Source organism: Capsicum annuum, chromosome 3 (genome assembly GCF_002878395.1).
Source record: "Capsicum annuum cultivar UCD-10X-F1 chromosome 3, UCD10Xv1.1, whole genome shotgun sequence".
In the NCBI taxonomy this organism is placed as follows: domain Eukaryota; kingdom Viridiplantae; phylum Streptophyta; class Magnoliopsida; order Solanales; family Solanaceae; genus Capsicum; species Capsicum annuum.
Genome location: NC_061113.1, coordinates 58,703,315 through 58,775,403, shown reverse-complemented (window position 1 = coordinate 58,775,403; position 72,089 = coordinate 58,703,315). Strand labels below are relative to the sequence as shown.

At 34.3% G+C, this 72,089-nt stretch overlaps 2 protein-coding genes across 8 annotated transcripts; both read right to left on the bottom strand.

Annotated features, from left to right (window-relative positions):
- Window positions 1-16,997: 16,997 nt before the first annotated feature.
- Window positions 16,998-24,822, bottom strand: LOC107863807 (transcription factor UNE12). 6 transcript variants are annotated; one of them, XM_047408001.1, is made up of 7 exons: window positions 24,234-24,822; window positions 23,187-23,294; window positions 22,685-22,750; window positions 20,702-20,761; window positions 19,886-19,966; window positions 19,538-19,790; window positions 16,998-17,421 (listed from the first exon to the last, which is right to left on the bottom strand). In XM_047408001.1, the coding sequence occupies exons 1-6, from the start codon at window positions 24,618-24,620 to the stop codon at window positions 19,557-19,559; spliced, it is 936 nt and encodes a 311-aa protein (XP_047263957.1). In that variant the 5' UTR covers window positions 24,621-24,822; the 3' UTR covers window positions 16,998-17,421; window positions 19,538-19,556. The 6 variants fall into 6 exon arrangements, with proteins under 6 accessions (XP_047263957.1, XP_016565446.1, XP_047263956.1 ...); XM_016709960.2 differs by having other exon boundaries at window positions 16,998-17,573; window positions 20,696-20,761; window positions 24,234-24,820; XM_047408000.1 differs by having other exon boundaries at window positions 20,696-20,761; window positions 24,234-24,820.
- Window positions 24,823-34,515: 9,693 nt separating this feature from the next.
- Window positions 34,516-64,483, bottom strand: LOC107863806 (guanylate-binding protein 4). 2 transcript variants are annotated; one of them, XM_016709957.2, is made up of 17 exons: window positions 64,180-64,483; window positions 62,886-62,988; window positions 62,101-62,170; window positions 61,945-61,983; window positions 61,742-61,859; window positions 61,600-61,657; window positions 55,517-55,581; window positions 55,377-55,383; window positions 55,206-55,266; window positions 54,850-54,909; window positions 54,741-54,760; window positions 54,599-54,664; window positions 37,742-37,909; window positions 37,387-37,644; window positions 37,102-37,314; window positions 35,465-35,510; window positions 34,516-35,071 (listed from the first exon to the last, which is right to left on the bottom strand). In XM_016709957.2, exons 1-17 carry the CDS (start codon window positions 64,266-64,268, stop codon window positions 35,049-35,051), a joined length of 1,464 nt encoding a protein of 487 aa, XP_016565443.1. In that variant the 5' UTR covers window positions 64,269-64,483; the 3' UTR covers window positions 34,516-35,048. The 2 variants fall into 2 exon arrangements, with proteins under 2 accessions (XP_016565443.1, XP_016565442.1); XM_016709956.2 differs by having other exon boundaries at window positions 35,465-35,736; window positions 64,180-64,482.
- Window positions 64,484-72,089: the final 7,606 nt, after the last annotated feature.

The following is a 72,089-nucleotide window of genomic DNA, read 5'->3' as shown; positions in this document are numbered from 1 at the left end:
CCACCCAACACTCATCTTCTTCCATAGTAATAATCATACATAAATCCTTATAGCAGAAAGGTTGATTAAGTGGTTTTTAAACTTTTAAGACCACTTCTTCATCATCCAATCTTATTTTCAGAGTTTCCTCTCTGACATCAATCATTACTCCTCCCGTAGCCGAGAAGACGTCCCAATAATTGGTACCCTGTCATCTGTATCATAATCAAGAATAATAAAATCATCAAAAATAAGAAAATTAACAACCTTAATAAGTACGTATTCAATGATTCCTTTGAGATACACTCTTGTTCTATCCGCCATTTGGAGCACCGCAAAACATGTCCTCAGTTTCCCCAAACTAAAAGTATTAAACATCGATAAGGGCATTAATTTTATGCTTTCCCCTAAGTCACTCAAGCCATGGACCATATCATTATCACCTATTTGTATGGAGAGTATAAAATTTCCTAGGTCCTTTAACTTCTTGGGCATCTTTCTCATCACCACCGAACTGGACTCCTCCATTAATGCCACCATCTCAATATCTTACAGCTTTGTCTTATTAGTCACCGCATCCTTTAAGTACTTAGCGTACCTAGGCATATCCTATAAAATATCTAAAAAAGAAAGATTAATGTGAAGTTCTCTAATGTGTCAAAGAACTTCTTAAAACAAACATCTTCCTTAACCTTTTTAAGCATTTGAGGAAATGGTGGTGGTGGTATTTTCAAGATATGCTCAGTTGTTATAGTTTTTAGGTACTCAGATTTTCCCAAATTTTTAGCTTCATCTTCTTCTTCTCCATCTGCTATGGACCTAGCTCTGTCTGCAACTCCTGATTTTTATTAGGAGGCCTGTCAATGAGATATCTACCACTGCTGAAGATGATTACCATAATTTGTTTTGGATTTTCTGTGTCACTAGTCAACCAACCTTGAGGTCTAGTACCCTGTGCCTGAGCCAATTGGCCCAACTAGGTCTCCAATTTTTTGGGGCAAGTTGATGATTTTTTATTTCTACATCCATTTGTTCTTGATTGGCCAGGATCTTTTTCAAGGTTTCTTCAATATTACTGGCCTGCATGTTTTGCTGTTGCTGAAACTTCTGAGTCTGAACCTGATTGTTTCCCCATAAATAGTTGGGTTGACTCTGCCTCTTGTGTTTGTAAGCATTCACATAGTTTTCCTTCAATGCATTGCCTATAAAATTTATTGGATCTAGACTTTCTCCATATAAGTCTGTAGAGTGACCACTAATACCATAAATTTCACACCAAGACGAGGCCTCTTGTGTCTTATTTTAGCTTTCTCTATAGTTTGTATTTACTTTTCTTTCTTATTTTAGCTCTCTCCATAGTTTGTGTACATAATTTATGACTTGCGGAGATGGGTAGTACCGATTTTTGAGGGTTTGGAAGTGATTTAAGTTATTAGTTAGGTTATTGGGTTTTAAGAAAGTTTTCGACCACAGTCAATGTTGCGCCCAAGCGCACATGCAAGTGTACGTGGTCACCCAAGTAGTGAAGTAGCCCATGAAATCCAAGTATCGAACCCCCAGGGACTTGTTCTTTAGAATGATCTAATTCTAGTCTTACTATGAAGATTAAACAAGTGCAAAAGTAACCAAAAATGTTTGAGAATTGTAAACTAAAAGTAACCGTAAACAATTCGATAATATAAAGTGCTGGACAATAATGGGGAGAATCCCAGGTTTAAGGCACTACAGCAATCCTACTTAGCTACATAATCTCATTAGTTTAGTTAATTATCTTGGTTGATGGTTCACGAGGTTGATAACATAATTATGATCTTTAGATGCTCTAATCGTCTATCTAACTTAGCCTCATAACTATATCATTGAGTAGAGATACGAGTACCAAGTTAAATGTATCTAACTTAGCCCCATAACTATAGGCAAATCTTAACTTCAATCCCTTGAATGATTAAGATCCTACTCCATAAATACACCGTTTTAATTTATCGTTCTTGCTTTTGGGCTCACAATGCAGCCCATCAATTATTTAACCATCGACATATTTTAGTTAATGGTCGTATAGTAGATATACCAAGTTGTCGCTGCAAATCCCACGATAGTATTACGACAAAGGATAAACAAAAATAAAGAGCTCTGATTCAAATTTCTCTAGATTCATCCCCTTATGAAGAATTACCAAATAATTTGAACCTTCACCCATTCTAATATAAACGATTACTCAATCAAATAATAGATAGTAAATGGGTCAGTTTGAAAATAAATGAATTGCTAGTCGTATATATGTTTATTATAAGGGTCAAAAATTTGTAGAATAGTAAATTCAAGGATATATGAACAACTAATAATGATAAATAACATAAAAAAACTCAAATATAAGCACAAGTACCCATGTTCTTGGCCTCAATCCTAGATAAGGGTGTTTAGTCACTCATTGTCATACAATAAATCGTAATTAAGAAATTCATGTATAAGAACCAAAAGAAAACTAAAGGAAGGATTAAGAACCCTAATTGAAGCCTCCTCAAGTGTATTTCAATCTGAAAAGTCATCCAAGGTGTATAAACTAAGATATAAGTGTTTAATTTATAGTTAGAAACCCCAACCCGTTCTAGACACATGGGCATGCCATGCTAAGACATTGGCACAATAGGGGTGTGGCGTGCCATTATCATGCATGATCACTAGAATTTACTAATTATGGGTTTTTACAAGGGAGTGGAACACCCTTAAAGAGGATATCCAAGGGTGTGGCATGCCCTAGTGCTCAGATTTTCCAAATTTTGTTCATGCTTACTCCACTCGTTTGCTTTCCATTCCTCACTTTGTGGTTGTGTTCCCTCTTCAAATTCAGCCTATATAACATCCATCGTTGGTTTTACATATAAAAAAGCTTTATATATCATTAAACACCACAAATTACAGTATACAACACAATAGAATTCAACATGATAAACTAGAACAACTTATAGCTCAAGCTAAGAACACTAGTTTTCTCGTCTCAACTCTAAATGATCATTTTCATTCCCAAATTGTATTAAACACACCATAAACCATATAAATAAGTACTTTGACACTTATATTCTCAATTAAATGAGTATAAACACATTATACACATGATAAGTCCTCAAAACTAGGCTAAATACATAGAGATTAAAACAATTAGGTGTATAAATCCACCTAAGATCAGTCAACTTTTGATTAAGATGACCTCGATTTAGAATTTTAATATTTTTAATCATTTTGGAACATACTCTTTAGTCCATTTACATATTCGATTTATTTTTATGGGATTCTAAACAAAGTTCAAGAATTTATTAAAAGTTTTGAGTATTTTTGATAATTAATATAATTAGTGATGATGGGTCAAAACTAACACTCTTTCCTTCTCACGTAACCTACATTCAATATAAATTTAAAACCCACATTCAATATCAATTTAATTTACTAGGTTAATCCTTTGGTGCATAAATAAAATATACATAGACGAGAGTTCGAAACTACTGCAGCATCCTCAACTTTGAGCAACTCAAATTTTGATCGTTCGAAGACTTCACAAAAAGGCAGGTTTCATGCAAATTATCTTGCATTTGGACTTTTTGGTTGAGGTAGGTTATGATTTAATTAGAGTTTAGACTCTATTTAGTTGTATGTATGCTCCTAAATTGGATATTTATTGATTGGTCTTCAAGCACACTTGAATTTAATGATATTTCGATTATTGATACCTGTAGAATAATTATTGAAAATCAAACTTGATTGAATTGCCTTATGATTTTATGTACTTTTGTAAATTTAGTACATCGTATTGTACTCCAAGAGACCAGTACAGATATAAACATTGATAGTACTTGTTTATGGATGATCGGGTACCACACCGGTATAGTACATGGAATTAGCTAGTCCCTTCCAGGTCATGACTAGTTGGGCAAAAATAAGTCCCTTGTGTGTATAGATTGGAGCTGATTTTGAGAGGTCGTGCAATTTAATAAGCTCATAATGAGCTAATTGTATGGTAATTGCAAGGTTAAGAAATAAATAGTTGTTATTTATGGTATTATTGTTGATTTTGTGTTTTATTATGGGATGGTTAATACTCATGAGAGTTATGTGGCTTATTTGTAAAGCATTGTAAGCCCATCATTGATGCATTTGATAATTCGTTAAACACTTATTATGTGTTGATTCTTGTCTACTTGTTATTAAATTTATGTTGTGTACATGTTATTAAATTGAGTTGGTCTATGATACTGTAATACCCGTGCCTTTTTCCTAACTAGAAATTATCTCAAAGATGCTAGGACTTACTTTGAAATATAAACCTATCTTTGTACACATAATATTTTTGAGATTTTCACTTTCTATCACGTGAGAAATTGAGTTAGCTTTCTAACGGTACCAATTTTATCCAAATCCGACATCGGACGAGGAAGTTATGGACGTTTTACTTGGAACTGTCGGAAATACCCAGGTATGACGGCCAAGTTGACGGACCGCCACTTTGACCATCACAGCCAAGACAGTTGAGCCACGTATTGGATAAGGACTAACGGACGAGTTGACAGACCAACAAAGTTGTGACAGACCATCATCTAGGCCGTCAACTCTTATCCAGTGAACCCTATTTCTGGTCCACATCTGACGGGCTAAGTGACAGACCGTCAAGTGTCTGACGGACCGTCACATGCCACGTTTATTTTATTTCCAGGTCGATTTAGCAGGGGTATTTTGGTCACTTATCACTCTCCTACATATACCCAGATAAGTTCGAATTCATCCATTATGCTCATTATTATTTCACAAAAAAAAACTAGGGTTTCTCTCTAAATTTAATCTCCAAGAACAAGACCCAATCTTCTTCAAGAATCAAAGGATTTCAAATCCTTCAAGTTCAAAAACATCAAGAACCTTGAGTCAGGTATGCGTAGTGTTCATCTATGGACCCCTTTTGTTCATAGAGTTCAAAAATCATGCTTTTAAATGAGAAACTTTGATTTCCTTATTTTTATGTGATGTTGTTCATGTTAATGATCATTTTTTAAGCTTCAAGATATTAATTTAAGTTGACTTCCATGATATATGCATGCTTGTAGTTAAAACCCATGAATTTGGGTGGTTCAAGATGATTAAAATTGTTGAGAAAACCTATGCCCCAAAGTGTGCATGCAAGGTGTTTGTTAAAATGCCTAGAATGCTAAAAATCATGTTCCCATGACCCCATAGTATTTAAATGACAAGCTATGTCAACTCTTAAGATGATTCCACATGAACTTCCATGCAATTGATATGTGTTGCTAGTATTATTATGCAATGAACATGATATTAAAGGTTGTGCAAGTACTTCCATGTGACATGAAATCCTTTCCATGCAATACATGGTTGACAACCATGCTTAATATGAAATCCCTTATGTACGATATCATGAATTGTGGACTCAAATCTTGTGATCAAGTCATTTCATGTGTGTTAGTTTCCTTCCATCGAGTCTTGGGGGTATTCATATCCAAAAAATATAGTTATGTGCCTAGATCCATGTCACATTACCCCAATAATCTCAGTCAAGCCATGATCTATAGAACTCAGTCAGTCATGTGACTCAGGAAACCTCCGAAATCTCATGATCTCAGCAAAATCTCAGATAGTAGTGTCATTCCGTCAGTCAACAGAAGTCAGTTACTCAGTCCATGTATAGTCAGTTAAATCATGTTCAGTCTTTTCAGATGGGAGTAAAAGTTAGCACCGAGTGAACCCAAGGATGGGAACTCACCTGCCAGTTTAGGGTGTGATTCTTAGTAGTCATCCTTGTGTTCCAGAACTACGTAGCCAGCGTAGGTTGAGACATCTCAACCTGTCAGACTAGGGTTGATAAGGTGGCTTAACCTATCAGTATAGGGTTCCTACCATTCTCATTTGAGTACCTGCCATTTGAGGGTCACTGACAACTGTCCTTACTAGTGGCGCGGTATTGACACCCCTTCAGTCGGGGCAGAGATTAAACCCCAACTTAGCTATATGCATTATTGGGGCATGTCAGTTAAAAAACTACCTCCCACAGTTTCAGGCTCAGTCTCAATAAAAGAACTCAGATAGTTCTTAAGATATCAGTATACCAGGACTGCCAGATACAGTTAAATTCAGTTATAGTACAGAACTCAGATAGTTTCATCAGACCCGGGACTGTCAAACACAGTCACTCATGTTGACAGAACCATAGTTTCAGTCATGTCAGGAATCAGTAAATCATGTATCAGTGTACAGATCCACTATTATGTATTTACATTTTTAGTTATTATGTATGTTTGTTTGCACTCTCACATTCATATTAGTCGGTCAGTTAGCATTGCTCATCCATGTAAACCCTTTTTATTTAGCCTACCTCACTCGTATACTCAGTACTCCAGTTGTATTGATGCATTTGTGCTATGGTTCTTTCTTTTTATGTTACACTATAGGTTCAGAGACACGAGTTCCAGACCAGTAGTAGCAGTCGCATTCCAGTATACAGAGTTGAAGTGAGTCTTCTTCATTCGAGGACGATATAATTTGATTTATTCATTTATTATTTCAATTAGCTATCAGTTTACGGAGTTAGTTGGAGACATGTTCCTTTAACTCCTTATTCAGACAATGTTTAGAGGCTTTAAGATTTAGTTCAGATTTGATTCAGTTTTTAGTTGTTTTAGGTATCTTTCACCCATATGGATATTATTTTACTAGTTCTTTATTTAGTTGAACCTTATGGCCTACATGTTCATGTTTTCCGCATTATTATGATATATATTGCAGTGTACAGGTACAGATATTAGTCATGGGTTAACTTGTGGTCCTTCAGGGTCATAAGCACCCTGTAGCATTTCGGTTTAGAAAATTGGGATGTTACAGATACCTACCAACACATAGTGGTTTGTACTAATACTATCCTATACTCTGCTTTTATTGAGTGCAGAAAGTGTTTCAGAGGCTCAGACACGACCTTATCTCTAGCATTTGATAGCTTATATCAATCCGAGGGTGAGAATTCTATTTCTAGGCTTCCACGGATCATCATATTGGTTCTATCCATATTTTGGGCAATGAGACATTCTTTATTTTTCTTTATTTTGGATATCTCTTTTAGAAATGTTTTTTGTTTATAAGTTCTTGTACGATGACTCTCGGGTCTTGGAGAATTTTAATAAATAGTTTGCTTAATTTTCTACTTTAATAATAATTAGATTTGGACTTATTATCATTAAGTTGGTTTTTATGATAATCTTATCTTAGTATTGACTAAATAATTGGGTAATAGTTTGGATTAGATGGTTCTCCCACAGGAAGATTAGTGTGGGTACCACTTTTAGCCATTTGGGTCGTGACAAAGTTTGTATCAGAGTCCTAGGTTTGTCGATTTCATTGTACAAGGACATGTCTAGTAGAGTCTTGTAGAATGGTATTAAGACGTCTGTACTTTTGTTATTTCTTACGTGTTATTACTTGATTTCAATTGGTATCTCATGATTTGAATCAGTATCTGGCTTCTTTAATTCTTATTCTCCCAGATGGTGAGAACATAAGCAAATAGAGTAAAATTTGAGGTGCCCAAACTGACTAATAGGGTTGCGGTTTTGGGATAGAGGACAGACGGGGGGAGTAAGAGGAAGAGAAAAAAGAGTTGCACTAATTAAGGGCAAAACTCAGGCCACGAGACTAGCTAAGGAGAGGTCATTATCTCCTTCCCCATATGAAGATATGCTTGAGATAGCAGAGGATAAGGCAATACTAGTACAGAACAAGGGGATGCCAGTTCATAATAGGGTCGCACCAGTTTAGAGAGGTACAACTCTAATTCAGATATCTTCTTACTTGATTCAGTAGGTTTTAAAATTTTTGGGTGGGTTGGTAGGATCAGGACTATGCCTGCAGTACTCGTAGTTCAGTATCCAGTGATGCAGTATGTTGTTGCTGTAGCTCCTCAAATGGAAGAAGTGTTCGAGTTAGATGTTTTCCCAAGACAGGTGGGGGTCTAGTGATGATTGGATATGAGCATGATTTGTTTTTCAAATTTATCAAGATGAAGCCTCTTATTTTTCATAGCACCAAGTTTGAGGATGCCTATAAGCTCATTATTGATTGTCATGAGAAACTTCACAATATGGGTGTGGTTGAAAGGTATGGTATGGAATTGGTCACTTTTCTATTTCAAGGAGATGCCAAGATATGGTGGAGAGCTTATGTAGAGTGTAGGGTTGCAGGTTTGCCTCTGTTGACTTGGACTCAGTTTTACTTAGTTTTTCTAGAGAAGTATATACCTCGTACATTGAGAGATAGGAAAAGGGATGATTTCACTAATCTTAAGTAGGGGATTATGTCAGTTGCGCCCTATGAGGCCAAATTTTATTCGTTGTCTCGGTATTCACCTTATTTGCTGAAAACTAAGAAGTAGATGATCTATCTCTTTATGAAAGGTTTGAATATAGGTATCCATATTTATACTCTTTAAATGACATCCTTAGGTAAGTCTTTTTGAGAGATGGTTATTTTTTTCATAAGGTAGAGGGTGTATGGCAAGAGGGTAATGCCAAGAAGAAAGAAAAAAAAGCCCGTAAAGGGTGCAGTTTTAGCAATTTTTATTTTAGGGGGGTCTAAGTTCACAGGGATAACATGCCTGCCCCATTCAGTCAGTCATGTAGGTATCTGTTGGGGGTCAGTCAGGCGCTTTCTAGCCATCTTCATACTTGGTTGGTTACCTCACTTCTTCTTCATTAGCTCATCGACCCACCTTGGATCGTATATGTTATGAGTGCGGTGGAGTTGGTTACATCAGGAGGTATTTTCCTAATTTAAGGTAGTATAGTCAGTTTGGCCAGCAGTAGGCTCATCAAGCTCTGGTTCTAGAAAGTAGAAGAGATGGTGGTAATGGTAGAGGTCGTCCATAGGGCGGCCGTAGTGGTCACCAGGCAGGTAGGGGTGGTAATCACCCCTATCGAGGTGGTTCTCTGCTTGGCAGCGGTGAAATTAAGACTAGTGATAAGGCTCATATTTATGTTTTTCTAGGAAGCCCAAGGTAGAGGCATCATACGTTGTTATTATAAGTACTATTCTTGTCTGTGACCGAATAGCCACTGTATTATTTGATCTTGGCTCTACTTTCTTATATGTATCTGCTAATTTTGTTGTGGGACTGTACGTAGTGTGTGATCTACTTGAATTTCCTATTCACGTGTCTACTTTTATTTATGATTCTATTATTGTTGATAGAGTTTATCATTTTTGTTTTGTTATGTTTATGGGGTAGCAAACTTGGGCAGATTTGGTGATTTTAGACATGGCAGATTTTGACTTAATATGTGTATGAGTTGGTTGTCTATATATCATGCTATATTAGATTGCCATGCTGAGACCATAATTATTGCTATACCTAGAATGGATAGACTTAAGTGAGAGGGTAATTATAGTCTAGCTCCAGCGAAACTTATTTCCTTTATACGTGCAAAAAGGTTAATTGCGAGGGGTTTTTTGGCCTTTCTAGCACATCTTTGGGACACTACTGTAGAGGTCCCATCTATTGAGTCAGTTCTTGTGGTGTGTAAGTTCTAAGAGGTTTTTCTTACATATTTTCCTGGCATACCACCGGATCGTAATATTGATTTCTGTATTGATCTAGAGCAAGATACTCATCTTATTTTTATTCCACCCTATAGGATGGGTCTGGCTAAGGAGATAAAAGCTCAGTTGTAGGATTTTTTATGTAAAGTATTTATCTATTTGAGTGCCTCTTTATGGTGTGATCATCTTATGTGAAGAAGAATGGTAGTCTTCGTATGTGTCTAGACTACAGACAGTTGAACAAAGTTATGATCTGTAATAAGTATCCTTTGCCCCATATCTATGATTTAGTTGATCAACTGCAGGGTGCATCCATATTTTCCAAAATTGATTTGAGGTTCGGGTATCATCAACTTAAGATTCAGGCCGACGATATTCCTAAGACTGCATTTCAAATTGAGTATGTCCACTATGAGTTTCTTGCGATGTCTTTCGGATTGACTAATGCCCCATCTGCTTTTATGAGTTTGATGGATGGGATATTTAAACCCTACTTGAATTATTTTGTGATTGTCTTTATTGATGATATTCTAATTTATTCTAAGAGTAATGAGGAACATGAAAATCACTTAAGGATTGTTTTGGGTTTGTTAAAAGAGAAAAAACTTTATGCAAAGTTTTCTAAGTATGAATTCTAGTTGGCTTTCGTATCCTTTATGGGGTATGTCATTTCGAAGGAAGGGGTGATGATAGATCCACAGAAAATTTAAGTGGTTAAGACTTGGGTTAGGCCTACTTAAGTGATGGAGGTTAGTAGCTTTATGGGGTTAGCAATTTATTATCTTAGGTTCGTGAAAGGATTTGCTTCTGTTGTTACTTATATGATGTGACGGGCTCAGAAGGATGTACCTTTTAATTAGTTTGATGAGTGTGAGGAGAGCTTTCAAAAGCTCAAGACCTTGTTGACTACTGCTCCTATTCTTGCCTTGCCTGCAGAAGGTAAGAATTTTATTATTTATTGTGATGCCTCACATTCTGGTTTAGATGTTGTTTTAATGCAGGAAAGGAATGTGATTGCTTATATTTCAAGGCAATTGAAGCCTAATGATAGGAATTATCCAAATCATGACTTGGAGATGGCTGTTGTCATTTTTTGCTCTTAAGATATAGAGGCATTACTTGTATGGGATTTGTTGTGAAGTGTTCACTTATCACTACAGTTTACAATATATGTTTACATAGAGGGATTTGAATTTGAGACAACGTATATGGATGAATTTGCTTAAAGATTATGATATCACCCTTCTATACCATTCGAAAAATGTTAATGTAGTAGCTGATGCATTGAACAAAAAGTCAGTAAGTATGGGTAGCTTGGCTTACTTAAATTTTACCAGGCATCCATAGGCTGGAAAGGAAGAAGGATTTGCACATGGTGTTCATCGACCTAGAAAAGGCGTACGACAAAGTCCCCAGGGAGGTGCTTTGGAGATGCTTGGAGGTGAGTGGAGTACCGCAGGCATATAGCAGAGTAATTAAGGATATGTATGAGGGAGCGAAAACCCAGGTGAGGACGGCGGGAGGAGACTCAGAGCATTTCACTGTCCTGACAGGATTGCATCAGGGATCTACTCTTAGTCCCTTTTTGTTTGCGCTAGTAATGGATGTGTTAACGCGGCGTATCCAAGGGGAGGTGCCGTGGTGTATGCTTTTTGCAGACGATGTAGTCCTGATAGATGAGACGCGAGGGGGTGTGAACGACAAATTAGAGCTGTGGAGGCAAACTCTGGAGTCTAAAGGGTTCAGGGTGAGCAGAACCAAGACAGAGTATGTGGAATGTAAGTTTAATGACGTAAGGCGAGAGAATGAGGCAGTGGTGAGGCTAGAAGCGCAGGAGGTAAAGAAAAGGGATAAGTTCAAGTACCTCGGGTCCGTGATCCAGAGTAACGGTGAGATTGACGAGGATGTCTCGCACCGTATCGGGGCGGGATGGATGAAGTGGAAACTTGCATCGGGGGTGCTGTGTGATAAGAAGGTGCCGCCCAAGCTTAAAGGTAAATTCTATAGGGTGGTAGTCCGTCCGGCCTTGCTGTATGGAGCGGAGTGTTGGCCAGTTAAGAACTCCCACACCCAAAGAATGAAGGTGGCAGAAATGCGGATGTTGCGCTGGATGTGTGGACTGACCCGAAGGGATAGAGCTCGGAATGAGACTATCCGGGAGAAGGTTGGGGTGACTTCAGTGGAGTGTAAGATGCGGGAAGCACGATTGAGATGGTTCGGACACGTGAAGAGGAGGGGCATGGATGCCCCGGTCCGTAGGTGTGAGAGGCTAGCGTTGGATGGTTTTAGACGGGGTAGGGGTAGACCGAAGAAGTACTGGGGTGAGGTGATTAGGCGGGACATGGAACAGTTACAGCTTACCGAGGACATGACCCTAGATAGGAAGGTCTGGAAGACGCGAATTACGGCAGAGGATTAGGGCCTGTTCGGGTCGCTAATGTAGGGAGGTAATTGGTGGGGGTGTATTCCTGGTATGATTCCGTATTCAATGTTCTGTTCCGTGTTCCGTGTTCTATGTTTGTTACGAATCTGTGTGCTTTCCTCTGCTTTATATTCCTGCATTCCTGCTTTACTCTGTTTTATATTCCTTATGGCTGCAGTATCTATGTTATGTCATCTGCTTCTGTGCTGTACTATGTGTTTGTTTGATATCTCGTAACTTGAGCCGGGGGTCTTTCGGAAACAGCCTTTCTACTTCATCAGAGGTAGAGGTATGGACTGCGTACATCTTACCCCCCCCAGACCCCACAAAGTGGGAATACACTGGGTTTGTTGTTGTTGTTGTTGTTGTATCCATAGGCTGGATATATTTAGACGCTAAAGAGTTTATTCGACTTTAGGTAACTGAAATAGGAGGATTTCTAGCCAGTATAGAGGCAAGGTCTACATTTTATAATTAAATCAAGGCTAAACAATTCAAGGATGCTAAGTTGGGCAAGATTCGTGATAAAGTTTTGTATGGTGAGGCTAAGGAGGTGACTCTTGATGGTGATGGGGTGTTACAGATTAAGGGGTGAGTTTGTGTGCCCTATGTTTTTGATTTAATTCCTATTATTCTAGATGAGGCTCATTGTTCAAAGTATTTTATACATCCTGGAGCGACTAAAATGTACCGTGATTTGAGGTAGCATTATTGGTGGGGTCGAATGAAGCATGATATAGCTGATTTTGTTTCTAAATGCCAGAGTTTCTAGAAGATAAACTATGAGCATCAAAATCTTAGTGGTACTCTTCAGAGGATGCCTATTCCTGAATGAAAATTAGAGAGGATAGACATGGATTTCGTTGTTGGTATTTCCAAGACTTTGGAAAAGTATGTCTCTATATGGGTTATTGTGGATAGATTGACTATGCCTGCATATTTCATTCCAGTTCAGGTAACTTATAATATAGCAAAGTTACCCAAGATTTATCTTAAGGAGTTTGTTCAGTTGCTTGGTGTTCCAATTTTTGTTATCTCGGATAGGAGTACTCAATTTACCTCTATATTATAGGAGAAGTTGCATGAGGAGTTGAGTATAAGGTTGGCCCTTAGTACAGCTTTTCACCCTCAGATCGATGGGCAGCTCGAGCGAACGAATTAGGTATTGAAGGATATGTTCCATGCATGTGTGATGGATTTTGGAGGTCATTGGGATCAATTTCTACCTTTGGCCAAGTTTACATATAATAACAGTTAACATTCTAGTATCAATATGGCACCGTTTGAGGCTTTGTATGGGAGGAGGTATAGATCTCTCATTGGGTGGTTTGATGCCTTTGAGGTGAGACTGTGGGGTACTATTACATTGTGAGACTCATTGGACAAGGTTAGATTCATCTAGGAGAAACTTAAAGTAGCTCAAAGTAGGCAAAAGGAGTATAAAGATCGAAAAGTGAGAAATATGTACTTCATGGAAGGTGAGTAAGTATTGCTCAAGGTATCCACCCATGAAGGGTATCATGCATTTTGGGAAGTGAGATAAGTTTCGTCATAGATATATTAGATCATTTGAGAATTTGTAGTGTGTGGGGCCGGTGGACTATAGGTTGGCATTACCTCCAAGTTTAACAGGATTTCACCCTGCGTTTCATGTATCTATGTTAAAGAAGTCTCATGGTGATGGTGACTACATAATTTATTGGGATTCAGTCTTGTTAAATGAAAACTTCTCTATGGAGAGGAACTTATTGCTATTCCTGATAGAGAACTTATTGCTATTCCTGATAGAGACGTCTGTAAGCTGAGGACTAAAGAGATTGCGTCTGTGAAGGTCCAATGGAAGAATCGTCCTATTAAGTAGGCCACTTGGGAGATCGAAGCAAAAGTGTGTAGCAAGTATCCAAATCATTTTAATGATTCAGATAATTCCTTGTTTTCCCTTTTTGTTCATTATTTTGTCATTCGGGGAGTAATGGTTATTTAATTGGTATCTAATGTAATGACTGTCCTAGTCATTTTGTGAATTTTACTTTTCTTTCCTACTTTAGATCTCTCCATAGTTTGTATACGTAGTTTCTGTCTTGTAGGGATGGATAGTAACAATTCTTGAGGTGTTTGAAGTGCTTTAAGTCATAAGTTGGGTTATTGGGTTTTAAGAAAGTTAAGTTCGACCATAGTCAACTTTTGATCAAGATGACCTCGAGTTAGAATTTTAATATTTATAATAATTTAAAAACATACTCTTTAGTCAATTTACATATTTGATTTATTTTTATAGGGTTTCAAACAAAGTTCAATAATTTTTAAAAGTTTTAGGTATTTTAGATAATTAATATAATTAGTGATGATGGTTCAACTCTTTCCTTCTCACATAACCCACATTCAATATAAAAATTAAAGTTAATAGGTTAATCTTTTAGTGGATAAAAAAAAATACATGGAGGGGAATTCGAAGCTGTTGCGCCGTCCTCAACTTTGAGCATCTCAGATTTTAATTATTTGGAGATTTTATGGAAGGATAAGTCCCTTGCAAATTAGCTTGAATTTGGACTCTTCAGTTGAGGTAGGTTACAGTTTAATTAGAGTTTAGACTCGATTTAGCTATGTGTATGCTCCTAAATTGAATGCTTATTGATTGGTCTTCGAACATACTTGAATTTGATGATATTTGAATGGTTGATACCTGGATGAATAATTATTGAAAATCAAACTTGATTGAATTACCTTATGATTTTTGTATACTTGTAAATTTAGTACATCATATTGTATTCCGAGAGAAAGTGTGAATTTGATAAAATTTATATAACATGGTTATGAAAGATCGGGTGTTGCGCCGGTATAGATGTGAATATTGATATTACTTGTTTATGGAGGATCGAATACCACGCTTGTATGGTACATGAACTTAGCTTGTCCCCTGCAGGTCATGACTAGTAAGGCAAAAATAAGTCCCTTATCATGTGTGTGTAGATTAGTGTTGATTTGAGAGGTCGTGCGATTTAATAAGCCGATAACGATTTAATGGTGTAGTAATTGAGAGGTTTAGAAGGACATAGTTTTACTTATGGTATTATTGTTGATTTTGTGGTTGTTTATGGGATGACTAATACTCGTGATGGTTACGTGGTTGTTTATAAATCATTATTGGACCGACATTGATGTATTTGATGATTCGTTAAACACTTGTTATGTGTTGATGCATGTCTACTTGTTATTCTATTTATGTTGTATGCATGCTATTAAATTGAGTTGGCCTATGATACCTGCTAGTACATAGTGGTTTTTGCTGATACTACCATGTACTCTTCTTTTGTTGAGTATAGAAAGTGTTTCAGAGGCTCAGACACGGCCTCGTCTCTGGCATTTGATATTTGATCTCGATCTAAGGGTGAGCACTCCATCTCCAGGCTGCCACGAATCATCATATTAGTTCTTGTCCATCTTTCGAACAGTGAGACATTCTTTATTTTTTGGGTATCGCTTTTAGACATGATTTTTATTTAGAAGTTCTTGTACGATGACTTTCGGGTCTTGAAAAATTTTAAGTAGTTTGCTTGATTTTTTTGCATTAATAATGATTAGATTTGAATTTACTATCATTAAGCTGGTTTTTATGATAATCTCATCTTAGTATTGACTAAATGATTGGATGATGGTTCGATTTAGATGGTTCCCTCATAGAAATACTAGTGTGGATACCACTCATGGCTATTTAGGTCGTGACACTAAACCACTTAATGTAGAGGTGCAGTGGGGGATGAAACCTTATGATGTGGCCCTGAGGCTTGAACCGAACATAATATTTCTATCATAAAATTAAAATATACACTATTATAGAGGACTTATAATATGCCAGTGATTTTTCTTTTCAAACTGCCCAACAATAAGATGAGTTTCGAAATAAACAATGGTATGGGAATGAAAGAATACATAATAAGATAAACAACTTGAAACAAATGGACCAAAGGTTATTCCTTCCATTTAAACATAAAAGTGGTAATCCGCTCAACTAGGGCGTGGATTTCAGCCAAGAGTACATAGAAAAAGTTCTGTCTTCCTCAATTGCGCCATTGTGATTAAACTTCATTTAACGATCTTTTATTTTGCTTCTTCCTGTATTCTATATATTATCTCATGCAATACCTGTTACTTCAAATGTGTAAAAAATCTTAGATATGCTATATAAATCAGATATTCTATTCATGAAATCATACACTCAAAAAAGATGATTAAACAAATATATATATAGTGAAATCCTTTTGATAAAAGGAAAACTCTTACTTTAGTGGAAAAAGTGCTCTAAAATTTACCATACGTCATATATAGGTTTTAAATGTTATGATTAAGAGACATTAATTATCATGGGAGCTGCAATATGTTCGTCTCAGGGAACACAGTATGAGAATATGAAGCCATATGTATTAAAAAGAGGATGGTAAACAATAATATAAGATAATTCAAGATTTATACCGGGACTTTTTTACTTCTTGTACATGGCACTACGAATATTATCTTTGGTCCAGTCTTCATCAGATCAGAGGCAAATTTTTTAAGGTAACTTATATAAATCTCAACACTTTAATACGTAATTACTTCATCTCCCAATTTTTAACAAAATTACATATAATTTCAAAATTTCAGATACATAAATCAACGTCAGATACATTCATCTAGCTGATACATTGGGTAATAATTAAGCGTGATAAAATTAAAAATAACAGAAATTTGTTCAATTATGAAGCAAATCATGCGACATCCATATAAATATCTTCTGAGTATCTCAAATATTGAGTAATCACTTCAAATATTAAAATTTAAAAATGGATCACGATTCTTCAAGAAAGAAAAAGTTTTCTTTCTTTTCTGTTTTTCAAGATCGATTTTTTTTTACGATACATAATGAATCGAGATACATTTTATCTTGGACAACATACTTCACATCCTGCAATGAGATACATTACAATGTATAAGTTAGATTACTATTTGATTATCCATCAGTGAAGAATCGATACATAACTTGACGCACAAATGTATCAATAGAGTAATTCATGCGATACATTCCACTGTATAATTTTTGTTTCGAGATATATTACTGTAGATAGAACTTGAAAGAGATACATAAGACTACTTATGTATCTCATTTATAGATCTAATGGACATAATGTATCTTCACCATAATTTTAATGTATCTTCATGTCTTTTTGAAACATACATAACTATAATATCTTTTTAAGAGTATGTTGATTTGTCTTCAACAATTTTGCTTTTGAAGTGCTAGAACCTCATTTTGTCGTAGTTTTAACAGCCTCCTCGCGCAACTTCTTCATCATAGCAGGATCATAGAGACACCCAAAAAAAAAAGTTGATCAAGTCTGTAGACAGCGCATCGAATAAATACACTTGTAACGGCAAAAGGTTGGTACACATAGCAGAAGCAGAAACTGCTGAGAAAAATCAGAAAAAGACATTGAGAAATGGCAAAACAGGTGTTTGTAATGATTATAATCCTGCTATGGTAAAACTGAAATTCATGAGGGATAAGGTAGTTGATCTCCAGCAAGAAATCAGCAGCCCTGGGATGCTAACATTTAAGCTGTTAAATTGATGGAGAGAAGATTGTCAGATAAATTTTTAAGAGGACCAATTAATGTATTTGATTTTTTAAGATGACAATAATGTATCTGAAAATTTAAAAAAAGAATGTAAATCATGAATTTTAATACTTAATATAAAACATAAAAATTGTAAGTAATTTATATAAATTAAGTTATGATATTAAGTAATCTTTTCTATTATATTATTATATAAACACCTAATCCAGATCACATATTTTAATCAGCCATCCAGATTTCAATCTTCTTCAAAGTCTTTGATAAAAGTTGATTGTTGAAATTTGAGTCGAGTAATGAGTCCCAAGTCAAATTACCATCATTTGATAGGACCAACACAAATGAATTATCCAACTTCTTATTTGTTTTATTGATTTCTCAAGGTATTCCACGATCAGTGCATTAAGCGGTAGAAAAATTAATCACAGAGTTTTCTCCATTCACCAAAGATAGGAATCGAACCCCCAACCTCTTACTTAAGGGGTGAGGTGTTGAACCACCAGACTAACCTTTGTGGTTATCCAACTTCTTATTATGATAAAGCAAGAAAATACTAACACTCCCTCCGTTTGTTTAATGTTTTTTTTTTGTTTGCTTTTTTAATGTTCCTTTATTATAATTAAAAAATATTTAAATTTTAATTTTTTTTAATTTATTTTAGACACATATTTGTAGATTATTAAAGATCATAAGTTTAAAAATATTTTTTAAAATTTTGTGTCAGGTCAAATGATATCACATAAAATGAGATGAACGAAGTATTACTCCCTTCGTCCGTCAATAGTTATTCACTATTGACTTGACACACAAATTAAGAAATGATAAAAATAATTTTATCATATTATTTTTTGAATATCATTAATTCGATATTTTGAAAAATATATTAAGTAATATTATAATTACTCTTGAGAATTAAAAATAAAATAGATAAAAATAAATAAATTATCTATTATTTTTTAAAACGAAAAAACATGGTTCGATATTAGTATGGAGAATGAGCAAAGATGACCAAAGGAAGTATATATAAAGTAAAGAAGCAAAATGGGAACCAACTTTCCGTCAGAGCTGCCTTTTCATTCTCTCTCCAATGATACATCACAATAATTATTCAGGAGAAATTTGAGAATTAAGTCAAACCACTTTGAGAAAACAACCACACACGCTTTCAAAAAACAATAACTAAAGTAAAAATTTCTTTTAAAAGAATAGTCTATTTTTGGATTAATGAATCTTTGGTCATAGGACAACTCAAAGCTACTTTTGACAATTATTTGGGAGCAACTTAACTGTTCCAATAAATACTTACTACTTCCACCAACAAACCAAAAAAGAAGATTATTCTTTGTTAAATTTTGATTTCTTATAATTTTCATTTCACTTTATTGATCATTAAAGCTACTACTATTACCACTAGCACGGAAATAGATAACAGTTGATTTATTTATAGAAGTGTGTGTCTAGTTCTCAAAGGGCCCCAATTTCCACTAGCAAGACATAGAGCCCCCACCACACAAGTGCTTCTACATCCACCACTATATTATCCTAGTCCCACCAGTCATGTTCTTTTCTTTTAGACCAAACCAACTAGACACATTACATGAAGAGAAGTTGGACAATTTCTCTTCTGCTTGAATGTGTATACACACCGATAATCGTACTTGTTTGATTAGCTTTCAGCACCTCAACTAATTCCATCGGATACTTATCACGTCCCGCTAACAATAAATACCATTGATACCGAACCAGGTAACTCTGATCTACCAAGAATAGACAGATGGAAATAAGCAACCTAGCATTTCTGCTTCAATATATCAATGACAAAATGGTTTACTTTAAACATTAAAAACCCTGTCTTTCAACAAAAAGCTAAAAAATACTTAAATAATAGGTAAAAGCAGGAACCATCCACTGCAAGAAAATTCTTAGAGTCATTAGCATGTTATATCACCTTTCTACTAAGGGTATCTCTATGAAGGAGGATTTGTTTCTGGCTTAACAAGACTTGATGTATCTGGTGGTTGAGAGTGATAAATTGCTGATGCAAGAGAAATAGGCATGATGCATAGTGCCTTAGACTGAAGAAATTGCATTGCAGCACCAACATTTTCTTCCATAAGTTTAGCTACTTGCCTTTCTGTGCCATCACTTGACCACTTCTCCCAGGCTGGTTGGTTATTAGTTCCACCTTCACTACTCTCTTCCTAAATAAGACAAGCCATGGCATAAGATATAGGGAAGGATAATTGTGCCAAAAAGAAGTCTAATAAGACAATTATTATAATTAAAAAAAAATAACCTCTACTGATGATGATATTGGAATGTCTGTTACAAGTGGTGCTACTGCTCCAGCTCCTCCTAACCTACTCATGCTCAACACCTGTAGTATCAAATATAATTTATAACTTAGAAAAAGTTCCAAAATATTCAATAATGCAAGAAAAAAGTATTGATTCAAAAGGAGGAGAGAGCAAAACGGAAGAAATCTAGTGCTACACCCTCAAACGAGGAAAGGTAAACTTCTCCATGATGTGAGTGGATTGCATCTCATTTCACTATTATTTTCAAGTAAATTATTTGAGAGGTTTCCACCCAGAAAAACATCCTTTTGATACCATACCCCGGGAAACTGTTTACTAACCAATTGATTTGAAGATATAGACATTGGATTCAACTACAATTTAGCAAGCAGACGACAAAACTGCTGTAGCACCTTCATGAGGTAAACGCAATGCAAAATGACATGGTAGCATTTCTTGAAATGAAAAGCCATTGGAACGAGCATTGCAAAAGCATATATATTTAGTACTATGCTCAGGAAGTCAAAACAAAGCGAACGAATATTACATAGGGAGCAGTACATTTTTAGAGAATTATATACAGAAAATCCAAGCATGCCAAGATGCTAGTTTCTGCACCTCGGAAGTACTACATTCATGGCATATTTATTAAATTTAATAGCGAATATATGAAGCTCTGTTTCTTATCAGTAGTACTAAGACGCATTTCTGAAGTACCTTTCCCGACCAAAATCAACATCAATAGGTTCAAAATGATTTAGAGACTGACCCATGACGGTAAATTTTGAAAAGACTCTAGATTAAATCACCTTCACCTGCAGCCGTAGGAATTTGACATAATCTACAATTTCATCAAGCATTACAGCTCTATCAGTCTGCAAGACCAACAGAAAAAGGAAACAGTTGATGAATACTGATATGACAAACTTAAGAGAATGTTAAAGCACAGTAACTATGGCATGCCAAACATGATTAATGCTTATAATTTATTGCACCAGAAGAATTAGAAGTGGGTGGCTGAGCATTTGCATTAACCTATAAATGCTTATAATCTGTTAGACCTGCTGTTACTAGGGACTATAAGCGCAGGAAAAAGGGCGAAAATAAAGCCTAAATGTATCTGTTTTATTTAATAATTATTTTGTGTATGTATATCTAGTACTTCCTCCGTCCCATTTTACCCGTTCCAAATTTCCTAATTTGATATCCCATTTTACCTGTCCTATTTTACTTATCAAGACAAGACAATTTTTTTTTCCCATTATACCCTTAGTGTAATTGATTACTCCTTGTTATTAGCATTCCTGAAAAATGTTGCAAAGAGGAGTACCATTAAAAATACACCATTAAAAATATAAATGGTGTTTTGATATTAGTCATCCATCAATATTGGAACTAACAACAAGACACAATTAAGAGAGGCAAAATGGTAAAGTTACATTACCAATCATTGTTTTCTTAATAGGTGTGTCATCCCAATTTGGGACGGGTAAAATGGGACAGAGGGAGTAGTTTCTAGCAGTTTAGACAATGTTTTTGTGATATATTGTAGCAGGAAGAAAGAAAAAAAGGATCAGAACATTCTGTAGGATTCTTCTGGCAGATTAGGAGGTTAAGGTTCCTCGAAATACCTTGGTTGTTGAAGTATTCTCTAATTGTGGTTTGTAAAACTCATTCTACTTGTTGATAACAATTAATAATAGTTGAAGTTGTTGTTTCTACCTTTCAATTGTTTCTAGAAGTGTACAGATTCTTGTTAAGGAGATTTCAGGTTCCTAACATAATCTCTCAAGGCCTTTGAAATATGCCTTGAGGTACAACATACATAAACCGGTATCATTTTGTAACACAACCTTTGATGGGGATGTGGAAGTTATAGAATAATCAAAGAAAATGATGCAGCATCGTGTTTACTTATTCATAGATTTTTTTCTCTGTTAAGAAAATAAAAAGATAAGAAGACTTCTTTTCTGTGAAATTTGTTGGCAACTTCAAAGCAGAAACCTCGTTTAAGCATGCAAAAAATTAATGAGTTCACCATCTTGACACATTTTCAGCATTTAGAAGTCTCGTGTTAATTTTCATAACGACCATCAATTCAACATTTCTTGTTTGGATTCTGTGTCAATCCAATCCCCCTAAATTATCAACAACAGAACTAGTGGACTTATCTAACTTGAAGATCTACTTCAATTGACGTATCTAAATATACTGAAATATCTAAAATAATTCTCTTTAACCAGTAGATCTACAACTATATGTCTTCTAATAGTGACTATCAAGCTTGAAATAAGGACCACAATATGCGTCATGCAGTATCCTCATAATAGGATGCCTATCACCTACTCCGTACTAAACTTTATGGAAGAAAAATAGCAGAAGACAAAGTTATCTAATGAATCAACTTCAATTTTATACATTTTTTCGGGCAGACTAAAAGACACGGGGAAAAGCTGAAAACAGTACACAAGGGAAAGCCATATCCAGCGAACCTACTATTTCTGAATGAAGTCTCTTTTAGTTCTTCATTTTGAAGTCCTTACTTGCTTCTCTATTAATAAAATAGCATCATAACTTGAACAGACTGAGAAAGTTGAAGGAGGTTGTGTTTTTAGTTTTTAATTAATTCTGCAAATATTGCTCCCTCATTCCTGAATTCCTTGCGTATGCATAAGCCCACAAAAGAAAACTGTGAAAAGAAGGGGGGCTCAATGTGTTATCCTCTTTTTTTCCATCTTCTCAACGGATGCTCACAGAAAGTGAAATACAGTTCACTGTGTAAAAGAATGAAAACTAACCTTATTGACACTTGGAACCAACTCTTGCAATGCTCTAATTCTTTCTGCTATCCTCTCTCTGCGTAGCTGCGGGAAAAGAATAAAATCAGTTAGAATGGTAAAGTAGCAACAACTGAAGACTAGGAAAGAGGCCTTTATACATAGTATTAACCTTGCACTGATGCTCGGAAATAGGATGTTATTCTTCCTAGCATAGAACTGAATTTTACAAGAACACATTTTAGCAGCTATGATCATCGAGCTTAGGAATAATAGCTGTTGAAACTAGGTATAACCCGAAATAATATGAACTACTTAGATGATCTCTAATGAAGAATTAATTTATCACTTCGAGGAGCTTAATTCAAGCTCATTCATTTACCGTGAACAGTTGCAATCAGATAAATGAGCAGATATTATTTTTCATCTGTCCAAATGCTAGAAGCAACAGAAAAATATGCCCCTTGTTAAACAATCTGATTAACTTTAGAATACTCTTTGCTACAAAAAGAAAAAAACTTACCCTCTCTGCAATGCTGTGTGGATCAGTAGCTTGTCCTCGCCTTGCTCTCACCCTTGGACGTATTGCAGGGGGATGTGGCATTGAAGGCATCGGTTGGCCATGAAAACCCTGTAACGGTTGAAACTTGCCATTACTTGATTGTATCTCAAGGAAACAATCGGTAAAATCACTTAGTAAGAGGGCCAAATTCTTTGATATTCAAACCATGGACTATGGTTTTGCTTTCATCACCTTGAATGGAAAAAAGATATATCTATATACGTCAAGCTCCTTTCTCTAGGTGAGTCTGCAATTCAAATTTTCTAAAGCTAGCAATGCAAATCTTAAAACAAAACAACCTATATGATCTCTTAGCTTGATACAACAAACATAAGCCTTCTTTTCAGAATACATGATCCATTACTCCAAATTATACAAGACTAAGGGAAACAAAGTCCAGAAGAGCAGAAGTAGAAGAAGCAAAAATTGAACTTCCCACATACCAAGCACATAAACAAACATTTCCCTCTGTAATTTTTAAAATCCCAGAATTAAGGTGGAACTAACAAATGGCAGTTTCAAGTGAGAAACAATTTCAGAAGAACAAACGGCAGAACCACTACTAAAAAAATCACTGTTCTCCTTTGAGATTTCCCAGTGAAAAATGTTCAGTGACTATTCCATAGATATTTTGATTGAATCAGTGAGAAAAGAAAACATAGTAGTGTACTCACACAAAAAAAATTAGAAAGATTTCTAGTATTTTAATAAAAATCTGATTTCCACCGTAGGCTTTCCAGAGAGCTGATTCGGTGGTAAAATCATGTTATAGAACACAAATTTCTCATTGATTCAGGGTGGGAAACCTCTGTTTCTAGCAGTGAGCTAACAGATAGCAGTTTCAAGCGAGAAATAAAATCAGAGAAAACAAACGGCATAAAGGTGAAATCTTTCTGGTGAAAGACTCCCATCAACTTGCACAAAAAAAAGAGACAAAATAGAACACAACATCAAAGTAGAAGAAATCAAGAAACTAAAAAAGCAAGAAAAGAAATAGGAAATAATTACAGGTTTAACAGAAGAAGAAGGTCTGCTATCAACAACATCATCTCTAAATCTCCTTCCAGGTGCTGAAACATCATCCATCTTCAAAAACCCACCACCACCTTTCCCTTGTTCTAAACTCAACCCCAATGGAAATGAACCACCACCACCACCACCCCCTCCATGATGGAACCCCCCACCCCCAAGCCCACCTAGTCCAACACCAACACCAAGGCCAACTCCACTAAACTGCCCTGATCCATCACCGGAGTTCAACTGGAGCATCATCGCCGGGGGTATAGCTCCTGGATCATTTCCCGCCAAATTGGGTTCAGCTCCGTTGTATGCAGGGAATCCCAAGATTTGTTCAAAGAAATCATCTGATGGTCCCTCTGAAGGGTTGTTAGCCATCCTAGCAACTGAAAATGATTCAATGTTTCTTGGATCGGACCACCTTAATTTCTCAGAAAAAGCATTAATTGAAGGGACAATAGTAATAGCAAGTACTTAGTACTAAAGTGTTGTAAAAATGTTAAAGAGAGGGTGTACAAACTAGTACTCTAACAAGTACTTGTACATATATAGAGAGAGAGAAATGGAAGTGTGTGTTTTCTCCAGTGAGAGGGATGAATAAAATTGCATAAGTGGTCACCATATTTGAAAAATTACCTATAAATATCACTTTTATTTCATTTAGAATAAAAATATTACTTTAACTCTTTTTATTTTTCTTAAAATATAGTTAACACCTCAAAAATTTTCTCGCTAAAATATTATGTCATTAAAATTTTTTTCCCTTTTAGTTAAATAGATCTATTTAACTTATTTAACTAAAGTTTTAGCCTAATTCTTTCTTTAAAAAAAATTACACATAATATATTAATCATTGAAAATTAATTTAATTACACAGAAATTTGAATTATTTTATTTGATATGTACTTTTCAAAGTTTCTTTTATTTACTTATTTATTTTAATATTTAATAATATTTAAAACTCAAATACTTATAAAAAATGATATTCATTTAATTTTTTTTATTGTTATTTATTTTATATATTAAAGATTCTTAAAATGTAAAAAGAAATAAAAATGATGGATTTATATTTTAGAAATTAAATTTTTTATTTATATAAGAATAATAGAATAAAAGAATAAAATCCACTTTTTTGAATTATACAAAAGAATTTTTGGATTAATATAATCCAAAGATATTATATTACCTACAAATATAGAGTAATAGAGAATAAAAAAATATAATTTGTTATTTAAAAATATTGATGGCAAATCTACGGTATTTTTTGTTGCCAAACAAAATTCAATAAGAAAAATTTAATATGTATTATTACCTGAAAATTTTAATTTGGACATAGATTACTTGCAAATCATTATGCAAGATAATTTTTGATAAATATATAGTGAAAAAAAAAAAATTTTTCTTGTAAATTTTTTACAAGTAATTGTCCATAAATAAAACAAGTATATCCGTAAGATAAGACATAAAATTTAGAAAAGCAATTATTATTTTTAATTTAGTTTATTTACTTTTTTTGTAATCATTATATTTATATTTTATTTTATTATACAATTAAATATTAATTTATATCCATACTTCATTCTAAATCCATCAAAAGTAAAGAATAATTGATTGAGTAATATTTTAAAAATTCATTTGTAATAGTATTGAAAAGGGTATCATTTTGTTAATATTTCTTAAAAAAAGTTTATTTGTTTCAAGACTACATAATTTTTCTTTCTTTCAAAAAGGGGGATATTATTCTTTTATTCTCATATATATATATAACAAACTTAATGTCTAAAATATGAAATCCATCATTTTATTTTTTTTACATTTAAGAATTTTTAGTATATAAAATAAACGACAAAAAAATTATTGTACCAATTTGTATAAGTACTTGTATTTTAAAACTATTATTACGTGGTGAAATAAAGAAGTAAATAAAAGAATTTTGACTAGTACATATCAAATAAAATAACCCAAGCTTTTGGTATAATTAAATTAATCTTCAATGATTAATATATCATGTGTAATTTAAAAAAATATATATTAGGATAAACCTTTAGTTAAATAAGTTTGATAAGTTATACATTTATTTTAAAAAAAATTAATGACATGGCATTTCAAGTAGGAGAGAGAATGATTTTGAAGTGTTAAGTACTCCCTCAGTCCCATTTTACCTGTCCCAAATTGGGATGACACAACTATTAAGAAAAATAATAAATAACATGGTTAGTTTACCATAGTACCCCTATTAAATGATGTTTATATTTTAATTTAAAAAAAAATAATTAATGCAAAGGGTAAAACATGAAAAAAAAAATTGTCCTGTCTTGATAAGTAATAAAGAACAAGTAAAATGGGACACCAGATTAGGAAATTTGGAACGGGTAAAATGGGACGGAGGAAGTATATTTAAAGAAAAATAAGAAAAGTTGGATGATATTCTTGTGTTAAATAAAACAAAAATAATATTTATAGGCAATTTCTCAAACATAGGTTACGTCATTCAGGGAATTTACTCTAAAGCAAAAGAAGTCACCTAAAACCTTTGCTTAAATACCGAGCGATGGATTAGAAACGCACTTATTCTTTTTTTTTGTTAAGGTTTAGAAACATACTTAAATGAAGTATATTTATTTTTAGAGTTTCATTGAGCCATATCGTGGATGAATTTTCTATTGAATTGAAAATGATAATTTGATGAACTAAAACTTAATAATTTGATGAACTAAAACTTGCTATGTGGTGAATTGAAAATGATAATTTGATGAACTAAAACTTGCTATGTGGTGAGATCTAAAGAAGGACAAGACTAAAAAATTTATTATAGTCGTTTGTGTTTTCATGAATTAAATTTATAATTTAATTCTATTATGTTATTAATAATTATTTATCATAATACACTTTAAGTATCAATTATTCTCATTTTCTACGTGAAAAATGATGATAATTAAAATATTTTTATAAATAAATAATTAGTAATTATTTGGATAAAAAACTTGTACACCAAATAATTCACATATAAAATTTAAAAAATAGAGATATTTTTGACCATTAACTATTCAAATATACTGTCACATTGTTTTTCAGTGGTATCAACAAAAGCAAATGATTAAATATTTATTTTCTTTTTTTTTTTGGTTAACAAAGACTAGCTTAAATATAGTCCTATTATTTTATGTTTGTGTATTTATATATTGGAAAGACTTTCAAGTGGGACTATAAAGTTTGTCTTTTTGTTTCGTCTTTTTGTAGTTTGCACTATTCCAAATTGGAAAAAATTAATAAGACTTTGGCATAAAGATGATATGAATAAATTAGGAAATGATTTAAATAGCCAATACAGTCAAAAACATTTCTAGCATGTTTGATCAAATTTCTTGAAGTTAAAAGTGTTCTTTTTTAACGAAAATGTATATTTTAGAAAATTGAGATACTTCGCCGAGCTTTTATAAAAGAAATATATTTTTTTAGTAGCAATAAAAATTATTTTGAAAAGCTAAAACATACACATTTTTGGAAACACAATAAAACACAAATTATTGTTCTAATATTGAAACACTTCTTATATAAATATATTTTGAAAAGTTATTCATCCCTTACCCTAAATCACGGAAGATAAAGGAGAACATTATCGATGGGTGAAACAAAAACAAAAAGCAATTTTTTTAAGGAAAAAAAAAACCTTTTCGACTTTTATTAGTACAATTTTGAGTTTTAAAATTAGAAGCAGACAACTGACACGGCCAAGAATTACATCCATGCAAAATGGCACACTAGATAAATCTGAGAAAGTGGTTATAAAGTTGGACATAAATTAATAATTTGATGAAATTTGACAGACCTTATTTGTCTGCACTTCTACTTGGACTAAAGCTCTACTCTATTTATCCAATAGATTAGTGATATATATATATATATATATATATATATATATATAAAAGTAAAACATAAGCGAGACAAGATGCTACGTGTCAAGTTGTTAAAATAGTCATGTGATAATTTTTAAGACAATATTAAAAAATATTTTAAGACAAAGTTAAAACTATTGTAATAAAAATTTTGAATTGAAAAATAAAGTATTTGAAATTGAATAAATTATTTTTTTATAAAAAAAGATTTTCATTATCTTAAAAATAAAAACTAATAATTAAAGAGTTCTAATAGATATATACTACTTCAAACTTATCTTTTATAAAATTAAATGTTATAAAATATGTTTAAATATAAATTATTTACGTATTAGGGAAAGATAAAAAACTATTAAAATAATATTAATAATAATAATAATAATATAATAATGATAATAATTAAACAGCAGTAGCATTAGTACATGCGTAAGAAGATGAATTAAAAATAAATAAATAAAGAATAGTAGTAGTAATAGTCAATACGTAGTACTAATTGAAGTGGTAGTAGTACTATAATAATAATAATAATAATAATAATAATAATAATAATAATAATAATAATTGTTATTATTATTATTATTATTATTATGATAATATGATAATAATAAAAATATTTATTAATTTTAAATGTATATCTAAATTTAAATATATAGATTATTAGATAAAGACATCTTATATTTAAAAGTAAGGATAAGTAAATAACAAACTAATCTTCTTTTTTCAAATTTATAATATTTGAATTTGAATTTAAATGAAATTTGAATTGGACTACCTTCTTAGTCTCTCTTATATAGATTTGAAGTACATTATCCTTTTTTTTTATAAAAAATATTATCATTATCTTAAAACTAAAAACTCATAACTAAAGAGTTCGAATAGAAATTTACTATTTCAAGCTTATTTATTTTAATATTTAAATGTTATAAGATATATTTAAATATAAAAATATTTTTAAATAAAAATAATAATTAGTAGTAGTGGTAAAAGCAATAATAGTAGCAGTACGTTTGTAGTATGTATTTAGTAATAATAATAATAATAATAATAATGAAAAAAAAATTAAAAAATTATAATAATAGTAATAATAATAATACGTCATTAACTATAACGAAATATGTCTTGATTTCATATCATTTTTTCAATTCAAACATAACATTATAAGATAAATTTATATTTATTTTGAAAAAAATAAAAGATAATATCTTATCTTCTTTCAACAATTGATATATTATTTGAATTTGAATGAAAGTTGGAATGAAATGAAATTCTAACTTTTTATTCTTTCTTATATATACTCCTACAATAATATATAATATTAATTTTTAAATATTTTAATAATAATAAATATTGAATTTAAATAAGTTAAACTATGAAAGATAATTCGGACTAATAAATTATTAATTTTAAATTAAAAATAATTATAAAATAAAATTACTTATTAGAAATAATTATTTATCACATTAGAATGTTCTAATTTGTCTCTTATCAAGTTTTGAATTGAAAGATTAAATATTTGAATTTGAAATACACTATCTTTTTGCTAAAACGATTTTCATTATCTTAAAAATAGAAACCCATAATTGAAGAGTTCTATTAGATATTTTGTATTTCAAACTTATCTCTTTAAAATTTAAACGCTATGAAATATTTTTAAATATAATTTATTTATATATTAATAAAAGATGAAAATTTTATCCGAATAATATTAATAACAATAAAAATAATATAAATTAATAATAGTAATTAAAACAAATTATTATTATGATTATTTGTGATTAACATTATTATGATTTTTTAAAAGAAATAATTAAATACAAGAACACGTTTGAACAAATGTCTTCTTTTTTATTCATTTTTATTTAAATCAATTAAATAAGGTAGAGTTCCTAATAAAATGCTAACTATCTAGTTTTCAAGTTTGAATGTAACTTCTCAAATAATTTTTTTAAATTATAAATTATTAGATAATGATAATTTAGAATCTTATCTTTTCTAACAAACTGATATATTTAAATTTTGAATTTGACTGAAATTTTGGTTGACATAAATATCCGTATTTGTAACCTCTTATATATATCCCCTTGAATATATATATATATATCATTTAAGTTTTATTCATTTTTTTTCTTTTTTTTTCTTGACATAAATATCCGTATTTGTAACCTCCTATATATATCCTCTTGAATACATATATCATTTAAGTGTTCTTCATTCCTTCATTTTTTTTTTCTGTCAGTTACAATTATTTTCATATTTAGATTGTCTTTATCTCAAAAAAAGTTATATAATCATTTTATTCACAAGATATTGGTATAATATTATCAGAAAATAATTTTTACATTATTGTTATTAAAATTATCTTTGAATAACTATCAAAGTATGTTGATACTTAACTTAGCTTTTAAATTTTTTTATTGTTATTTATGATTAACATTATATCTAATTTTTTTTAACAAATATGTCTACCGTCGTTACAGAGATTACAGGTAATCATCACTAGATTTGTTTGATTAATTATCAATATATATTATTCATGGTTAATTTAATTTTAAATTATTTTATTATTATTTATGATTAATATTATATTTATTTTCTTGAAACAATGTACCTACCATGGATTAAAAAATTATAGGCAATGCTCATCAAATTTCTCTGAATAAATTAGAAAGGTATGTCCTTATACTTGATTTAATTTTATAGTAATTTTATTTTTTTCTAATTAACGCAATATTTATCTTTTGTCACAAATGTATCTAAGAAAGCTGAAATTTTCACAAATTCTATGCATGTAATCTCTCCAAAATGCAAAATAAATACTTGAGAAATCAGCAAGTATAATTGAGAGTCGAAATATACAAAGAAAATTAATCATATCATTTGTGTAAAGAATGAATACAAATATTTTGTGTGTTCAAATGTAATATATTTATCTATCATACTTACATATCCACTTTATTCTAAGAAGGTTATAAAAAAGATTTATATGCACTTAAATATTGCAATTGATTTATTCTTTTCATGATTTTACTTGCAAATTTATATTTATACATAAAAAATATTTACTAATTTTGTTTGCCGTTTATATTTTTTAAAATCACACAACTAAAATCTCGATAAACAACAAGTCATATGAGCATTAAAATATAAAAATCAACTTAAATTTAATTTCAATATTTTATATTTTAAAATATAAGAGAAGAATTCAGTATTTAATATTTAAAATATAAGTGAAGAAGAGTTAATTACTAATAAAGTGTAACTTTGAAAAAGTTAATTAAAAAATATACTAGAGTAATGATAGTTTTAGTAATAGCACTAGTAGTAACAACAACAACAACTACTACTATTACTACTACTACATTATTATTATCATTATCACTTATCTTAAATATTTATTTCAGTTCAATTATATAACTTATAAGGTAAATATACACATTTTAAAGAAAAATAAGAATAAAGAGAATAATAAATTAATCTTCTTAGCATTTGAATTTAAAAAATTAGAAATAATTAAATTTAAATTTAACAGTTTAAAAAAGAATAGAAAATATTTGATTTTTGGTGGGTTTTCAGCGTGGTTGGGGTGGGTGGGTGGGTGGGGGGATATGAGGAGAGGGAGGCAAATAGTTTTTTATTTTATTTTATTATCAAATATGTAAATAAAATTTTTGTATTATTAATACTATTGTCAAAATTACTTATACAAAGAAATTATTCCGACTAAAATATTATTGTGATCACTTATTTTATCTTTCTAACATTTAAAATGTTTGAAAAATTATGTATCTCAGATTTATTTAATAATTAAAATTTATTTATTCTATAAATATATGTAAGTCCATAATATATATTAAAAGAGAAGAACATTATATAATATTAAAAATAATAAAAAAAATTGATAAGTAGAAAAAAGATTTAAAATATTCAATTGAGATGGGTAGGGGAGGAGAGGACGTAGAATATTCAATTTAAAAGAGTTATTTGGTTTAAAACAAGATTAAAGATAAATTAAAAGTCTATGAAATTACATATTAAAAGTAGTTAGCTATCATACTAAAGAGTTCTAATTGAATTCTTATTGTTGTACTAAAGAGTTCTAATTGAATTCTTATTGTTGTCTATTCCTTTTTTTTAATTTGAATTGGAGATATAATATCTTCTCAAAGATAAACTTATAACTTTTTAAAAAAAATTATAGGTACATTTAATTATTAAATATATTAAAAATACATCTAAATGTAATCTATTAAAATATTAAATGAAGTATAAGAATCTAATACTACTACTAATAATGAATAGAAGTAGTAGTTGTAGCACATAGTATATATGTGTATTAATAGTAATACTTAGTATGTATAGTAGTAGTGTAATACAATTAATATGTTAAATGAGAAAGTATTTTTTAAATCATAGCAAGTAAAAATTTAAATTTTGTATGTCATGTATAGCAACAATAAACAACGAATTAAATGAATATTAGAATATTAAAATTTAAGTGATCTAGATTTAAATTTAATATCTTATATTTTGAAATGTAAGAGAAAAAAACTCATCTGCCTATGAAATGTAACTAAAAAAAATAATTCATCGTATTTTGAAGAAAATAATTAAAATAATTTTTTTTACAAGTATTGGGGGTTGGGGTGAGGGATAAGAATTTTGAATTAACTTTGAGAATATAATGAATAAATTAAATAAAAGAATTTCAGTAAAAAAATTAACTGAAATTAGATAATAGACAAATTACTATCCATACATTTTATTAAAAAAATAAAAAATATATGATTAAATAAAATAAATATATAATTTTATATTAACAAAAAAGGCACTTGATAATTATATTAAGCAATTCGATAAGTTAATAAAAGTCAAATATTAACAATCAAATACTATTAGATAGTGAACAATGCAATAAAGAAAATTATTGATCAATTCTTTTTTTTTTTTGATAATTACATGATTCATTTTTTTTCATATGATTTGACTATGGGATTGTCTGGAGGAGGTTGAGAGAGTTGAGGACGGGTGGGGGTGATGCGGCGGTGTGATGGTGGAGAAGGGAGAATACATAGTTTAACTAAATTAATTGAAGTATGTAATTTTATGAATTATTTATTATAAAATATATTCAACATATTAATGTGATACATAAAAGTTAATTTATTATTTCAAACTAATAACATAACATTTCTAATGATTTATTTTTAAAAAATATTCCGCGCATCGCACGGGTATTTATACTAGTAAACTAGTAATTCACATACAGCATCATTAAAATATGCTAAACACTGCCTAACTCAAATTATTAAAAGTTGATCACCTTCTAACCAAATCCCATGCGAATTACTCTACTGTTATAAACTTATAATCAGCCCTAATTTAACAAATAGATTTTTTGTGTATGACATTATGAGACGACATAAAAGATATATCTATAGTTCTATACATATATACGTTAAAATAATTATGCATTTCTTTTAGCGGCGATGAGGATGTAGCGATGAATATGTAGATATATAGGAAGAGATAGGGAAAGATAGCATTTAGCCATTAAGCTTAATTAACTCAAGCTATTGTTCTAAATAAATGCAAATTACCTAGTCATCGTTAATATTTAACATTATATAGACACAGCGTGGATTATTGTAAACAAGACATTTTAGGTATCTAGCATCTCGTACCAAAGAATCTAGTTGTGCTAGAGAGTACATAATATTGCTGCTTTCTGTAATTTAATATCTTTCTAATCATATATTTATGTCGCTGGCAGGAATGAATAATTCCTTGTTTAAAGAATATGTGCTTCCTGTATTGTATAAAAGAACCTTCAATAATGATTGTTCAACAAAAATATTCTGTTAGAAAGGATCTTAACATCTTTAATTGATATATTTTTATCTTCTCTCAACTTTTCAGTTTGCAACGTTTGGACAGAACATTGGAGCAAAAAATTATATATATCTTAAACAACATTTAGCAGTTGAAGGAATATTTTTAAAAATATATGACTCAACATAAAATATCATATAGCCCAATATTATTATACATATAAATCGTCACATATATCATCAATCTTGTACTATAAAAGTGTATAATAATGTATAAAGTATAGTTATCCAAAAATATGAGCTAAACTTTCAGTAGACATACAGCGTAATCTTCCCATAAAAAGGTCTCTTTAGTCTTATTTCAATATGCCTGTTCAGACGACTGTGCTGAAAGATTATGCAGTGGAGAAAATGGTCACAATTGGTTAAAGGAAAAAATTAAATTGTCGGCCGCCAGAAACAATAGCTAACAGATGTAAAATAGATGCAAAATCATTGTATATTTATGTATATTGGCGAGCAGCCAAATGTGTAATCTGCGGAAAAAACTTACTTGCAACCAATGTGCTTCATTAAAAGAAAAATATCATATAGAAAAAACAAATATAATGGCTACAAGTGCTAGAGGGGTGATATCAGTCATCTCCCAAAACCTTCTGACACCTATGTATCTGTAGTGGCTGCTAGTATACATAACCAGAAAAACTAAAGTCGCCATGTGAAATTTTCTGACTGCATCCTTTAAATGTTTAAAATAATTACTCCAGTTTTACAGTATAAGTTAATGAATGATAAATGATACAAATATTTCCAACTTTTACAACAAAGCTCAAGACCTGTTTAGATCTTCTTCTGGTTCCCTCTCCCTATTGAACTGAAGGGTACACTGGGATACAAATATCCAAACCTCGCGTGCTTTTGAAATAAAAACAAAGCTCGCACTGATTGAATGACATGATACGCTGTCATCGACTATTCTGTTCTATGCCGGTCTTTATGATTGTTGTACATGGGTAACAACCATATGGAGCCATGTTTCCGTCTCCCGTAACATCGCCAATAAACCACAAATATTACAGCTATTACACACACAGGGATCGCCCACCTGTAGCAGAAAACAAGACGGGAAAGGAAATATTACTTATAAAACATCCTCAGTCCAAGTCATGCCAGCTCATATGACTTTCACATCAAACTACAGAAAATTCTTTAACAGTTTGACCAAACCAATACTGCTCAGCATCATATGCCGTGATACGGATCAATTAAAATATCACAGACAATGCTAAAAGAAATTAACTTTGCTTCAAAAACTTAGTCTGAAGAAGCATGTCTAGTGGCTGCAATAAATCTTGTAATGTTTCTACTTTTTACTTATCACCACAAAATGAAAAAAAGGAGAGCAACTTTACTAAAGAATTGTAACCAAAACGACAAAGAAATTCACCAAGTATGCTTGAAAGTAACAGAATTTTAGAATAAGGTAATACTTACGTACCTGTCCAGATCGAGGATTGGACTATACACGAGCGCTTCCCAAGTAGCTACAATAAAATGCCACACTGGATTATAGTAAAGTGACTCTGCAGACCAAAACATTCTTGTATATGTTTCTAAGAAGATAAAAAGTATCCATGCGCCAATCTCGACCAAAATAAACTTTATGACGAACCGCCCAACCACCACCATGAACAGTGAGAAAGCCACCAACCAATTAAAGAGTCTGTGATTATAGTCCTTAATAAATGAAGACTGAGACTTCTCTAACATCTGCATAATTTGTAGATATACAAAATTCATTTATAGTAGGCCATATGAAATGGACAAGGGGAAGGGAGAAAAACAACTGAAGTCGGAATAATGCAAAATATCACAAACAAATTATGAACAAGCATGTATAAACAAGACACAGACAGGTAAAATGCATGAATTTGGATATGAAGACTGATGCTGCTTAATTCAAATGATAATTTGTCATTTCACTCTTGAATACTTTTAATGAAAACACACATTCATTTATGGATTCACTTTATTAAACTTAAACAGCTTGAGCACTTTAATACTTGAAAGTTCAAACCACGATCGAATTTCCTTGCTGCTAATTAATGCAACAAAAACTTCAGAAACTAACTTGGTATTTCTTCTACGGTTAGTAATTACAAGTGACTGACTCGCAGTTCACTTTGTTAAGCTTAAGAACTCAAGCTCATTAATACTTGACATTCAAACTACGATCAGATTTCCCTATTTCTAATTAACACTAGAGCCCAGTGTAATCCCACAATTGTCTTAATAACAACACTGGCAAAATACATTTGGCAGAGTTAATCTGCACATAAATTAATACAGAGAGGAGGGGGGAGAGGTGGAACTCCTGCTTCTTAATTTCACAATGAATTCACTGACGGAGCGAATAATTTTAGAAGCCACCTCCAGCTAAATTGATTCCAAAGGCTGCCTACGAGTACTCAGAATGATTTTTTTTTTCTTTTAACTAGAAGGGGCTGTAGTCTATTAATATTAACTGGTCCAGAAGAAAAACCTACTGGAAGAGGTGGAGCAGGCAAATGATTTCATACAAGAACATTGGTGTGACGAATAATTTCCATACTCTTAGAGTGGTTGTGCAGCTGATAGAGATCAAAGCAAGAATTCAAAAGCAACAAGATCATTAGACATTTTTGACTAATTTCCAGGGATATGTGATGGTGGAAAGGATATTTCATTTACTACAAAGATACTATGGTCTGTGTCTGTTCGTTATCCAGATTGTGTAGTCAATTATAAGCAAGAACGTATATTTTCCTAGCTTCTTGAATTTTTTTCCTCATCTGTTGATCCGGCGTGCTGCAAATAACCTACATATTCACTAGCAGATGGTAAAGTCTTCAATCCATGGTTCACCTTTTGGGTTCAATTGTATACTTTTCAATCCATGGTTCACCTTTTGGGTTCAATTGTATACTTTCTGTTACTTAAGGTAGGGGCTTCCTGATAAAACACATCCTATTTCTTTCTCTCCCTCAACCTCCCAACACAAACCAAATTCAACCATGTCGTAAGAACTAAAGTGACACTCAGTATATTGAGAAAAATCTTTTTGATAATAAAAAGAAAAAAGCAGCAAGTAGACACCTTCATCATCCGCTTTTCATAGTTGATTTTCGAAGGTCCGACACATTCACTGTGAAAGCTTTGGTTACACTGGATGAAACCAGCATTGAACTTAGCCATCGTAGGAAGTCTGAGGACTTGAAGATGGTCCATTTTGTCCTCACATCTAGTATACAGAGCCTCACACAACTTTGAGGATTGATATTCATTCGCCAACATGATATTCTTATACACCTGCAATCGATGTGGCAATAAGCAAAAATTTGAGAATTCCATAAAACTATGCTTGTCGCAATCAATTTAAACCTTTTCAATCTCTTCATCCAATTTATCAACTGATTTTTTTGCATGGTGACGACCAAAATGCTGTTCATCAAAGGCGTTCATCGCTGCCTGTCTGTGCTCTTCATGAGCCTTTTGCAAAGATTCCCCTGGCATTGGTAAAATCATGCTAGCCATCCTCTCATTGTACAGTTTTAGACAACGCTCCAGGATACCCTTGTTGAAGATTTCCACAAGGGACCCTGTGGATGGAATCTCCCCTTTATTCAACGCATCAAGAATCTGGAAACAAAGTTGTCATTTAACAGCAAAGGTTAAAAAAGGCCATAAAGTACACAAAAGTGATTGATTACAATCAGGACAACCGATGGATAATTACCTGCTCAAGGAAAGATACGAACTCCTTCCCGTTGAGAGATTTACCCTGGACAATTTTAGGACGAACAATAGATGCTACAACTTCTTTTAATTGCTCCCTCTTCTTGACATAAAGAGGATCAAGCTCAGCGTCCCTCATGTCACAAAGCTTTGTGCGCTGAAGATGGGGCTGTAAAAGATATATGCATGTTATAGCATCTTATTTTATCACTCTGGGAAGTTCTTATACAAAATGCTCAAATCTAAAGGCATATCAGGTTAGCTATAATACCTTAGCATGTATATTTACTATTCATAATACCAATGCAACTACATAAAAAAAAAACAAATTTCTTTTCCTTCATTTTCTGGAAAAAGGGTAGGATGGGGGTTGCCAGGTAGGAATCTAGGAGACGATAAAGCTATCTTTTAGCAACCTTCTAGCATGAAGGATTATAGACCTTAGTCTAGTGGGAAACATTTATAAGATCATCTCTAAAGTGCTCTCCATAAGACTTAAGAAGGTGTTGGATAAGACTGTCTTCTTCGCAAAATGCTTTTGTGGAGGGTCGACAGATTTGGATGTAGCTCTGGTGGCAAATGAAGTGGTAGACTCGAGGAGAAAGCAAGGAGTGTCAGGTATGCTGTGCAAGCTTGATCTCGAGAAGGCCTATGATCATGTGAGCTAGAGTTTCCTAGATTTCATCATGATTCAGATGAGATTTGGAAAAGAATGGAGAAAATCGATCAGAAGAAATGCATATGAAGTTCCTTCCTCTGTGCATCTCTGTGATGGGTAGATCTCCATTAAAAAGGGACAATTTTCGTGTAGTTTGTGATTGGATGTAAACCTTGTTCATTCTAGTTATGGAAGCTTTGCGCAGGATGATGGACAAAGCTGTCATGGGAGGGTATTTAAAGGGTTTTAAGGCAGCGATTGGGGGTGTTGGGTCAATGTCGGTTTCCCATTTATCGTTTGCAGATGATACTTTGGTTTGTTGTAATGTAGATATGAACCAAGTGGATCATTTGGGCCAAGTGCTTACTTGGTTTCAGGTGGTGTCCGGCCTTAAAATTAATCTAAGTGTGAGATATTTCCAGTTGGGGAGGTGATTGACATTGGGGTGCTTGCTCAGGTTTTGAACTGCAGGGTGGGGGTTCTTCCAACTACCTATCTTGGATTACCGGGCTTCAAACAAGGATGTTTTGGTGTGGAATCCAATTCTTCAGAGAGTTGAGAAGAAATTAGCAGGGTGGCAAAAAAGATACTTGTCCAAAGGAGGAAAAGGGGCGCTTATTCAGAGCACTTTATCGAGTATACCTACTTACTTCATGTCTTTGTTTCAGGCTTCAAACTCGGTCAAAGAAAAATTAGAGGGGTTGCAGAGAAACTTCACTGGGATGGGGTGGGGCGGATGAGGAAAAGATATTTCACTTGGTGCATTGGAAGACTGTCACTCCTCCTAAAATATGGGGAGGTCTTGGAATTAAAGATTTGGTGGTTTTCAACAAAGATTTGTTGAGCAAATGGCTTTGGCGTTTCAAGATGGGAGGTTCAAGCCTTTTGGAGAGGGGTGATAGTTGATAAATATACGGTAATGGAAGGGGAGAACTAAGAGATGTCACTATACCTTTTGGGTGTGGTTTGTGGAGGAATATAATGAAGGGATAGGATGATTTCTATAGGAATATCTCATTCAAGGTTGGAAATGGGAGAAGAGTAAATTTCTGAGATATAGGTGGTGTGGGGATAACTTATTAAAAAATGAATTTCAGATTTTGTATAGAATGTCATGTCAAGGTGATAATGTGGGTCCAACAAATTAGGGAGACGCATGGTGGAAAGACTTTTTGGGACTTGAAATCTAGAAGGCATTTCCATGATTGGGAGGTCACCGAACTCCAAAGGTTGATCGCTATCTTTCACAGGCAAGTCATCTCGGTGGATACACCTAATGATTTTTGGTGGGGTTTGGGGAGCAATGGAGTTTTATTTTATGAGAAACTCCAAACCAGGGAGGAGGTTGTGTTTTCATGTGATGCAATTTGGATAGCATTAGTGCCAAGGAAGGTGTGCTTTTTCTCTTGACTAGCATCTAAATGAGTGATTTTGACAGCGAAAAGTCTTAGAAAGCGAAAGGTTACTTTTGTTAGCTGGTGTTTCATGTGTAAGGAGACCCGGGAAGAAGTGGATCATCTTCTTATTCATTGTCTTTACCCTGAGACTATGATGGGGTATAGTTAGGTGGTTCGGAGTTTCTTAGGTAATGCCAAGAACTGTGAAAGATTTAATGTTTTGATGGAGAAGCGGGAGCTATTCGCAGATGAGGCGGGGTAGGGCGAAGAGGCCAGACGAGATTCCAGTGGATTTTTGGAAAAGCACTAGCGGGGCAAGTTTGGAGTGGTTGACAAGGTTGTTTAACGGTATTTTTTGGACAGCAAAGATGCCTGAAGCGTGGAGATGGAGTACGATGATTCCAGTGTATAAGAACAAGGGAGACATCCAGAGTTGCAATAACTATAGAGGTATTAAGTTGCTGAGTCATACTATGAAGATATGAGAAAGGGTGGTAGACGTGAGGATGAGAAGATCGTGACGATTTCTGAGAATCTATTCGGTTTCATGCCAGGTCGCTCGCTCAACCACTGAGGCCATTCACCTTGTAAGGAGATTAGTGGAGCAGTTTCGGGAGAGGAAGGACTTGCACATGGTGTTTATTGATCTTGAGAAGGCATATGAAAGAGTTTCCAGGGAGATTCTGTGGAGGTGCTTGGAGGCTAGAGGGGTGCCCGTGGCATACACTAGGGCGATTCAGGATATGTATGATGGGACAAAGACTCGGGTGAGGACGGTAGGTGGAGATTCAAAGTAACTTTCCAGTCGTGATAGGGTTGCATCAGGGATCAACTCTTAGCCCGTTTTTATTTGCCTTGGTGATGGATGTTTTGACGCGACATATTCAAGGGGAGGTGCCTTGGTGTATGTTATTCGCAGATGATGTGGTTCTGATTGACGAGACTCGGGGTGGAGTTAATGATAAGTTGGAAATGTGGAGGCAGACGCTTGAGTCTAAAGGATTTCGGTTAAGTAGAACCAAGACGGAGTACTTGGAGTGTAAGTTCAGTGATGTGTCGTAGGAGGCTGGAGTGGTTGTGAAGTTGGTTTCTCAGGCCATTCAGAAGAGGGAGAGTTTCAAGTATTTGGGGTCTATGATTCAGGGCAATGGTGAGATTGACGAGGACGTCACGCATTGTATTGGAGCAGGATGTTGAAATGGAGGCTCGCTTCGGGAGTTCTATGAGATAAGAAGGTGTCTCCGAAGCTTAAAGGTAAGTTCTATAGAGTGGTAGTCCGGCCGGCTATGGTGTATGGAGCGGAGTGTTGGCTATGGTGTATGAAATACATTTACCTTATCAAAGAAAAAGGTTTAATCGATTCCCCACTCCCCTTAAACCCCCCACCTACTTCTGGAAACAAGAGGGGAGTGGGAGTGGGGGTGGGAGTAGAGTCCAATATGATGCTATAGTTGTATGGCGTGACTTGCTTAAGCAAACCAATATTTTATCAAAAGCGAAAAAGCCAAGCTCTACTATAAAGCGTAGTCAAAAGGCACGTGCTTTTATAAAGAAAGCCGCAAATAAAGAGAATTATCAATGTGTATGTGTACAGGGTTTGGCTATTAGTAGATTACAGGTTGTGTCCACTTTCGTATTCCAACTCCTAACAAATAGCAAAATAATAACCATGGTAATGGGAAGAACGTTTTTGTCTTTTGACCAGAAAACCCACACCCAATTTTATTTTCTCTCATGTATTGTTGCCCTCTCTCTTATTTACTCATTGATTTGTCAGCCGTTGACGGACCTCCGACTAGATTGGCCCCTGCTAAACTATGACAGTGACCTTGGCAATCTTCCTTCCTGGAGCTCACCTGATGGGTTTTGCTGCCAAATATAGTGTATTCATCATTGACTCAAACCCAGAAATGTGGTGCCTGGTGTAGATCTGAGTTATGCTGGGTTTTTAAACCTAGTCAGTCATCCGTTACTTTACAATTCTGAATGGAGGGTGTCACAATTGGAAGCATAGCATGTCAGCTCAGACTACAGGGATATCAAACAGGAAGCCAGACTGTGAGGAATAGAGAATTGGCTGATTTAGAGAGCTAGGGCAGCTCTCAGGAGGGAAAGAGATGAGTTAATAGGCAGGAGGTAGCAGCTGTAAGTGCAGGAAGTTGAGATGGTAGAGGTCGTGGTAGTGCCCGAAAATGGGCAAAAGCAGAGACAACATTGATGGCGACATTGAAGAAACCAATAGGAGGAGAATTGGTATAAAGAAAAGGATGAGAGGTTTGTTTGGTATAAAGGAACATGTTTTCCTTGATAATGCTTTTTTGGAAAATGTTCTCCAGTTAGTGTTAATGGAAAATATTCATTAAAGCTGCTACATTGATGGAGACATTGAAGAAACCAATAGGAGGAGAATTGGTATAAAGAAAAGGACGAGAGGTGTGTTTGATATAAAGGAACATGTTGTTCGCAACAAATTTTCGTTAACGCTGAAAATTAACTGCAAGCAATAATAAAATAAACAAAAAGAATAATTTTATATAAATGAATTTTGCGGGTACAATTCCGTTATTCTCTCGATTCTTCTCTCCTAAGTTTTTTCGTGATTCGAGGGCCTTTGCAGCATGATTCTCGAATGTAGGATGATTTGAGCCTCCTAGAAATGTGTTTGGATCTCCGGGAATTGCCCGACAGCACTTCGTCTTGTCGAGTTGATCTTTGAGCAGAACTCCGTTAGTCAATTCGTTGAAGAGCTGTGTAGTCAATGCAGAAGCTTCCTCCAATGCTTACAGAATGTCCTCTTTTTTCCTCCCTAGAATGTTATGTTACTCCCCTATTTATAGTTGTAGGGATAGGCCTAGTTGCTTGTGATTTGCCGAAATATGTCACTTTGCCACTTGGCGCCTTTTGACTGATAGTTGAATTTGAAAGAGATTGCCACATCATTTGTACATGTGGCGGCGTCTCATTGGTCTTGGATTTGACTGGGATGTCACGTCACTTGATGAGTTTGGGCTTTAAGGTGAGATGGACCTTGATGAGGAATAAAATAGACTTATTATTTTTTTAAGCCCAAAATAAGTTTAAACCCAATAAAATGTGAATCAAATTTAAATTTTATATGAATTTGATCCAATAAATTTTATGTGTCTACACATGTTTTACTTGATAATGCTTTTTTGGAAAATATTCTCCAGTGTAGTGTTAATGGAAAATATTCATTAAAGCTTGATAATAATATCAGAAAAAATTGATAGTGCTTCTATTTAGAAAATTTAATAAAATTGTGTTAAAGATTTGAGAGTAAATACATAATTACACCACTGATGTTGTCCGAGATTTTCAAAAAGACACTAAAACTTTCAATACCACCTATTACCCCACGATTCTTATTTAATCCCTTGTAAATACACCATTTTGACCATATTTTGCAGCAACCCTTAGGCGCGTGGTTTGCACTCTCTTTTTAAATAATACTTTAATTATTAAAAGGTTAAAAAGGTTGGGTTTAACCCAATAACCCGATCCGATTGTAATAAAATATCTGAATCATTTGAAACGATTCATTTCCCATTTCTCTCTCTCTTCTTCGATTTTTCTCTCCTATCTGTCGCGACTTAAGACTCTAAGCTCACACTCGAAGGAGATCGAAGGAGTTTGGGAGAAAAATTTGTTTGGGGGAAAACGTATTAACCTAGGAGTGAGGATTTTACAGGTTAGGGTTTTGTGTATTGTAGTTTTAATCTCTTTAATCATAGATTTTTCGAAGTTGTGTTTTTTTGGGGATAAATATTTTTTAGCTCATAATTTAGTGAAATTGATGCAAATATGAACATATTGACTTATGCATGTACAACGTTTATGTTTAATTTTGTCGATTTGATGAATTCTTCGAAGTAGTATTTTTTGGGGGGAAAAACATAATTTTGCTGAAATTGATGCAAATCTGAACATATTGACTTATGTGTTTGTTGGATGTTTGTCGATTTTTTGCATTTGTTGTTGTTACTGTTACGGTGTTGTAGTAACATGTACAACTTAGAATTCTTTTCGGGTGTGTGTCAAGTGGGGGTGGCTGGGGTGGGGTGGGGTGTTTTTTTTCTTTGTTTACTGATTTCAATGTGTTTGTGTGATTGAATTGTTGCTTTTTCAGGTATCTTTCGATGACTTTTGTGCTTATAACTTTAAGATGGTATCAAGGGGGTGAAATAGAATTTAGTCCCCCACCTGAATATATTGGTGGGTCTGTGACTGAGTTTTTCGATAAAGATGTTGATATGATGTCCTACTTTGAGTTAAGAGACTATATTAAATATCTAGGATATTCAACTCAATGTGATTTCTTTGTTAAATGGAATGGTTATTTGGTAGAGATTAAGTGTGATAAGGTTATTTTTGACATTGTCAACATGTTAAAAAATGGGGATGAACTTGAGGTGTATGTTTCACATAGGGTGACTGAACCTGATCAGGCCCCACTTCAATTGAAGTATTTCCCCAATAGAACTGACAATGGGGTAGGTGGGGAACATTTGAACCCTATTAATGAAGATGATGCTTCTAGCCCTAATTTTCAGCCTTCTACTCCTAAATTCCCTTCCAACCCTCCTGATAAGCCTCCTCCTTCAAATATACCTTCCAAGTCTTTTGACCCTACAGTAGATGAGGATTCAAGTGATGATGATTTAGAGGATGATTCAGATTCAGAAGGAAGTACTAGTCTGGACAGTGATGTCCATCAAGAATATATTGATATAAGGGCTTGTAAAAGAAATTTCAATAGGTCACAAAGAAGAAGTAGAGGTACAACAGCTGAACAGGTTAATGTTGGTGAAAAGGGTCCAGATATAGGGTATGATGAGTCAAATATTGGCACTAGGGATAGCCTAGTTGGTAAACTAGGAGGTGATGAACCTTACTACCCAAGTGATGAAGCTCCTAGCTTTGAATTAGATGATTAAGTAGGTTGGGGAGATGGTGAAGATGGTGATGAAGTAGTGCAACAACCTGTGAGAAGAAAGAACAAAAAAAATAGAGTTGTTTTTTATAAAACTTGTGAAAAAATTGTTTGGGAATTAGGGTTGTTTTTTCCAAGTGTAAAGGAGTTTAGGCTGGCAGTAACCAGCTATGCAATTCAAGAAAAGATTCAAATTGAAAAGTATGTGAATGAGCCTTCTAGAGTTAGAGTGAGGTGCTGCAAAGACACTTGCCCTTGGTTGTTGTGTGCTAGCAAAGATAAGAGTAGTGGGGATTGTATTGTTAAAAGATACAACCTTATTCATGTTTGTTTGAGATCAACTTTTAAATATCTTTGCAACTCAAAGTTTCTGGCAAGTAAGTATAAGACAAAATTACTCAACAACCAAATATTAGAGTTGTCCAGTTACAGGAGATTATTAGAAAGGAGTTGGATATCTATGTTGGTGCAACAACTGGGAGAAAAGCTAGGTTTAAAGTGCTACAAGAGATTATGGGTGATCACACATTGTGGAGTATGGTAGGATTTTTTATTATAGGGATAAGATTTTGAGGACTAATCTAGGTAGCACTTGTGTTGTCAAAGTTGGAGATGCTGATGAGACTGCACAGTTAATCTTTCAAGGTTTTTATGTGTGCTTTCATGCTTTAAAGAAAGCATTCTTTGAAGGTGCTAGAAGGTTGATTGGTTTGGATGGTTGTTTCCTCAAAGGTGTGTGCAAAGGTCAAATGTTGGTGGCTGTTTGCGGAGATGAAAATAACGAAATGCTGCCTATTGCATGGGCAGTTATTGAGGTTTAGAATCAATTTACATGGGGTTGGTTTGTTGAACTGTTGAAGAATGACCTTGAGCTTGGAGAAGGTCATCAATTGAGCATTATATTTTATATGCAAAAGGTATGACTCTATTCTTAACAACTGTTTGCTTTTTTTTTCTCTTTCTTAACAACTGCTGGTAGATTAATATACTTATTTTGTTTTGTTAAGGACTGAAAATAGCTGTCAAAGAGCTGCTGCCGCTGGTTGAACACAGAAAATGTGCAAGACATGTTCTTGCTAATTGGTCTAAACTCTGGAAAGGTATAGAAAGGAAAAGAGTATTTTAGAAGATTGCAATATACCCATTTGAAGTAGAATTGAAGGAGAATATAAAAGCAATGAAGATGTTGGGGAGGGATTGTTTGGATGATCTTTTATGGTATAATTTGGAGACATGGTGTAAAAGATACTTTGAAGAGCATTGCAAATGTGATGTTGTGGACAACAATATGGCAGAGAGTTTTAATGCATGGGTACTTCCTCCAAGGTTCAAAACAATCATCACAATGCTTGAGGAGATTAGGGTAAAAATGATGAAAAGAATTGGTGAGTTGAGACAGTTTTCAAATACTTGGATCACTGATATTTCTCCCATGGCTTTGAAGATTTTACAAGAAAATATTGACAACTCAATGCAGTGCAATTTGTCTTGGAATGTGGAAAGGGGTTTTGAGATTGTTGACTGGGGTTGTACTCATACTGTTAACATTGTTAGTAGAAGCTGCGGTTGCAGAGCTTGGCAGCTTAGGGGCATTCCTCGTCCTCATGGTGTTGCTGCCCTACACCATAAGAAATATGAGCCCATTAATTTTGTGGACACCTGCTATCACAAGGATACCTACCTCAGCACATATGCTCATTTTATTCAACCAATGAATAACATGAAAATGTGGCCAACATCAAATAATCCTACTATGAAGCCACCAAAGATCAGGAAACTGCCTGGAAGACCACATAAAATTAGAAGGAGGCTGATGAAAGTAGAAAAACTGGAAAACTTAGCAAATGTGGTACTGTAATTACTTGTAGCAAATGCGGTACTCAGGGACATAATAAAAGATCATGTCCTACAAGAGATCAACCTGGTACAAGTCAATCAGCTGGAAAATCTTCTCAGGCACAGGTATTTGTATAATCATTATCTAATATACATTCTGTTAAGTACAAGAACAAGGACTAATCTCTTAAAACATAGGTTGGAGCTTCTACTGGTAGAGGAAGAGGGAGAGCAAGGGGCAGTGGTCCAAGTCATTCACCTGGAACATCTTACCAGCAAGAGGTATATTTATTTATTTGTTACTATCAATTTTTTTTTAAGTATGTGTACTAATATCTCAATAATCAGGCCACCACAAACATTGCAAGTGCTACTAAAGAAAGAGGTAGAGGAAAAGAGAGTGTTTCAGGTGGTTCAAATGTTCCAAATATCTCAAGTGGTCGAGCAAGAGGAATGACTCAAGAGAGCCAAACCAGTTCTGCCAGTGAAAGGGGCAAAGGAAGGGGTGTGCCTCCTCAAAGGCAAAATCACGAGAACAATAGTGGAGGACATACTAGACCTTTTAAAAGGTCAAGGATGGTGGGGATTAGAATATACCAAGCTGAAGATGGATTTACCACTTTTAATGTAAGTACTTTGTAGAATTTTTGTTTGTGCAGCCTGAAATTTCTGAAGATTGCCTTATAATTTCTGTAATTTGTTTGTGCAGCCTGGAATATCAAGTAGAAGAGTCATTAGCACTGGTGCAAAGGGCACAAAGAGGTCTGAAGTTGTGACTGGTGATATTAGCTACACACCAAGACAAGGATTCAAATGGAAAGGGAAGTTGGCCATTACCAATAGCAAACTTGAAAAAATGAGGATTGAAAAGGTTATTCAAACGAAGTCTCCAGATGCTGCCAAAACTCAAGGCAAAAACATTTCAACTAGGAAGACTCATGTGCCATGGAAGTAGATCTTGCTGATATGATGTGTATATTTTGGTGGAGATTGTTGATATTGTCACAAACAATTACTTTTTGTATGTTTTGTTGATGGTGATAGGCTTTTGTACTTGTTTTGTAGCAATCAAACAATGTTTGGGGCAGTTTGTTTTGTTAGGTACCTTTAAGGTATGTTTTGTTAGGTACCAAACAAAACAAGTTTTGTTGTTCAAATTGAAACAAGAGTATGAATGTGTTAAATGAAGTCCTCCTTTTCTCTCATTATGGTTGTTTTGTTAGTCTATTCACTGCACTTTACGTTTTGAATGCTCACAAATGTTGTCTATATCACAATATATTGATACAAAATAGATTGCAAAGGTATTACACAATATATTGATATAAAATAGATTGCATCCTGTTAAGCAACTGCTATTCCGACAAGAGAAAAGACGAACACTTAGTGTTACACAATCAATCAAAATTTCATCTTGTTAAGCAATTACTATTCCGACAAGAGAAAAGACGAACACTATTTTGTAGAACAAGAGAATGACTATGACAATTTTAATTGCACACAGCTACATTTATCATCCGTTCTCTTGATAATGCTAGTCCAAAATAGAAAAAACACTACGACAATCATGACGATGAGCTTCCAATTACAACATTTGCTCTTCTTCTCCTTCTTAACCACCCATTTGCCATTACTTTCATAAAACGCCAATACTTCTTCCAACTCCTTGATTCTCTTCGCCAATCTCGGAATAACTGTCTTCGATCGTAAATCAGTCTTTTCTGGTCCCTCTATCTAAAGAAGTTGCATGATTTCTCCAAAAAGGAGCATAAACAAATCAATTAAACAGAAACAAAAGGAAAAATAAAAAAACATGTATAGGACATACACGATAGCGTGGACAAGACCAAAATCTTCTAGCTGGGTTGTCCTCTGACCATGACGTTTGCATTGACAGTAAGTCTCCATGTTTGCATTGCATTTTTACACGCAACATGGGATCGTTCTCGTCATTATCAAGATTGCATTTGACATTGTAAAACTATTTTCAGCAAATACCTAGACACAAAATTTAACATGATTTCAAAAAAATTAAAAAAATTAAGACGAAATTAAAGCTTTTAGGACTGAATTCTTTAGAAATTACAACATAAATGGAAACATCTTACCTTTTAAGGTTGATTTTGTTGAAAAAAGATTAGAAAAAGAGGCAAAACTTTTCTTCAAAATAGCCGTTAATGGCAACTGGAAGGAGGTTCGTGGTTTTAAAGAGGAGAAGAAGACAGAATTCCATTTTTTGGACATTTAATTGACACGTGGCAGAGTTTAATTTGGTAACTGAATCACATTTAATTGTTCACGTGTCTAGCATGCGTGACTACACGCAGAGACAAAAAATAAGTCAAAATGGTGTATTTACAAGGGATTAAATAAGAATCGTGGGGTAATAGGTGGTATTGAAAGTTTAAGAATCTTTTTGAAAATTTCAGATAACATCAGTGGTGTAAATTTGACAATAAATTTTTGTTCATTGTTACTGTGAGAAATATTGAAGAAAAATATGATTGAACTGTTTTGTAACTACATTATTACATTGAGTAGGCACTACATTCCAATCTGACACTACATTACAATTTTTTTCCAAGTAGGATTCTATATGTTATTCCTATTCCTACTCATATTCTAACACTCCCCTCAAGCTGGTGCATACAAGTCATATGTACCGAGCTTGTTACAAATGTAATTAATACGAGGACCAGTGAGGGACTTGGTGAAAATGTCTGCAAGGAATCTGGTAAGGATTGCTCTGGACATCCAGGAGACCTCGGTTGAAAAGAAACAAACTAAAAAAGTGGGCGTAAAAGTTGTAAACTCGCTGGAAAGTCTATCCGTCACAAGAAAATTGTTGAAAACTGGTATAAAATATATGGGTCATCTCGAAATAAAACAATGAATAGATCTTGAACAAGGACGTCACAAAAAAACTAGCATGAAGATACTCACGTGCCGGATTACTAGATTTGACGGTTGAAAAGTAGTCCCAGTCTAAGAAAAAATTATACGAGTAAGGTCAAATGATGGCACAACCCTACTAGAAAAGAGAACTTATATGGGTAAGGTCGGAATGATGACACGACCCTACTGAAAAAAAATTATATGTGTAGGGTCGGAATGATGACACAACCCTACTGAAAAAGAGAAATTATACGGGTAGGATTGAAATGACGGCACGACCCTATTGAAAAAGAGAAATTATATGGGTAGAATAGAAATGACGACACGACCTTACTGAAAAAGAGAAATTACTTGGGTAAGGTTGGAATAACGGCACGACCCTATTGAAAAAGAGAAATTATATGGGTAGGGTCGAAATGATGGCACGACTCTACGCAAATTAGATTTGAGTCGTCACCGAAAAGACGCATAAAACTACACAAATCAGATCTGAGGAATCACCAAAAAGACGCACGGTGTTATGTAACTCAGATATGAGAAAGTAGTTCTAAAAGATGCACAATATTATGCAAATAAAATATGAGCAATCCAGAGAGATGCACGGTGCTACGCAAATCAGATATGAGAAAGTAATCATCAGAATGATATATGGTGACCCAACTTTTGCTAACATAATTATTAGTCAAACGAGCGGCATATGTGGATTATAGCCGTCTGCCGGCAACGAAAGCTATTTGATTCTTTACCAAGATCGTGGAAGCTCCGATACCACTTGTTGGGTACGAAATTGAGAGGGCGTCACGTGGAAGCTTATAGTTTGCAAATCATGAGGCGCTAAATCAGGTGACAAAGAAAACAACACTAAAAAGCATATTATTAATATGATTTGGTCAAATGACCTATATATGAACACTAATATTGGAAAAACATAAAACCTATCGGGAGAAAATCTCCCCCTAAACAAAACTCTTTAATGACTACATTGTGGATGCTAATGTGTTCTGGCTTGAGAAGAGAGATTTTTCATTTATAGAGGCACAAAACCCTTCCTCTAAAAAAGAATAAACCTAATAGGAAAGAGATCCTTTCCAACAAGGAAACCCTTTTCCATCAAGAAAAATAATTCTAATTATGGTAGAAAATCAGGTAAAGTAGGAAATTTAGAACAAATCCTAACTAATCTCCCCTTGGACTGCATTTTCTGACAAATCAATCTTGATCTTCTTCACATAATCTTCATATATCGTTTTGTTTGGCGTGCTTTAAAAATTGAGCCCGTTTGGTTAAAAATATATGAGCCCTTTTCGGGTTAAAAATATTGGAGCCCTTTTGCAGGGTAAAAAGTGAGATTTATTTTCAAATATGTAGCAACAGTATTATTGAAAATATGATTAACAATTGTCTCAACATGTAGTTTTTTGGACAAAAACTTCATTATCGTCAACAAGTTGGTTGCAACTTTAATCTCAACATGTCCTCAATCTGAACCATAATGAACCTTGGACCTAACTCAACCTCAAACGCTAGCTCATGAGGGAAGGATTGCTCAAGGCCATATAAAGAGACCAAGGACCCTTTAACCCACCAATGTGGGACTCTAGTACACACACCCCTCACGCTCAGGACTGGACACCTGGAGCATGGACAATACAAGAAGGGGCCCCAACACCAATGACAATGAATTGGGTAGGCTTGACTCTGATACCATATGAGAAATATTGGAGAAAAATATGATTGAACTATGTTGTAACTACACTTTTACATGGAGGCCCTATTTATAGACACTACATTCCAATCCTTTTCGTAATAGGACACTACATTACAATTCTTTTTCAAGTAAGATTCTATATGTTATTCCTACTCCTACTCATATTCTAACATCTACTACGGAAAAACAGAAATCTGCTAGAGGAGATACCAAAACAAGAATCCTGGATTACTCAAAAAGATTTGCAAGCCACCAAGTATTTTACTCGGGACTCGGGTAGGGCATGAACTAGATGACATACTGAATATGAACTCTTTCTCTATCAAAGTGGTTTATACCAAGGTAAGAGGCAAATATCAGAAGGTGCCAAGGAGAAAGATGATATGTAATAGCTTGGGATTACCCAGATGGATCTTTGTTTTACAATTAGCTGCTCATGAGAGACTTGCCACTAGAAATTGACTGCATAAATGGGGAATTACCACAAGCCTGGAATGTCCTCTGTGCGAGCAAAAAAATGAAAGTATGACACATTTGTTCTTTGAATGTGAGGTCTCGGAATATATTTGGAGGAAGTTATTACAATGGCTCAATATTTCCAGAAGTCCAATTCAATAGGATGATTAGCCTTGTTGGGCAAAAAGAATGGCTAAAGGCAGAAGTCCAAAGATCAGGTATACAGGATGATGTCAGCTGGTGCAGTATATCACATTTGGCGAGAGAGGAACATCTAAATTTTTCAGCAACAAAAGCAGCAACCAAAGCTCCTAATCAGAAGCATTATCCAGGAGATCCATTTCAAGGCTAGTAGCAAGGTCAAAGTTGCAAAATGACTGGAAAGCCTGAACGATTATCCTGTGTAATTCAATACTAGCAAGTTTTTTTCTTTTGTTTGGTTGTTTAGTCTGAACTGTTTACCGGGACTGCTGTCAGTAATATGTTGTTCACCCTCTTTCCGTGAATTTCTCACTTTGGTAATATACAATTATTACCACCCACCCACCCCCACCCCCAAAAGCAAAAAATGATTGATAATAAAGTTTAAATAGGAGTTGGAATAGTTGAAAAGGATTTTCACCCTTTTGATGGAACAAGTTTTCCTTGAAAAATAATTTCAGGTAATCAAACATCAAAGAATGACTTCCTCATGGACAATATTTTATTGGAAAAGGATTTCCGTCATACCAAAGACACCTACATCAAATTCCTTTCAATGTCTTAATGGATATTAAATGGAATAAACAAGTGGGAAGAATGTTAACAAACTTATGTGTGAGTGTGTGTATATAGGGAGAAATAGAAAATAATGCAAGAAAAATAACTATAAACTAAACAACAATTATGTGGCCAAAGGAACTGAAAAGGTAAAATTCAGTGAAAAATAGTGTAGCCTCAAAGGTTTGAGTAATGATAACTTCCTATCGAAGTAAAATATGTTTATCAACAATGAGCAACTATATACTTAATCAAAATTACATTTTAAAAAAAAAAAAAGGTATGACGGAAGAGAAAAGAATTGGAAAATATAGACTTATCCAAAAAAAGGGAAGAAGAAACTGGAGCTGGAGAATCTAGTAAATATAGTCGCATTGAGATATTTTTTTTTTTTTTTAAAATGTGGTGATAAAGCCAACTTGTGCGCACTCGACTATTCCACCGGGTCCCCTGGTACCTGCCACCAATATGGGTACCAAATAACTCTTCCTACCAAGACTTAGGCAGGTGGTAGACATCAGCAGGTGTTTTTTGCCTTTGCGGAGATTTGAACCTGGTCAAGGTTTCAACAAATCCCCCAAATATTCTCCTTTCAGATTTTCTTTTTGTACAGAGACACCCCAACCCCCCTCCGGTAGCCTCCTATAATACGATCATTCGATTTTAATTTTATTTTTTTAATAACCATGTTGTCCAAACCAATTTGCGCACACCTCGACTAATTCCACGAGATACCTACCAACTCCCACCAGCATCGAGGTACCAGCTAGGTAACTCTATCCGTCAAAGCTAGAATAGATGGAAAGAAATCACCTAATGTTTTTTGTCTCTGCTAGGATTTGAACCTGAAACCTCGTGGTTTTTACCCACTTCATTGACCACTAGGGCACACCCTTGGGTACTGATCATTTGATATCTAACCAGTTAATAAATAGATAAGAATCATCTCAACGAATTACTTAACATTTTCATCATCCCAAAATCTTCCGTCATGCTAACTGTAAGGGTTCAACAAGAGCTAATGAAATTGAACAGTCAATTGATGACAATTGATGACAGTTAGGCAACTATAGGAGAAGCAGGCAATTACTTGTCCACGCCTTGAAGACATTTTCTTTTCTAAGATAACTTTGTGCAGAGAAAAAAGTTTTAGATGATACTTTTTGCTAAAAATGTCTTTAATTCACGTCATCATTTTTAGATCATCTCCAATGTGTGTATAAATGTGATGGACATGGTAATCATGCAATGCGCAAGGTATGCTATGCTAGTGTTTTGACGATATTTTTGAGAATTAGATACTGAAATATTATCTTAGAGGTAGTTTTGGTAGAGGATTAAAAAAGGTATTGAATAGTGTGTATTAGTAATGTCGAAATTAGTAATGCTCTAATTATTTCATCCATTGTTTGATTTGTTGTATTAAATACAGTTATCTTTAACTATGCTTATCTCAGTATAAACAATCCTTGTATTGATAATATCACGATTTGCTATGTATGAGTCACTCCATAAAACTGAATAGGATGTATAACTGAGGATTAAATAATAACATTGACTAATAAATGTATTATTTTCTCTAATACATCATACCATACGACCCATTATGAGAGAATCTATGTACTATTTTATGCAGGTATTAGTTATTCCATATTCTACCTTGTACAAAATAATATATAAACTCTCTCATAACTTGATACAATGCCATTTTGAGAGATGTTAGCTCCTATTATCGTCAGGTAGCTGAGTGGACATCTTTTTGGCGGTAACGGTGCATGCTCAACGTATTCAGGTGGTTTCTGGACTATTTTCTAACAAACTTACCAAGAAAAGAGAAACCTAATGGCATCTTCTTCAAAAGCAAGAAACTATGACCATAAGAAGAGTGGAGATGGATGATAGAATATACTGGGTGTTTGCACCAGTAAAAAAGGAAAAGAGGTGCACATGAACAGTGTAGAGAAATAATACATCCCAAAAGGTGCACAAATCACGTAGAGAAATAATTAATATATATATATATATATATATATACATATATATACCTAGAATTGTAGTGGATGGTTTCTTTAGGTTAAGATACAACATCTCTTGACTGTTGCAATCACAAAATTATCTAAATGACAGTTGATAAGCTGTGAAATGCAAAACTCAAGGAACAAGAAAACGACCAATGGACAGAAGAAGTTAGGCCATACTTGTGGTAAGCTGAAGGCTGTGCTATTATCACCCATTATTGCTAAAGAATCTCGAATTTGGTTCACCTGAAACCATGCATTACAATCAAAATTAATCTATTAAGTCAAGTTTCTTCATCATGTGCAGAACTCAAAAGAGCACCTGATCAATATTTTTATCACCTGTGGTAACAGAAAAAGCAACCAGAGTTAGCTTATATATGGCTTCATCGATATTTATAATGAATGCATATAAAGGTAACTGAACCTACCATTACTATTAGGGACACGTCTTAGAGCTTCATCAACCATTTCTTGCACAGATTTTCCTTCTGTAAAAGGTAGAGACTCAGACAACAACAACAACAACAACATACCCACTATATTCCCACATAGTGGGGTCTGGGGAGGGTAAAATGTACGCAGTCCATACCACTACCCCCGACGGAGGTAGAGAAGCTGTTTCCGATAGACAAGGTAGAGACTCAGACAACAGTGATAAATTTTACATTAAGCAGATTATTAAGCACTTCAGCTCATTTTGTTCATTTACATCCTCTAGTCACACATTCACAAAAAAATCAAGCAATTGCAAATAAGAAGATTTGGGCATCATTTCCCTACTTACGCAGAAAATCACGTTGGATGAGCCATAGTAGCTTTGCAGGTTCAAACGCAACATCTTGCCCCTACACAACATCCATCAACTGAGCATGTCATATAACTTGTTAAGTAACTATTCTTGCCCCTTTCAATGAAATAGAAAATTAAATAGGCTTCATGACTCCAAAATGCTTACCTTTACTCTGGCCGCAAGGAGAGCAGAGATCCAAGGATGAAACAACAGAGAGTCAGAAAAGAAACAGAGAGACTGAAGCTGAACAAACCAAAGGTTGAACATAAACTACAAACTTTTGAAACAATTAGTGAGAATTGAACCTTCCATAAAACTCCTCTGCAAGTTCAACTGCGAATGACAGCCGTGATATGTCAGCTTCGCGTATCTAAAACATAGAACAACGCAAAAAATATATATATGATCAGGGAGAGCCCTTATACATTTAGGAAAATAGGACAGGAAATAAGCTACCACCCACAGAGCCAAAGCTTTAACCATATTAGGATGCTTAACAGTTGTCCTACCAATATGTAGACAAGAATAGGTGAGCAAGAACTGCTTTTTGTACCAATGGATGGTCAACCATTACATTCTTTGTCTATCTTCTAGCACTTGCACGCCATTTATGTGATTAAATGAGCTTAAAGAAAATTTCTATGTGATAGCAATTATATTGTGCTCAGCTGAAGGACTCTTTGTAACACGACTCTTCAACAATTAAATGTTGTGCATCACCAACTTACCTTGAATAACTCCAAAATTGGATTAAAATATCAGCATTATATACTACAATATATTATTTGCACTTGGCAAAAGAACAAAGAAATGCAAGCTACACCCGTCTCTAGTTTATTAGTTTTTAAAATTTGCATTTTTCATACATCTATTATTGGGTTAAGTCTCACGCTGACATGTTCCCCAATTAGCACATGAGACCTTCAATTATTGTTCTTTTAGATGGTGGTATACAGTCCAGCTTCCATGCACCTTAACTATTTTATCTGTAGCTGCTATCTCCACTAGTACAAGTATCAAGTAATTCGGCCCACAAACTTACCCACTAAGACTTAGACTGATGAAACGAAACCAAATAATATTTTTTTTTCTTTGCTTGGATTTGAAAGAAACAGAAAGTAAAAATAATCAATCATTTGGGTGTTAGGTTTTCTATTCGTATCTTGGCTAGTAATATCGAGACTACATTAATATCACATCTAATGAGTAGAGTGTGGTCGTTCTTGTCCCCCCTATTGGCTGTTCTGCACTTAGCACATGCAAATGAGGAGCCAAGAGATTTAGTTTATGGGTTTTGAATCACAATTCTTTTGGTTTCTGGATTCCAAATAGATTATTTATACATATTAAATAAATTTTCAATACGAATACAAGGTTTGAGCCTAAGCTACTTGAGGCCAAACCCATAACCTCAATGCTGGATGGGAATTTTCTAGTAGGTAGCGATAAAACTAGTAGTATGGAGTATGGACAAGAGGCTACATCAATAGCTGAACTTTTCACAGGTATGGTAGGCTTGGAGACAAAAGTCCTATTCTTTCCAACTAAATAAGCACTTCCGCAAAGTTCACCTTCCCGTGGTCAAAACAAGACTTACGGATAACAATCACACCTTACCAGGGACAGGGACCACACTGCCCCTGAGCACATCACACCTTCAATTATTTTTGCCACACAAACTCGGAACTTCCTAGCTCAAAAAAAAAAAAGGAAAATAAATAATCATTTGGGTGGTTAGGTTTGTGGTCATTAATCTTTCAGTTTCTGCCTTATGAGATCCTGAAAGCACACACGAACAATCAAAGGATATGTTTAAGAAAACATGGGGACTAAATTGCGCTAATGCTATAACACAAAGTGGAAACCAGAAGTTAGCCACATTCGCATTTTAGATCATAAAATGTTATCAGACAATGATTGCAGCATCAATTGCTGTTAAGTTCTATTCTGCTATCTCAATTACAGGATGAGTCAGAAGAATCACTACACCTGAACAGAAAGAGCTAATCAAAGGAAAACGAAGTGTATTATTCGCTATTACAATTTCTGTTGTATAAGAATGACAATCATTTACGGTAACACACTAGCCACCCTCAATGTGTACATCTAAATCATTTAGTTCATCCACGTGTATGACATTTCACTTCAACAAAGTTTTCTGGCAACGGTTTCACTGTCAAAATTATTTCAGCATCATCAATAAAATAAAGAAACCCAAGCACAGTGAACATTCACACAATGTAATTTGAATATTGAAATGATCAAATATTAGCATGCCAATGGTAGTGATGTCTGAGGCACCCTTAAACGGCATTTCAGTGCAGGCACTAACATGTGCCTCAGAGACATGAACTCCTTCATGAAGAGAGCAGTACTAAGTAAAATGATGCATTTACTTGTTAAGAGAAAATGATATCGGTTAAATATATTGGTGATTAGTAAGAGGAAGTTCCGATTTTAGTAAAAAAAAACAAAAGGTAGTCACTAAATCTGAACTAGCAACTTAAAACTGTATTTGCATCTGAATCAAATACTTGAAGTGGGTTTGAACTTGATTGACAAGGTTTTAACTCCATATATTTGCCAATGCAAAATTTTCAGATACTTTGTCCACATAATCATTATTGTGTTTATAACCTTTTCTGTTGCATTACATTTATCTTTTTTTTGAACTCTGCTTATGTGTATCTTGCATCCTATGTGAGCACGCACTGTCAGTCCCAAGCCTAGACTTTTTAAAAAAAAAAAAAAAACTGCAATAGGTTGATTGCTAGCATAAAACTAATCAATCTATGATCAAGCAAAATGAATATTAAGTATTCATATAATAAAATCAACCAATGGGGATTGAAATGTATTGTTCATTTACATTCTTTATTCATTGCTTCATCCGTGCCATTTTTCACTAAAACACGTGCTATAGTTGTGCTTTACACTTATAGAAGTAACAACTCTTGAAGGTTTTTTATGCTGTTCACCTTCGACATAACTGGCTCATGTGATCTTCTACCTTCTTGTCCCAACATGTTGTCTACAGACAAATAACGTCTCTCGAGAAATTTATGATGACATGGTTGCCAAATGTATGAGGCTGTTCCGTATAGTTTCATCATCAGATAGCTCGAGAAATTATTGTTCATGCTTCTTTACTATCTAAAAACCTACTAGAAGCTATATCAATGTGCTTTGAGTACCAAAACCTATGGCCATTTTTCCTCGAACAAATGCTCAATTCAGAATGATCCACCACATCTCATACATCCCATGGCTATCCTCACTAATGATACTTATAAATACATTCAAGAAATCCACTATCCACATCTATTGATATCCTCACAAAATGATACTTGTAAATACATTCAAGAAATCCACTATCCGCGTCTATTGTAATATCAACATTTTGAAGTAATTGAAAAAAGGACATAAAAACGTCCCATTCCTATCAATTATCTTCTCAAAAGGGAAAAGTTATAAAATCCCAAGACAGCACAAAACACGAGAAGTTCAAAACTGGAAATTTTGCTAACCATAAAAAAGTTCATAAGTTTCTACCTATTACATGTGTCACTCCTCTATTTGGGGAAGAAATGTTGGCATCAGAAGATTTCGCTTGCTGAATAGGGTTTACTCCACTTCACCTGTAGAAGTCGGGGTGAGGAGTAGTGGAAAATCTAGGAGGTTATCTCACCTTTTGGGAAGAGATTTTAAAGAGGTGGGTGGATTTAGCAAGAACGCTAAGTTTGCTATTTCTTTTAACCAAAAAAAAAAAAAGAAAAGCAATCGTAAATTTTTGGACTGATGTTGTTCTCTTGAAGGGGGACCGAAAATTGTTTCTCTTGCAGATCTACAACAGTGCAATGGTTGAGAATGTGGCCCCAGGGTATAAAGATGCTATTTTATTCAGGACATCCGGTTTAGAAGAGCACTAAATTAATGGGAGTTAAAGGACTTGCCTTAATAAGTAGTTCATCTCATTCATATGAAGAAGGATCTCGAAATGGACAGCATAAGGACATGGGAGCTTCACCTCAAATCATTATATGATATGCTGCTTGTAAGAGAGAGGAAGAGCTTACCTTATCAAAAAAAAAAAAAAAGAGAGGAAGAGCTTCCACATGGGGCTTTTTGGGTGCCCCAATCACCTAAGATGTTAAAAGTGTTTTGAACTATGAGCTGATTGGGAAGCTAGAAAATTGGAGGAGGAAGGTGCTGATACTAGCTGGTGGTTTTTGTCCAAGCAGCAGAAGATGTCAACCAGCTACTGCTGTACATTGCAATATTTCCTCAACTCTATGGAACTTAATACTATATGACTACCAGAGGAATCAGTTACAAAATGGAAGGCAAGGAATAAAGGGAAGATTTAGTGACAGGAACAAGGAAGTTACTCGGTTTGTGATATGGACTATTTAGAGAGGGACAATAGAAGTGCTTTTGACGAAGGAAACAACAGCCTCCCATTAATTTTTGCATCTCTCTTGAGCACTTATACGATGTTATTTATTGAAAGTAACACTTTTGTAGAGTTGAATTATGTAACTACCTCAACTAAAAATTTAATCCACATGTGGGCCAAATTCTTTTTCATAGGTCAAGCAAGTGAATCGTTTTTTCAACTAAGGATGATAGTGAGACTTGAACTTAGGACTTATGTTGCTCTGATTCATGATGTATACTGTGACAACGTCATCTAAAAGCTTATATTGTTAGTGATGGCACGCTTATTCACTTAATTACATCTTCAACACATATAGCTTCTTCTTGCTTTGTATACATCTTGTATCCCCAATGGTTGTCAATGTAACACTTTTCCCGAACTTTCTTATTTTTTTAAAGTGGTACTGCACAAGTTGCATGCACCTCGATTGTTCTACTAGGTACCTATTGCCTCCCACCAACACATGCGTCGTGTAACTTTACCCACCTAGACTTGGACAAAGGGGAAGAAATGTCCAAGCCTTTTTTCCATGATTAGAATTTGAACCCTCATTTCTTGTGGTTTTCATCCCACTTTATTGAGCTTGCAGACGTTCAAAGACCAGAACCTATTCTGGATAATGACAGGTGCATAGGAAAACAAGATGTCATCTAAAGTCAGCGTCAAACCCCGCTTTTCAGCTAAGCATCGGCAGCACAAAATAACTCCCCAAATGTCGTACATCATACCCTCCGGAGCGGTAACACCTACTCCTTTAGGGGTCGTTTGGTTGGGAAATTGTTATCCCAGGATAACTTATCCCACCATGTATATGGGATAAGTTATCCCATCACTAAGGGAAAATGGTGGGATAAGTTATCCCGGGTTGGCTTAATCCCTCCAACCAAACAAGGGATTAAGCGATCTTTTATTTTATCCCGGGATAACTTATCCCTTGGATTTTTTATACCTCAAACCAAATGACCCCTTAATGTTTTATCACATCCTGGCAAAAAGTTGTTGAATTGACCAATTTACCCCCAAAAATAATGCTTAGGCAAACCAACTATATTATCAATATATTTCAAATTGTCTTCTTAGTTTTTCTCCAGCAATAAAACCAGGAAGAAGTTTTTTCCCTCTTTCAAAGTCTCTCAAATGTTCTTGTGTAATCTTTTGATGTATGAACTTAGTATGTTTTTTTTTCTTTGCACATGTTCTTTTTTTGGGATAAATGTATATTGTTATACATGTTATGATTTGCTTTTTTCTGTTCTATTTTTACTAACCAAAGTCTCAAATGTTCTAATAGTTACTTTAAACTCACCATATACTTGAGGATATACATGGAGCCAAGCTTTCTAATGATGGCTCTAACTGTCTGAGTACATCATCATCATTACATTATGGAGCCAGATTCGATAGGTCAGCGAGAATTGAAGTTCTTGATCTATCATGAAACATAAAATTGCATGCTCATTCCTTGATCTGTTAAGCGACGTGTTTATACAGCAAACAAGAAAGAAGATACATATTTTGGTTTCATTATTTTACTTTTTGAGATGCATAGAGGAAGAATAAAGTAGTAAGCAGAGAACAATATCATGCAGAAGCCTCATTATTAAGAAACTAAGCCTGGTTATAATTTGAGAAAGAAATAACCTATCTAAAACATGGTTTGTCCCTCTCCAACCCTTCCTCACACCCCTCTTTCATAGGAATGGCTGTCATAACTTTTTGTGAGATAGTAATTTATTCCCTTCTCCAATGACTCGTCTCTATAGAAGGGAGACATTCTTCATATTTTACCACTCAACACTTCAGGGACAACTAATAACCAATTGGGTTCTGCTCAAATTTTACATATTTCACTAACTTAAATTGTCATGCCCTGAATATAAAATTTAAACTAGGATTAATCTGTACAATTTCATTAGAAAGAGAGTGGGTATTATAGGAAGAGAAACAAACCGTCTCAGGGAGATTATATATAAGCACAGAACTCATAACAGCTGCAAGGGCAAAAATCCTGAGAAACAAAAAGCATCACAAAACAGCCGCGTTTAGTCAGATAGATATGGTAGACTACAACATCTCAAGATGAGCATATTACCGATCATCGTATACATTAGATTTTCCAATGCTTTCAAAACCTTCCGTGTCGAGGTAAAAAACAGAAGTTTTTACTCCATCGATATCCAGCTCTACTGGAGTGCCCCAAACCCATATCCCTGGAAGAAAAGGAAACGGGGAAGTTAAATGATGTTCGGATCTCTATTTGAAACAAGAGTGTCCAGAAAAATCTTGCATATACACCTTTTGTCTTTGTATCACGCATATGCCCAACACCAAAACCTGCAAAAAAGAACTCCATCAATCAGTTGCCAAAAAACCTTGCAGCTATCAAGTTAACAGCAAATTTTAACAACAAAAACAAAAAGTGATGTCAGCTATAAAAACAATATGGCGTACCTTCATCGCAGGACAGGGAAAGGAGCTGATTAAGAGTAAATGATTTTCCGGAACGATATGGACCAATAACCTGATCAAAATTTTTGTCAAAATGTCAATATACCAGAAAAAACACTGGTGGCAAATAAAATTTAGAAAAAAAAAAAAAGCTCCGTTAGCAACTTCCTCCAAGAAAACCAAATTCAGATGCACAAAAAGACAGTACTTGATAGTCAAAACCAGTGCATGGAAGATTCCTCCAAAAAAAATAAAAACAAGAAGACAGTTCTCCCTGTAAGCCAGTAAAACTACCCTAATTTCCTTCTTGGACCATTCTAAAAAGAAAAAACGGACCTTTTTCTTTTAAATAAAGAACTTTTCTCTTCCTTTTTCTTATCTCTCCCTCTCATAATTAGACAAATATGAATTACATCTATTCAAGATAATTTCAAATAAATGCAGTTTTTTTTTTCAGAAAAAAAAAAAGAATGTAGAGTATTAGAACTTGATGCAAAACCTTACCAACTAATTATTTCACTTTTCCATGTCAAAACAGTTATTTTGAATAAATTTTTTTTAATCAATGCAGTAATTTGTTCGGACATTTTACTATGGACCACCATGCAAGTCAAACTAATCATGGTTGAGTATCACAATACAGGACAAACCCTTAAACATAATAACAGAAACTTCCAAGCAATAACACGGAGACTCAAACTTCCATAGAACTGTGTAAGAGATGATAACATTTTATTCCTAAAAAATGACTGGTTATAACTGATTCCAGATACTAATGCAAAACCTACAGCAACAGCTGCAATGGGTGTAGTTATCTTCTCAATTGCCTCCAATCCTTCTCTTGAAAGGCGAAGTTTTGTGTGACCTGGATCAGGCTCTATAATAGGAAACCTGTCAAGTAGAAAGATAGCTATATGTTGGAACAACAAACAGCATTCCAGTAACAATAGAAAGATAGCAAACTGTACATCCATACGCAAAAATGGCAAACAGATTATGTACATCTAACTTACCGAGGCTTGATGAGACAACATTTATCATCAGTCATAGTACGAATAAATAATCTAATTTCTACTACAAACATAAAATAATAAGATACTGCAAAGATTCGGAGCATTCTTGTCCGATCTGTCGAAGCCATTAATACTGCTGCTTCTCTTTTTCTCTATGAGAGGAAGTCCAGGACAACTAACATGTAAATCAATTCTTCACCAGGTATCTGAATCCTCCCACCAGCACAAGTTCCATCTTGGTCATATGGGCAAAATCACCTAGTTTTATACTTGGGTGCCATATTGCTTAAAAAAGGGCATCCATGTGCGCTAAAGCTCCTGCTATGTGCGGGGCCCGGGAAAAGGCTGGACCACAATGGTCTATTGTAAACAGCCTTACCGTACATTTTTTGCAAGAGGCTGTTTCAACTGCTTGAACCCGTGACCTCCATGGGTTCCATATTGCTTATAACTTATGAACTCTATATGACCGGCAAGCTGGTCTAGCTAGAGAAATGGATAATAAGTATCAATATAGCCCATCCCAACTAGCTTGGGATAAAGTTTAGCAGTAGTAGTTGTTGCTGTTGTATATAATGGGGATATTGGTCAATGGAATGAAGTTAGCACTAAGGCCTACCTTATGATATCATGGTTAAAAACCAGTGCAGGTTCAATCAATCAGTTCTATAAGGCCATTATATTTAAACATCTTAGCAGCCCTCAACAACAACATATCAAGTGAAATCCCACAAAGTAGAGTCTGGGAAGGATAGAATGTACACAAACCTTACCTCTACCACTTGAAGGTAGAGAGGCTATTTCCCGACCCTTTCCCCCTCCGCTCAAGAGAAGCAAATTAAAGTAGTAATGGAAAAGAAAAACAGCAGTGAAGAAAAACATGATAACTAATATAAAAGCAGTATGGCATGTTAGCAGTCATCAAGTCAAGAAAATTTACAATGTGAATTCTCAACAAGCAACTTGCATCTGAGCAATTTACACTAATATTACTACAGATCACAATGATTTAAAGCCAAATAAGTGAGAGTAAGATCAAACACACAAAAGGGTATGTAAAAAATCTTACGCTTGATGAAAATTCTCGATAGAAAAAGACCCAGATGCGAGAAAGCAAAGAACGATAAAGAAAAGGGTAATTTTCCAAGAAAGCTTCATTCTTGATCTGGGATTTCAGCTGTAATCTTGAAATTGCAGTAAAGTTACAACAAGCATTGCAATGCCCAATACATACATACAAAACACTAAACAATGGGATTTCAATTCGATCAGGACCTGTTTCTTAAGGATTTCTTTTATTTTATTTTATTTTTTCTTTTAGGGGTTTCAGATTTTCTGAGATTCTTGCCCAAGTAGAGAAGGAATTTGGAATTGTATTAAACAAAATATATTTTGTATCAACTTTGTCTTTCCTTCCGAACACGGCAAAGGGTATTATTGTCAAATACTTTCTCCGTCCCAAATTTTTTAATTTAATTTTTTATTTTATCATTTTTTTTATTAATCAAGAAAAAATAAAAAAAAAATTTCATGTTTACCCTTTACATTAATTATTTTTTTTTAAATTAAAATATAACATCAATTAATAAAAATATTATGATAAATTAATTATGTTATTAATTATTTTTATTGTGGCTTATTAGAGTTGACCACAAGAATGCAAGTGGACAACAATCTATTGGATAAAAATTAAATGTGCTCTAACTGGGTAATTGGGCTACGATTCGTACGGGAAAGTTTTGCATGTACAAGCCAAGTAAACTAGTTTGCAGCCGATATATTACTTTTTCAACATAAGAAATGATTCGAGGTGTGAGAGGTTGGATATAGTGAAAATGAGGAGAGATACATGTAATGTTATATAAATAATAGGAGTTTACAGGACTTAAGGATTCAGTTGATCAGTTTAGACCTCAATAAAGAGAATTCAAGAAAGATAACCTAAATTGACCGAAAGAGAGGAAAATGAAATTGAGAGAATTTCTAGTAGTTAACACTCAAAAGTGTATATTCACATCTTCTCTAATGATTCTTACAAGTATTGATAGTTGAATACAATCAAACGAATGAATCAATATGAAGCCTATTACACAATTTTGTTATTGGTTAACTCTAGGATTAGTATTGTTCACCAACTAACTTTCCTACTAAAACTTTTAACCTTTTTTGATAACGTATCCTTCTGCTAACTCAACACTCTTCAATTATTTGATAACAATATTCCTGCCATCATAAGATCCTTGGCCTCAAGGATCAAAAGTAGGAATCTTGTCTTAAGGGAAGAAGAATACTCTCAAGTGGCAGCATCAACTAGTAATCCTATCTACTGAACTAAGACTTATGCCACTGCTTTGTTGTCTTTTTTGACTATGTTTCTTTGTACTATAGTTCGAGTTTTAGGCAATGGGGGTTGGCCACATTAGTAGAAGGTAGATAGACAATTTGTTAGTGTAATAAAAGGGCAGCCCTTTGCACTAAAGATATCGCTATACGCGGTGTTTGGAGAAGGGCCCCACCACAAGGGTGTATCATACACAGTCTTACTTTGCATTTCTGCCAAAGGCTGTTTCCAAGGGTTGAATCCGTGACCTCCTGATCACATGGCAGCAACTTTACCAGGCTTACAATTTGTTAGTGTAATATACCATAAATTATAATAATTATGTAATACCCCAAGACTCTAACCAATATTGCAACCATGAATCAAGCTCGTGAGAAATAAATTATAATATTTTGGGTTGTTTTCTGATCAAGGATGGTGTGTATTAAGGGGTACTCAATTTACTTCTCCCTTTTGGAGGGCTTTTCAGAAGGGTCTCGGTACCCAAGTTCATCTTAGCTCCGCTTTTTATCTGCAGGCCGATGGTCTGAGAGGACCATCTAGACCTTGGAGGATATGTTGAGGGCATGTGTTCTCAATTTCAAAGGGAGTTAGGATGACCATTTGCCATTGATTGAATTTGCTTACAACAACAGTTTTCATGCTAGCATTGGAATGACTCCATTTGAGGCTTTATACGGAAGGCGATGTAGATCACCCATAGGTTGGTTTGAAGTGGGTGAAGCCGCTGTGAGTGGACCTGATGCTGTGTTTGAGGCTATGGAGAAAGTTAAGCTAATTCGGGAAAGGTTGAAGACAACCCAGAGTCGTCAGAAGTCATATGCAGATGTAAGAAGAAGAGCTCTTGAGTTTGAGGTTAATGATCTGGTGTACTTGAAGATTTCACCCATGAAGGGGTGAAAAGATTTGGTAAGAAAGGGAAGCTTAGTCCCTGATACGTTGGCCCCTTAGTCCCCGATTAGTCCCTGATACGTTGGCCCCTTAGTCCCCGATACGTTGGCCCTTATAGAGTTTTGAATCGTATTGGAAAAACAGCTTACGAGATTGAATTGCCTGTCGAGTTGTCAGTTGTCCATCCGGTCTTTCACGTTTCTATGCTCAAGAAGCACATTGGTGATTCTGTTGTTGTTGATTTATCAAAAAGTTTTGGTGTTCAGGATAGCCTTTTGTATGATGAAGTTCCGGTTGAAATCCTAGATTATCAAGTTCGTAGACTAAGAAATAAGAAAGTTCCCTTGGTCAAAGTTTTGTGGTGAAATCAATCAATCGAGGGTGCTACTTGGGAGGCAGATATGCAAACCAGATACCCTCATCTCTTCTCCGCGAGTTCAAATTAAGCCTAAGGTACGATTCTTCCTTAATCCAGTTTCTTTCTAATCCAGTGTATTCAGCTATATTGTTATTCTCTCTATGATTCATGCATTTTGTGAAGTACTCAAAAGTTTAGAGTGAAGTAAACCCTTTTAGTGAGTCGTTCCAGCTATACACGTCCTCATTTTCTCTTGTTCTTGGCCTATCTAGCAACATTCGAGGACGAATGTTTCCAAGGGAGAGATATTGTAATACCCCGAGACTCTAACCAATAGTGCAACCATGAATCAAGCTCATGAGAAATAAATTATAATGTTTTGGGTTGTTTTCTGATCAAAGATGGTGTGTATTAAGGCCTTAAAGATGTCCTAACAATTGGGTGAATCAAAACATTCCTTACCGATTGAATTCTTGGGAAGGATATTGGTATAGTCAACTTCAAACAAGCATATCTCTCATCATACTGGGAATTTTTAAGCTCATGACCTATCAACAGATAGATAATTGAATTATCTTTCCAACGATATCATTTTCACCAAAATCTGATATCGGAGCAAAGAGTTATACCCATTTTACTCCAGCATATCAATCTGGAAAAGACTGACGACGTTTCTGACGGGCTGTCACGTTTTTTACGCATTTCTGATGACGTCATCACTTTCTGACGACATTTTTGATGACATTGTCAGCCTTAGACAGAAAATAAAAAATTCGACCCTTTTGTGACGACATTTTATAACGGCCTATCACGGGTCTAACGGCCTGTCACAAATGTCCTTAGCCATTTTTTTCAGCAATTAAGGGGCATTTTTAAAAGGGTATTTTGGTCTTTTCCACCTATTTTGACCCCCTATATATATCCAAGTAAAGAAGAAAACTTCATTCTTCTTTCATTTCATCAAGAATACTAGCGTTTCTCTCTCAAAATCCAATCCAAATCTTCCAAGAACATCAAGAATCCAACCATAAATTTCACAAATTGGTTCAAGATTCAAGGTACCCAAGTCAAAAACATCAAGAACCCTAACTCAAGAAGTGGAAAAGGAGTCTATAACAAGTTTCTTCATTCCAATCCATAATCAAGGTATGTGCGATTTGAACAAGAATACTCCTTTCGTTCTTGTGCCTAAAGATTTAATTTCTATTATTGATTTACATGAATTTGCAAAGTGGGATTACACCCAAAATTCTCTATTAATGATTTATGAGATTTGAGTTGATTAAGTTTGATATTATGATATATTTACCATCATATTTCTTGACTTGAGGATTTATGCTATGAGTTAAATATTCTTATTATGAATTGATGATTTCCGAATGAGTTGAGATAAGTGTCATGATTTAAGCCTTCCATGAGAAGTTGATTATTGAATACATATTGATATTGAACTTGAGTGTCAAGAATGATTCCTATGATGTTTCCTTGAAACTTTTGATATTTGAAATAATTTGATAACCAAATGTACTTGATGTTGAGAAAGATTGTGTTGAGTTGAGTCGAGTTAGGAATCCACAAGATGTTTATGATTTACAGACGAGATATATATTTATGTTTTGGTCTTTATAATAGACTCATGAGTTGATATTCATTAAGGTGGATTTCCTAACGCGTTTTGAGCTGAGTCTGGGAGTAGTATTTAACACCGAACGAGAAATGTGGTATTTCCCCGAAACTACGTGCCACCGTAGAATTGATATTGATGATTGTGGGCCAAAGGCCGAGTATGGGATTGTGATTGAGAAATTGAGGTTGTACTCCTTGGCAAGAGTACGACAACCCCGCCAATGTGGGGTTTCTCCTTAGGAGGGCAAAACATTGGCCTCCATGTGGCTCACATGGTGTAGTTATGTCGGTTATAAGAAACTCCCACGTCCATAATGATCTAAGTACCTTGAGTTACCGAGTCATTCTAAGTCATGAGTCAAAGAGTTTGAGTTGAGTTAAATGATTTATGAGATTTATGAAGAATGTGTTATTACTGATGACTTATGGGAATAATGTTCCAGATAATTCAAGCGAAGGGAGGTATTATTGTCAGCATGCATGATTTCTTATACATTTATGATATTATTTAAAATGTTGCATCCACCCCAACACACTCAGTACATTCCCAAGTACTGATTCCCATACTCATCTGTGTTCTACATTTTCTCGTGATGTAGGTTTAGGTGCTCAGTCTCAGTAGCGATAGTGATCTTCGAGTAGCTCCATCTATATTCGTACAGTTGGTGAGTCCTCATAGTTCGAGGACCTATATACCTGATTTTTGTCTTGATAGTAAGGGTTGTTTATCCCCAGTTCAGTACGAGTCAGTTGGGGATCTGTCCTAATGGCTCATCAGTCTTTGTAGTAGAGGCTTTGTCAGACTAGAGTACCAGTATGTACAGAACTTCAGTATTTTGATTGTACAGGATAGTATCTCTTCGTATTCCAGTATGTTTATGACATGACTATTCTTCCTTATTACAGCTTGATTATTGTCATAGTGAGTTATAGAAGTGATGACAGGCTCAGAAAGTTAGCTTAAGGCCGCGTGTGGCCTTAAGCACTGTATGACGTCTTAGGATGGGATCTTGGGGCGTTACAAATTATTACAGTTGAAATAAAATGAACAAAAAATGAAGAAAATAAGATCATCTTTTTCTTGGCCGAGGCACGGATATCTCGCTTTCTTTAAGGAGATTCAAGCCCACTGTGGCATAATCTACACCGATCCAACAGTATATCTCGTGACTTGTCCCCTCCAAGATACAACAACCCATCAACGATGTACAACTCAAACAACTCCGATTAGTTGAAGAGTCCAAAACTCTACCATAAGAACACCTTCCTTCAACATATATTTACTCTCTTTGTTTAACGAATATAGTTAAAGATTTAGAATAATTTCTTTGTCTCAACTCTTTCTTTCACTAATATAATTACTTTCTTTTGTATAGTGAATATAGTTGTAGACTTAGAATATTTTCTTGTCTCAACTCTCTCTTTCACTACTACACACTATAATTTTTTTCACACTTAGCATATTTTCTTGTGCATACAATAACATGCAAGACCACCTCTATTTATAGGTAAGGTATCCATCCTTGTATTGAATAGGAAGAATGTGGTGTAGTAAAGTGGGTACATAAATGGTTGGATGTTACATGAGTTACAAGCATAATTATATAGTATAATGGGCAAATAAAGACTTAGTGATTATAGGAGTTTCAAGAAACTCATAACCACATTCTTCCACTAACAAATGTAAGTAATAATACTCATAATACACAATTTATACCCACTAACATATGCACTTAATGTATTAATTTAATAATAAAATGCATATACACCAATACAATTTAAGAAGGTACTTCATAGCATCTCTTTATGAGCGAAACTTGAACGGTAGAGATAGATCTTTACGGTGTCGGAAAATAATAGTGTATACTACAAGGCCAACCTTCTTGATAATTTAGAAAAATCCATAGTACTTAGCAGCAAGCTTGTGATGACGTTGAGAAGATACACTAATTAGTTTATAAGGCTGGACCTTAAAATAGACCCATTCACCAACTTCAAAGATTTTGTCACTTTTATAAAGGCCAGCTTGTTGCTTCATTCTCAGTTGTGCCCTCATCAAATGGTATCTTAACAATTTTAACTTCAACTCTCTATTGAGGAGGATGTTCTCTACCTCAGTAGAAGAGGACTATCTTGGAAGATATGGTAAGTGCAGTGTTGGAGCTCCACCATATAGGGCCTCATAAGGTGTAGTAGAAACAACAGAATGGTAGCAAGAATAATACCAATATTCAGCCATAGGTAAACACTCATACCACCCCTAAGCCTCCTTAGTACAAAAACATCTCAAATAAGTTTCAGAACATGTATTCAGGACTTTAGTTTGTTCATCACCCGGTGAATGATAACTTGATGACATGTTCAACTGCGCACCTTGTAGGAAAAATAGCTCTTGCCAAATAGTACTAAGAAATACTGCATGTCTATCACTTGTAATAGTATCATGCAAACTATGCAACCTGACTATAAAATCCAAGAAGACCTTAGCCACTGACTAGGTCATATAAGGGTGTTTCAAAGAAATAAAGTGGTTGTACTTACTTCGTCTATTAACCACCACTAAGATCACTTCATGGCCAAATGACTTAGGCTAACCCATCAATAAAATCCATGTTGATATGAGTCCATACTACATTAGGAATGGGCAGTGGCTGCAAAAGGCCAACATAAGCAGCAAGGTCAGATTTACACTTTTGTATAACATCACACCTTTGCATATACCTTTATAGTCGAAGAGATCAATAATCTCTTTAGAGTGGCTTCTACTCTAAAATGATCACCCTGTGTTGTAGCATCCCATAAAATTATAATATCTTGTCTCAGTTGTCCAACCTTGCCTACAATAATTATGCGTTTCCTCCTCAATTGGTTTTTTTACCAAGTAAATGAGACAGTTATTAGGATCAACTTAAAGCTTTTCAATCAACTTCTTCAACTCTACATCTGATATCTAACTATCTTTTATATCCTATATTAAGTTTAAACTAGTATTTAAGATGACCAATGCAAATAACTCACCACTAAACACTCTTAAAAACTATATCAGTTTCTTTGGTGTATGTTCCCTTGTTATACTCAATGTTATAATCAAGAGGCATGAGTTTTGTCAGCCACCTAAGTACAGAGTTGGTATGAAGTTGTTGTTCCATTTAGAACTTCAGAGCCTTCTGATCAATTCTTATAACAAATCTTTGCCCCGGTAAGTACTACGACCACTTAGAGATGGCATATATAACAACTAATAGCTCCCTATCATAGACATACATAGATGCAGGTCTACGAGATAGTGCTTTACTCATAAAAGCGAGGCTTTACTCATAAAAGCGATAGAATGTCCTTGTTGCATCAATACAACACCTATCCCAAAATTAATTGCATCAGTCTTTAACACAAATATCTTGCTAGCATCTGGTAAGACCAAAACATGAGCTTTAGTTAAGGAAATTTGTAATTGTTCAAATGTAGTAGTAGCATCTAGTAACCACTTGAAATCATCTTTCTTCAAAAGATCAGTGGGTAGCTTACCCATAATACCAAATTTTTGTATGAATATTCTGTGGTACCCAACTAATCCTGGGACCTCTCTAAGTTATTTAATAGTGAGTATTAGTGACTTGTTCTAGATAGTAAGAATCTTCTGTGGATCTGTAGAAACACCATCTTTGGTGATGAAATAGCCTAGATACTCAATCTTGTCTACCCAAAAGAAATAACTTACTTTCCCTGGCTAACAACTAGTGTCTTCTCATTTTTACAAACACAT

Coding starts and splice junctions, on each gene's coding strand:
- LOC107863806 (XM_016709956.2), bottom strand. CDS start 64,268: ATGAAGCTTTCTTGGAAAATTACCCTTTTCTTTATCGTTCTTTGCTTT. Junction 62,989..64,179: donor ATCGAGAATTTTCATCAAGC/GTAAGATTTTTT, acceptor TCTACTTGACAG/GTTTCCTATTATAGAGCCTG. Junction 61,984..62,100: donor TTCCCTGTCCTGCGATGAAG/GTACGCCATATT, acceptor TCTTTTTTGCAG/GTTTTGGTGTTGGGCATATG.
- LOC107863807 (XM_016709960.2), bottom strand. CDS start 24,620: ATGGCTAACAACCCTTCAGAGGGACCATCAGATGATTTCTTTGAACAA. Junction 23,295..24,233: donor CTTCTTCTTCTGTTAAACCT/GTAATTATTTCC, acceptor CAACCGTTACAG/GGTTTTCATGGCCAACCGAT. Junction 19,967..20,695: donor TCCTACGGCTGCAGGTGAAG/GTGATTTAATCT, acceptor TTGATACTACAG/GTGTTGAGCATGAGTAGGTT.